The sequence below is a fragment of the Sciurus vulgaris genome, assembly GCF_902686455.1.
Source record: "Sciurus vulgaris genome assembly, chromosome: 1".
In the NCBI taxonomy this organism is placed as follows: domain Eukaryota; kingdom Metazoa; phylum Chordata; class Mammalia; order Rodentia; family Sciuridae; genus Sciurus; species Sciurus vulgaris.
The window spans coordinates 175344496-175416584 of NC_136461.1; the positions used below are offsets into that span (position 1 = coordinate 175344496).

At 39.6% G+C, this 72089-nt stretch overlaps 1 protein-coding gene and 1 pseudogene across 3 annotated transcripts; both read right to left on the reverse strand.

The window, feature by feature from the left end:
• Positions 1–16538: 16538 nt before the first annotated feature.
• Positions 16539–24492, reverse strand: ZNF706 (zinc finger protein 706). Of its 2 annotated transcripts, none has more exons than XM_079103233.1 (4): positions 24227–24492; positions 20878–21014; positions 18925–19032; positions 16539–18298 (listed from the first exon to the last, which is right to left on the reverse strand). In XM_079103233.1, the coding sequence occupies exons 2-3, from the start codon at positions 21010–21012 to the stop codon at positions 18937–18939; spliced, it is 231 nt and encodes a 76-aa protein (XP_078959359.1). In that variant the 5' UTR covers positions 21013–21014; positions 24227–24492; the 3' UTR covers positions 16539–18298; positions 18925–18936. The 2 variants fall into 2 exon arrangements, with proteins under 2 accessions (XP_078959359.1, XP_078959360.1); XM_079103234.1 differs by lacking the exon at positions 24227–24492 and adding an exon at positions 23870–24115.
• Positions 24493–30691: 6199 nt separating this feature from the next.
• On the reverse strand, positions 30692–31565 carry LOC306665286 (proteasome subunit alpha type-2-like; annotated as a pseudogene). The gene is made up of 2 exons: positions 31545–31565; positions 30692–31382 (listed from the first exon to the last, which is right to left on the reverse strand). The product of its transcript is annotated as a proteasome subunit alpha type-2-like (transcript).
• Positions 31566–72089: the final 40524 nt, after the last annotated feature.

Genomic DNA, 72089 nt, shown 5'->3' on the forward strand with positions numbered 1-72089 from the left:
AGCCACCTCCCTCACCTTCCTTGAATTCCAAATTCTTTGGGAAGACAAGGCAGAGAAGGGAGATGGGAACATGCAATCCTAACATGTAGGCCTGGCGATTCTGAACTGCTGCCCTACTCCAAGACCATAGCCTGAGCCCCTACAGCACACTGCCTTAAGAAACCCTGGAAGCCATTCCTTGAGAAAGGCTTAGTGTGTTCAAAGTAGAGTTTTTCAGTCTTAAGTGTGAATGAGCAAGATCCTCACTGACCAGGCAGGCTGAGTTCAGCTCTACCCTTTGACTAGCAGATCTAAAAGGAAAACCTTGCTGAGTGTGGTGGCACATGCCTATACTCCCAGTAGCTTGGGAGGCTGAGGCAAGAGGATCACAGGTTCAAAGTCAACCTCAGCAACTTTGTGAGGCTGTAAGCAACCTAGTGAGACCCTGTCTGTAAATACATAAATAAATAAATAAATAAATAAATAAATAAATAAATAAATAAATAAATAAATAAAGGGCTGGGGACGTGGCTCAGTAGTTAAGCTCCCTGGGTTCAATCCCTGGTGATAAAAAATAAATAAATGGAAAACCTTAGGCTGGATCAGAGAAACAGATGCCAACACAGCTGTTTTCTGGAAGGTTCTCAGCATTTCTGGCTTTTTTTTTTCTTTTTTAACCGATCCCTCTCCAACACAGTGAAGATCTGGTCTAACCTTCCTGCTGGTTCTTCCTGGCTTGTGTTTTGCGGTGCTCTGCTGACACCTCACTTCCTTCAAGCTGGGTATTCTAGCCCAGCGCCTCTTGAGGTACCTGGGTGACTTTCTCCTTTTGATCATGTGATAGTGTGACAGAACTGCTGTTTTAGGGCTCTATTCCACTTGTACTGTATTCTCTTTTGCCTTCTGGTCATGGAATACCAACAGTTGTCTAAGCTTTTTACAGTCTATACCTTATTAACTAGGTCTCTGTTATGGTTTGGATATGAGGTGTCCCCCAAAAGCTCACATGTGAGACAATAAAGGAAAGTTCAGAGGAGAAATGATTGGGTTGTAAGAGTCTTAACCCAATCAGTGAATGGATTCCAGATGGGATTAATTGAAGTGGTAGGGTGTGACTGGAGGAGGTGGGAACTGGGGCATGGTTTTGGGATATATATTTTGTAGCTGGATAGTGGAGTCCCTCTCTCTCTGCTTCCTGATGATGCGAGCTGCTTCCCTCTGCCATGCTCTTCTGACATGATGTTCACCCTCACCTCCAGCCCGCAGGAATGGAGCCAGGGCTAATTCGCAGCTACTCTGTGAATGGACTAAGACCTCTGAAAATAAACCTTTCCCCCTCTGTAATTGTGCTGGTCAGATCATTTAGTCACAGCAGGGAAATAGCTGACTGAAATAGTCTCCTAGGCCAGAGTCTTCATCCCGCCACCTGGGCACAGCTTTTGTTCTTTTTTTGTTCGATTTTTCACACTTTTCCTCTGATAGTCTCGATACTTTTTCTACCTGTATTTGAGAACCCTACAATGACACAATTTTCCTTCTTGGTAGGAATCAGATCGAGATAGTTGACCCTCACATTTTCATTTGCCTTCTCAGCTATGATAAGTCAAAAATGTACTGAAGGCACTCACTGGGCAGACCAGACATTCTAGCAAAGGCTGGCAGGGAGGACCTAGGTTTGTACGACATTTGGCCTTCTTGATTTGGAAGTGGGATTAGGAGACCCTGGCTACAGCTACTGGTAAATTTTAAACTGCTCCATGGCAAAAATCACTTCTGACTCTCTTGCCTTTCATTTCCATCGGATATTCTCCGTCAAGTTTCTTCACACAGATTTCTGGCTGTGTACTTTGACAGCTTTTGGTCATACACTGCTTCTCTGCTGCCCCTTTTGTCAGGGCTTCTGAATTCTCGCCCGAGCCCTGTGTTTCTGGGGTGAACAGGAAGTGTATTTCTTCCAGGTACTAACATCTCGAGTTCCCTTGGTTTCACACTCACTCTCCTGACTTGAAATTGGCCAGTTCATCCTTCACCTTTTCCTCCTGCTATTCTTCCACGCGAGTTACGGGGTTCTCCAATGTTTTATATCTGTGACAGGTTTCCTTGTGAAAAACTGCTTATGGTTTCACAGGAGCCATTTTCCAACCTCTCAAATTTGAATTTAAATTCTTCTTTTTGAGGTTACTGAATGTTTACAAGCACATTCTTTCCAGTCTTCACAGGGCAAACTTGGGCCCTTGTTAGGAGTCCATCTTTCTGTCATACCACTCGTCCCCCAGGTCATCGCTTGCAAGAGGCAATCCAGAGTTTGGGAAACCCTTACAAAATTAAGGCCAATCAAGGCTTTTTGGCCCTGACTTTTTGTGCTGTTGGTACCCAGTGAAGCTTTCTGTCCCACAGCCTGACGTGGGAGTAAGTGGTGCCGCTGTATCTCAGAATCAGAATTTATTTATTTCAGGGTTAGTCTTAATGTCCCCAAGGCCCAGAGGCTGACCCTGTCCTTCCTGCAGCTGCTGTCCTTGGTGGTGGGCTGTTATTGAGCTCTGGGGCTGGCCTGGTTTCTGTCATCATTCAACTTTCTATAGGAGTTGTAGACTCATTACCACAGGGCTATGTCAAAGACATCTGAGTGACCCACCCAGGACAAGCTCCCAGGACTCTCACCTGCCGGAAGCCTGTCCCTCAGTCACCAGCTGTGCTGACCAGGGATCCCTGCTGACCTGGGTGCTGTCCACCCTGGTCGCTGGGTAGCTTGTGCCCTCCCTTCTTGTTTTCCTAGCCAGGGGGATGAAAACTATTAGTCCCATTGTTCTTTTTGCAACTTCTACCCTTAGACAAATAAAAATTATATGCTTCCTTAACTCCACATCCTCTTCCTGTGATGAAACCATCTCTCAGTTCCCTTTCACAACAGAACTCTTGAAAAGAGTCTACACGAGCTGTTTCTGCTTTCCCACATCCCAAGTCTTTAACCCGCTCATTTGGCTCCCTTCCTTCTCCTCTATTAAGATGACCACCATGCCCCAGGTTGCTGAGACTTCCCCTCTCCTTACTCCTCCCCAGGATGGCTGCCCCTTCCCTAAGTTTATGGGCTCTGTCTCTCCCTAGTTCTCTAAGAATCTGCCTCCTATTCCTCTACTGCACCTCTGAATGTTGGGGTTCCTCAGGGCTTGATCCTGGGACTCTTTCCCATCTGTGACCCTAAGTAACTTCTGCTCCTGTGGCTTTAAAAACATTCTACACGCGGACAACTCTGGAATCTGTACCTCCAGGCAATCTCCTGCCCAGAATCATGTGTCTCTGGACGTACGTGCTGCAAGTACAGTGTATTTGGCACTGCCACTTGGCTAAGGGGCATCCCAAATTCACGTCCAGAACTGTGCCCCTCATTTCCTCACACACTGCTCCCAATCTGTCCCTTCCCTCATCTTCCCCATCATGTCAGCACAGAGCATTGCCATCCACCCAGCTGAGTAAGCCAGAAACCAGAGTGGCTTGGTTCCTCCTCTTCTCTCCACCTCTAGGTATCTCGGCCAGATCCGAGTCTCCGCCATCCTTCCCTTGGATTACTGTCACTGCAGATTATTCCTGATCAGTCTCCTACAGTCACACTCACTCCTTTTCAAAAGATCCTGCGCACAGCAGGTAGAGTGCTCTTTGCCAAACATACATGGGATCAGCCATCTCTCTCCTCCTGCTCGCATTTCCAGGTTTAAACAAAGTCCAAAAGGCTGGCCGTGGCTGATTAAGTCTTGCACCATCTGGTTCCTGTTCATCTCTCAACTTTATCCCATCCCTTTTGTCCCCTGGAGTGGACCTTTTGCTCTGGCACAGGGTACTTTTCCCACAGCTACAATGGATGAAGTGCTTTCCTGTCTCTGGGCCTCTGTACTGCTATTCCTATAGCCTGCAAGCCCAGGTGACCGGACCCCCAGGGGAATTTGATGGGGCCCCTCCAGGATGCCTCAGTGGAGAAGGAATGGCATGAAGTGGAAGTCCTTTCTTATCATGTTCAGGGTTGCATCCGGGTGCCTCTCACCTAGATCAATATTGAAAGGTGAGTTAGAAGGTATGTAAATTAGGGTCCCTGTCCCCTCCCAGGCTGCTTCCTGTCAGTGACCTAGCATAGCAGGTCTGGTGCTGGCCTGTCCCTGTCCTCCCTGGAATTTTCTCCTGGCAACTTTTGCTTGTGTGTGATCACTGGCCCTTAGCAGCTCTCTCGGAACCGTGCCACAGTCTGAGGCCTTTTTAACTGACTCTTCCTTGTGGCCCTTCTCTCTTCACATTGAGGGAACTGTGTGGTGGTATGAAGGCTGCCCTAGCCTACTTCTGCTTGTCCCCTTTACCTTTTTATAGGCATCTCACCTGTTACACTTCCAATCCAATTTTGGCATCCGTTTCTGAGTCCTCTTTGGAACCGTGAAATATTCAGACTCTAGCTCTTATCAGACGCTATGTATAAAACCATCTCTTCAGTTCCCATACCTCTTCCAGACTTGGTCTTCAAGTGGAAGAGATTAAAAAATAATAAAACAAAACAAAACAAACCCACCTCTGCCCTAGAGCCTTTGGTTTGCCACCTATGACCAGGACTTCATTAAGCATTTGTCTCCACAGTAGTTAATAGGTTGGGTAGCCATTGGTAGACACAGTAAATTTTAGCGTATTTCAGGATTCTACAGAAACACAACCTTAAATTCACGCTTGGGGTTCTATAAATCCTTTAGTAACCAGGAAGCAACTGCTACTATTCCTCCTGGTACTAGTGTCATAACCTTTGAAGCTTCTGGTGACTAGAAATCTTCATTAATTTTGTGTGCTCTCGAGATGCAGAGGGAGGCCTGCATTCTGATTTTAATTGTGCAGGGTAGCATTTCTTTCCCTTCTCCCATTGAAATTAATATGTATTTATTCCTACTCCATGAATACCAAAACTGTTGTCTGCTTTGTTCACTGCTGTAACCCACAGAAGGCATCAAGTCATTTTGTGTTCAGCAAATTATGCTACACCTAGGTGCTGTCAAATGATCTCAGTTAAGCTTCAAAACAACCACAGGAGGTAGGTACTGTTTTCATTATACTGAAATTCAGAACAAGTGACTTTTCCACGGTCATTTGATGCTCTCCAATAATTCAGACACCAAATATTAAAGAAGCATATATCTACTAGGGTCAGACAAGGAGGTTGCCACATTTCAAATGAAGCAATCACGACCCTAAACCAGCAGAACTTTTAACAGAATGTAATTACACCTTCAAGAACCTAGTAAAAGCTCAATAAAACAAATCTGGTAGAAGCAGTAAACCACAGGCAGAATTCTATTTTGTTTTATCTTAAAAGAAAATAACAAGGACATTTGTGTTAAGACAGTACACCTTAGGAAGGAAAACAACATTGACAATGTTCTGTTAACACTACGGACGTAAGGAACACATTTTTATTAGACAAAAGCACAAAACAAAATAGGGCCATATCTTCTCAGAATGTAATAAAAGAAAATTTGTGTGTACAAGGAAGACAGGGACAGGGGGATCACAGTGTCAGGAGAGTTAAGCAAGCAGGGGATGCTTTTCCCAGGCGTGGTGCTCCCAAGTTTTACATTTGGTCATTTAAATCATCCATCACATTCCTAAATTTAGTATTAAGTAAAGAAAAAATCCAGTGTGGGTTTTAGAAGATCTATTGCTGTGCCCTTTGGCTACTTTAGCTGCAGACAAGGATGAACCCACAAATGATGGCAGGGCCCTCCCTAATCAAGCTAGACCTCGGGCCACAGTGCTCAGCAGGGCCCAGCAAGCCCCCTACTCTGGCAGGCATTGCCTCTTTAGTTGCTAGGTATAAAGAAGTGGGGAACAGGGTGGCTGAAGGGGTGGGCGTCACTTGAGTCGTCAGGCTGGTGACATTCCTAGCAGGCTACATATATTCAACATGGTCACTAGCAGAGGCCATGCAGGCTGGTACAACTGAAAATCAGCTTTGGATACGGGTCAGTTGGATGCTGATTTTAACCCTTTATGTGAAAATGTTTGACCCTGAGCTTTTCCTTTATTTTTACTTTAGATGAAACTAAAGAACTAGCTTAGAATAAAAGAGACTATCCTCTGTTCTGACATAAGATTCACTTCACTGTCCTGGTGCATTTAAGTTATTTTATATGAAACAACTTTTTTCCTTTTAATCTGTGTTTTCCCTGGACTCTGAGGGTCATCACAACCATCACCAAAAGATAGATTTATTCTTATTCTTAGGCCTACAGACTTTTAAGAACTAAACAGAAAAACACTAGCAACCCTCACTTCACATAATCATGCGATCAATGATTATGTAAATGAAGTTGGAGTGTTGAGCGGTGACATCAAGCTGCAGGCCTCCCTCACACAGGGAGCTTCTGCAGTGCCAGTGGGCTGTGGCATCTCCTTCAAGTGGCACACTCTATTATTAGAGCCTTTCATAACACAGCTCAATTAAATTCTGGTTTTATAGAGTTGGTGAGCTCTGTAGCTGGAGCTGCTGAGGTGCTCTAAATCACAGATGCCCAGCTTGGTTCAGAAGCAGTGTTTGTCACTAGGATGACCACTGACAAACAGGGTTTTTTTTTTTTCCCCCTTTAGACAATACAGGCAATTACTGAAAAAAGGGGTGAGGGGAAAAAAAAGGGAAAGGGTTATTTTAAATATGAAAATCAAAATCGAAACTAATCAACCTATTAGCCAACAAATCAATCAAGATCAAAACAAAAGGAAAATCAGTTTTATGGTACGGATGGAAAAGCAAGGGACTTTCACTGATTTGTTATCTGTCTGTATCCTTGAATTGTTTCTCTCTAAAAGATACCTCAAGTTCTAGATTATTCTGGAACTAAAAAAGGTGTTTTCCACTATTAATAATTCAAAACATTAAAAAACTAAACTCTCTTGAACACTTCTACCTACCCAGACTACATACACAGCAGTATGTTTCAACAACACTGTATCCAGGAGGGCTCCCTTTAGATGGCTACCAAGAGGCTGCTGCTTCATCTTCTGTCACAGCTATAGAGCTATATGCTCACGGCTACTCAGTAAAGCAGGTAATTGTCCTCATTTTAGAGATGAGGACAGTGAAGTTCAGGGACTTGAGGTTGCATTTATAACTCAAGGTCAAATTCTAAGTGGCAGTGATGATTTAAACCTAGGTTTACCTGGCTAGGAAAGTCTTTGATATTTCCTCTACCTCAGTGATTCTAAAATATTTTCTTCCTGCTGTGACACATATGCCATATTACATCCATGTTTGACACACAAATAGGAATATCTGTTGTCAGACATGATTCTTGACCAGCTGGCTGTAACTTGAGCTCTTCTCCTTTCTCTCAAAAAGGACCCTGAATTGCTATAAAGTGATATCCTTATGGGGAAAACCTTGAATCCCTTCTCACTGCTAGGTGATCCCTTGCTTTCCACAGCAGGAATCCACACACCAGCACACCAAATTTGACAAAATGGACTTTCACATCTTTAGGAAAAATCCTCCTCATAGTGTTGTGAGGTGGGAGAGGTGATGAAGCTAGGCCTCAGACACACTGCTGTTACTTGCTGCCTATCAAACAGGCTTTTTGAATGGCCCCTCTACAACTTTCCCATGCCAAACCTGGCTTTCTAACCCAGGTCAAAGGACAGCCAAGGTGAAAACTCTAGGCATACTTCTCACCCAGGAATTTCACTTCCAGGAATCTTTTCAAGAAAATAACCACTATTCCTTTTTTTTTTTTTTTTTAATGAAGAGAATAAAATGGACCTCAGGGTTGGTGGAAAAGGATATCATGAGCTCACTGGTATTTCTCTATTCAATCCACAGTGAGTGGCTCTGGGAAGTTCTGGTTTCATGCTACTATTAAAGACCAGTATATTGTATGTATAAAATATACAATAACATTGTGTGTATACAACTTAATCATTTAAGGATAAAACACTAAAGAACATAGGTTAAGATGTTATATCTAAATATACCATAGTCATGTCTAAATATTTTGCCAACATTTTGAGCATTAAGCTTACTGTGCCTAAAAAAGTGGGCCGGTCACACTACATTTTGAGCTGAGTCTTGCCAGATGGCAGGCAGGTGTGCTTGGTCATCAGTGCTGCAGCTCCCAGCACAGAAGCCCTGAGCCCATGTGCATGGCCCTTTCCTGTGTGGAGCTACCTGCATCTGGAGGCATAGCTGGACATCCACTCCTCCTTCCTTGAAGCCATGCTCCCTCAGCCTCAGCAAAGCGCTGGGATTGCTGAGCACTGCTGCTGAGCGCTAACCTGAGCGTGGACACTCTTCTGGCACTTGGTTCCCAGTCTTTGCCCAAACTTGTCTCACATTTCCTCTTTGAGCCTGTATTATCCCAAGCGTCTTCCCTCCCTTTCCAAATGTTCTTTCAGTCACTTCCTGAGTCCATCCCCTAAAAGTGAGGGTTTTCCAAAGTTTTAATCTTGGCTTGTTTGTTCTTTTGACTACATTTTGCCTTAAAGATATCATCTGTTTCTTAAGGCTTCATCTTTATGCATATTTATGCAAACCTCTCTTCATCCTAACTTAAGTCCCAGTGTTCCAAACCACACATGCTAAATGCTCAAAAAATGATGCCATGGGCTGGGGATGTGGCTCAAGGTGGAGTGCTTGCTTAGCATGCACAAGGCCCTGGTTCGAGTCCCAGCACACACACACACACAGCATGCACGAAGCCCTGGTTCAAGTCCCAGCACACCACACACACACACACACACAAATGCTGCCATGTACCCTTTGCCAATGTTCTTTTTCGAGCTTACTGTGCCTTGCATTTTTTTTTTACATGATTTGCAGAATATTTTATACACAGTACAAAGCCTTATTACATTTCATTTGCTCTTATTAATTTAAAAAGAGCTGTTTCTGTGAGCTACTAAAAACTCTTCAGTTTAAAAACAAACGGGAAAACAAAGTTCCTAGTTCTATGACAAAAAACAATGGTTTCCAAAATGAGATATATGTCTCCCAGGAGGCAACAAAAGATGATCTATTGGGATGTAGAAGTTAATACTTTTTCATCTCATCCAGTGAATGCTCTATAATTACAACTGAAGTACACACAATTTAATTGGTAGTGTGTAGTGAAAAAAATTATTTAACTGATGGAATTTTGTGATTTAATTGTGTGATCTCGATCTAATATTATTACAATAGCATTTGCTGGGTGATAAAAAGCTGTTCAAAACTAAGTATAACATCTAGGAGCTTAAAAAATGTAGAACACTGATTATCTATAGTCAGAAGTATACCTCAAGTCCAAGAATGACAAAGATATCCTAACTCCTATTCTGATGCAATATTCTTCCCATTTAAAATTTATAAGCATCAGAGAAAGATGAGAACAAAAAAAGATCAAGCAGTTTGTATGTTAAAATAAGTCCGTATAAGAGTAGTTCTTCCCAGCTGACAAAACTTGTTTAAAGTATAGAACTAACTATAGGTTTATAGGAACATGAATGACTTGCTGAGGGATCCCAATGGAGGAAGAATCTCAGTGCCTATCTAGTTACTTCCCAATAATTTCTAGAAAATCCTGTTGCACTGTCACAGACACAATCAGGTGACTTCTTTGCTAAGAACTTAGGAAAGGGACACACATTCCCTAAGGTAAGCTATTCTGATACTGAACAGATCTAGGCACTGTAACAAACAGTATTTCTTACATTACAGTGCCCCAGGAACAATAAAACACAGCCATTTTCCAAGTGTCTCTCTTGTAGGCATAGTTTAGTCTATTCACCATTCTAGACCTCTGCATGGAATCCTGCCAAGCAACATTTCACTGAAAAAAAAAAAAAAAAAAGACCCCCCCATCACACAATTTCAGGAGAAAGCTACTTATCAAAGAATGAAGACGACTTTGTGTGATCAAGATATATGTTCTCTTAAAGTAAGGTTACATTCCCATCTTTTAAAGCAAAAGTAGTTATGCTTGGCTCATACAGTAAGCCTGCAATAAACACATTGGTTCTTATGTGAAAAAATGCCAAGACAGATTGCTGTCCATATTTTGGACTCATGCAATGCAATTTTCATAAACTCTAAATGGATTACATTTATTCCATTTAAACTATTTCTTGTTGGTTTTACTTTGGTGTTCTTGAAATTTTTGAGCTGTAATTATTAGTTTTCTCTTCACACTTTGTGTCATCTACAAACTGATAACACACACACACGCGCACACACTTAAGCAGACAGGACAGACCTAAGTGGAACTCATCAAATTGATACATATCTATTAAAAGTTTCAGTATAGAAACTTAAAAAGGGGTTTACAGTAAAATATATATTTACCTATAGACCAAGAGCAAATTTATTCTGCACTTTTTTCAGTATTTTCTTTGTGCTTTAATAGGTAAGACACAAATTACTTATCTCTAGTCTTCTAGCTATCTTTCTGTCTTTGTCACTTTTCTGGATTGACAATGCTGCAGACTTGATGTCAAATTCTCCACACTGTATGTGGTCTGAGTTATAATTAATCAAGCCCAAGTTTAAAGCCTAATGAAATCACTTCTTAGTATTTCATTGTATTAGGTTTGTTTCATTTTTACAATGAGTTTTACAAATTATGAGGCAAATGAAAAGGAGTTGGTATGTCAGTGGTACCCAACAATCATTCCTTGTTACTGCTGCGTAATGAAAAAATTTTTCTTTATCACTTTTTAGGAACCTTACCTTCTAAAATTTAGTCTCTGAATACTATGTTGCAGAGTTTGCTGTCTTGTTTCATACTTACTATTATATATCTTTCCCCCACACTTAGAACACTTTTTAAAGTGCTAAACTTCATGAAAAAAAATCAGCATTTGAGTCCTGAAGAATGGACAGCATTTCCATAGGAAGAAGTTGGAATGGGTAGTAAGAAAAGAATACATTTCAATCCTAAGAAAAGCATAAACAGCAATGAGAAGGGTATGCGTGAAGACACATTCTAAATTTCAGTAGGAGGAGGAAGGAAAGGAGTAGAAAGCTAAGAGTTTACTGAGCATAGGCACTTCTGCTCATTTTACTTATTTCTTAAGTTACAACAACCCTTAGAGGCAGGTCATTTGTTTCTGCATTTTAAAAGATGAATAAGGAAATGGCAATTCAGAAAGGTAAGGTAATTTGTTTAAGCTCACCTAGGAAGATGCAGAACCAGATTTGAATTTGGGTGTTTTCCAGCGTACCAAATGGATCGCTCAACCACAGCTTTAAATTCTCATGTTTTAACATCTTCCACCCTACTTTAGTGAGGAGCACCAGAAATATTTCTGCCTCTTCAAAACAAAGCTAAAATACAGTCTATTTTGTTACTATGGAAATCATAAATATATATACATATGAAATAATATACAAAAATATGAAATAATAAAACCTAACAAAAAGCAGATTAGAAATAAGTTCTAGAAACCCAAAAGGTTATTTTCTTACTATAACTTCTGAATTAACAATGTAATTAAATTACTTTTCCTATTTCTTCATAGCCGGCAGGTATTAGTGAAAGAAAACCAAATTTCATTAGTCTTGAATAAAAAATATGCCTTGAATGGCAGTTTATATACTTAAGTCACCTGGTAATTAAGAATTCTAGCAAGTACAGCAGACAGAACCTACAATTCTTTACTCTGTGTAAAACGAGTTATAAGATTTCACAACCTTGGTTATCTGATGTTTCTTGGCAATGTTCAGTTCTTCTTAGTTTCTTGTGGATAACAGATTGGGTATTTAGAAGACTCCAACAAATAAGTGAGTGATGGACATTTCACAAAATAGAAACTATATCTGGCTAACAAGCATAATAAAAATGGCTTAAAAAAAAAAAAAAAGGCCTATAGACTCAAACCCTATGGACGAACATAAGGTAGCCACAAATATTCTACTTACACAAAGTTTATAGCATGAAGAAAACTCCCCTTGTTATGTTAAACAAAAGAGTAAAATATAAAATATGTAAAAATGACTACAACATTCATAAATATGACTTAACTTTAAAAGCATATATGCATACATGTGGACCCATGTGAGACAGAGATATTCTACTATTCAAAAAAGGTTTTGTAAAAAGAATTTTAAAAATTCCAACTTAACTATATTCTCCAAATTTCTAAACAAAATGAAATGTATTTCAAAATGTATTACTTTTATATCATGTACAGACACAATGCAGTCTGGGATCATTTAGTTCACAGGCCAAAATTCCAAAACACAGTTCTTTGGGTCCTTGAAGTACCACTGCATTAGAGAACAAAATTCTTGCCTATTAATCTACATTTGTAATTACCTTAAAAATCAAATTAAATTCTGGACAGTATATTCAGTTAATAAACAGGGGATGGTATAGAAGAATGTAAAAAGATCCCATTAAAGCAATACCAATAGTTTTTCCAGTGATAACTGTAAATCTAACATACTTGCATCACACCCCTCTCCTGTACCCACAACCTGAATGTGTTCCCAGTGTCGAGAGTAATTTGAACAATTTACTGTAGTGCGCACACATTGCACAATCTGGTCCCATTCTCATTTCTCCCCACTCTCATCCATGGGCTCAAAGGCTCTCATTCACAAGACTGAAGCTCTGACTGGCCCACTCGCTTTCTCTCAAAGAAACATTATGTACTTGCCTGAGTTTTTGCTCACTCAGCCACCCCCACCTTGCTTTCCCTATTTGCTCATTCTCCTTTCCCCACCCCACAGCTGACACTGACTTCCTTAACTCGCAAGCCATCTACCCCCAATATCTACTATCCCTCCTCCATATTCCTATAGATGCTGTCAGTTATAGAAGACACCAAGCATCTAACCATGTAGCCTAAAATTATATAGATATATGCATTATCTCCAAAAGGTTATTTTACTATCTAAAGATCAAGGACTTTTACTCTTTCTTTATATAATACACTCACTTTTATAATGTTTTACAACTCAGAAAGCAACTTCACATATATTATTCTTAATAACTATATTGGTGGCTTCAGTAATATGTGTAGAAAACTCAAAGAGCTTATCCCCCCAAAAATCTGTGATGAGGATATTGTTCCAATTACCTTCAAATATTACCAACATTTCATAATTAAAACAAACAAAACCATCAAAAGATCAACTCACACTCAGCACCCAGATCTGAGTTTCTAAATATCATTCTCCAATCAAAGGACCCAAGTTTCCTTAGAGAAATGGCTAATTCTAAGGCTGGGAAAATACTAGATGAGCCTGAAGCATCTTATACTATTAATAGTGAGGACAATTCTCAAATCCAGAAAACAAAACAACCTCCACCACCAAAAAGATGAAGCATACCAAAAGAAACAGAAGTCAACTGAAAAAGCTGCCCAAACCAAAGTTGGAATAATGTGAATAACAAAATAAATAATGTATGATTGTGAGTCCATATAAATATAAATAAGTGACTAAACAAGTAAATGGGGTAAAGAAACAAATATTCTATAAGAACTTCAGGGTTGAGAATGTAGCTCAGTGGTAAAGTACTTACCTAGCAAGTACTAGGCTCTGGGTTTGATGCCCTATAATCCTCGCTCTCTCACATGTAGAGACACATTAGATCAGGACTCCAAATAAACAAACGTGCATAAACACACACACACACACACACACACACACACACAATCCCTCCAACAGGTGAGAACTAAGTCCCCATTCCCTTTGTGTAAGGGCTGGACTTACTCCCTAAAGTTGCCCATGGAAAGGAAAACATAGTAACTTCCCAGTAGAGAAACCTGGCAGACACTACTTTAATGAAGTAATGAAGGGTAGCATCACCTTTGCTAACATTGTATACCTGAGATGATACCTCTGTGCCTTCTTTCTAATGATCTGTTATCCCAGGGAAACCCAGAGGCAAATGTCAGGCAAATCCAAAACGAGGGACCTTCTACATCATATTTAACACATGTAGATAACTGTCAGTGCATGAAAACCTAGGGAGACTGAGAAACTGTCACAGACCAGAGAAGACTAAGGAGGAAAAAACCAAGAGCAATGGGGTGCCCTGAATTGATATTGGAACAGAAGAAGGTCACTCAGAAAAACTGGTTAAGAGAAACATAACAATGCTGGTTTCTTAGTTTTGGCAAACATACCACAGTAATATAATTGTATTAGGGGAAACTAAAATTTGATGAGCGGTATATGAGTATTCTCTTGTATAATTTTTCTGTAAGTCTAAAATTATCCCCAAACTATTTTCTCAAAAGAAAACTGCAGAGATCCAGATTTAAAAAAAAATACAGAAGTCTTCTATATCAAAAATATAAAAACTTGATATAATTTTCAAAACTATTAGTACCAAATCTAAAATCACCTAAATTGCAGCTGATTTCCCTGCAAAAGTATCCTGCATCAACAAGCAGTATTCTCAGCACAAAAGGCCACTGTATATATGCCTTCCTGGTGAAAGGATTATGAGGGAACAAAAGTCTGAACTTGGTACAAACTATAATACAAAGTTTAGATGAATGCCTGTGAGAAAAGGTATTTCAAATTTTGATATTTAAGTCAATATGATTTTTTTAAAGTAGAGAGTTAAAAAACAAATCTTGCCATGTTCCCATTTAATGAGTAAGAATTTCTGGTACTATAAAGAGCTTAAAAAGATTCTAGATCTGGAAAAAGTACCTTAGTTGTTTGATAACTGTGACCCAGAAGCTAGATGACATTGTTATAGAGGAAATATGGTGTCCTTCTTGGCAATTAGGATTTTAATAAAGTAGAATCCAAAATGCAAGTCCCATTTGAAAATTTATAATACAAAAGGTAGTGACAAAGTGAGATACTTATTTGGTCTACAAAAACTAAGCCAATAGAGATAATGATGCTATGTACATAAAAAAAATGAATAAAAGCAGGATTTTAACATTCATACTGAAAACATGCCCATATGAATACAAATAATAAATGAATTCTGTCTCTGTAGGTACAAATTTTAAATTTGGAGCCACATTATTATACTATACACAAAGAATTGAAACTAAAGAATAGTGGCAAAAAAAAAGTAACTCAGTAAACAACTTATCAAAGGAACATTTAAAATGAAAAAGGTATTTTTCAGTTTAACATGGTAATCCACAATTAATAATGACAGGATGAGTTTTTCTTAATAAAACATCTGTTTTCTCAAATAGATGTTTTATTAAATCTGCACAATGAAAGGTCTTATGATTTTAAAAAAATTTCAATGGTAAAATTAAGCTAGTTTGAACTATTTCAGAATGTAAAGTCACAGTAAACACAACCCCCTAGTGTTGTCTTTACTGCCATACACTCAAAACAACAAACCCCCAAACTAGAAATCTAGTACAAATTAATTCAGACTAAGTAGTTTAAATGTGGCATTTCAATCATAGTTTGGACTGTGGTTGATCATGGTATTACGGAAAAAGTTCCTTACATCAGCCACATTTTTATTTATTTGGTACAGGAAATAAACCCAGGGGTGCCTAACCACTGAGCCATATCCCCATTCCTTTTTTATTTTGAGACAGAGTCCCACAAAGTTGCTTAGGGCCTTGTTAAATTGCTGAGGCTGGCTTTGAACTTGCAATCCTCTTGCCTCAGCCTCCCAAGCTCTTGGGATTATAGGTCAAGTATGTTCCATATATTACAAAATTGAAAGACAAGGGATTGGTGGGACAGTAATGTTGGAAAATTTTACCTTATTCATGCTGCATCCCAGGTAATATCACATCATAATTCAAACCTATGTAGTGTCAAAAAATGTTACCATAAAATTCAAGGAAGTCAAGGTCATCAAGGACTTAACCATATAGTTCAATTAACTGATCTAAGCATTTTCTGTTTTTATATTATTTTTATGTTAATAGTCAATTACTTCCCCCTTCCAACAACTCACACTTATTCTAAATTGCAAGGTTTCAGAATGACAAACTCTTTCTGTTCATTCTTAAGAAGTATTCTACAAACCCAAAACAGACAAAGAATGTAGGAAAAACAATGAAAAATGAAAGAAATCTCTTGTCACGCTTAGAACTCAAGCTACACTCAAGAGACAATTCTTTTAAGTTTAGAAAGGAAGAAAAAGAGGCAATATCAAAACCTCTTAAAATGTAAAAGAAATTAGACTAGTTTAGTTTTCTTTAATATCTTCTTTAATAAGACATTACAGCACACAACTGAGGCCCCAGTGTGTCAATTAAACATGGGGATATCCATTTGAAGAGAATGGAGACAAGTTTAATCTTAATCCCGTTTCTTTTGGCAACTAATGTAAATACAGAATGGCATTCTCTCTCAGTGTATTTTATCAAATTTTTGAAGACACCATAACAGTCTTTAAATAAACTTTGCTATTATCTGTTAAAGAATCTTCAAATTAAGTAATAGAGATATTTAAGACTTGGAATTTTCTCCTTATAGATTTAACTCAAACACAAAAAGGGGATTGTACTAATAATCCCCATATTGAGAATTAATGTCTTATATAAGATCAATTTGTCTATTTCCCTATCACTGAGATACAGTTAAATATGGTGTCTTCAGCTGCTTATAAAAAAGGGTTAAATACAAGAACAAAAAATTTTATTCTGAATTACAGTCAGTAAAACAAATGAAAAAAAAAATTAAACCAAAATCTGTGAATGGGTTTTAAATGATTTGTTACTAAAAATAAACATACATATGCTCAAAGCACTTTCAAAAACTTATAAACTGTAATTTAACCAGAACTTCTACAACAACCACCACAAGAAATTAGGTAGAACTAATGTTCTGGCAATTGACATATTAGGAAACAACAGATATTAAGTATGAAACTTAGGAAATTAAATTAAATACATGAAACAAAAGGACTATTTTAAAAATAAGGGTCTAAGAATAGGAGTTGCTAAGAAACTATCAGCACTGAAGCTTTTCCTTGCAAACATCTTATTTTAAACTTACAGTGAAGACAAACAAGGTGGGCAGAATATGTGGAGCTACAAAACAAATGCAGCAATGAGTTACAGCAGGAGGAGGGAATGCATTTTGTAATCCACAGGATCAGATATGCGGCTCTAAGCAATTAGCAGTAAATACTTGAGTGTTCTTCCTATCATGTTAATTTTAAAATTTAAACTGAGTTACAGCAGTTTCATTTGTACAAGTTAATAGTTGACAAAAGCAAATTAAAAGAACACTAAAGTTCGGTTTTCCTTAGTTGGGTAGCATTTACCTTATCCAACGGAACAAAACCACTTCCCCAACCTTAGTTCCAAAAGAATGAACATATTGGCTGATTTTAATACTTTTCTAGTTCAAATGGAAGCCATACTGTACACATGGTGATTTTAGGAAACACCAGAAAGCCAATTCCTAAAGTCAACAATTCAGGAGAGAGGATTCTGGGAATTAACCAACCACAAGTAATTCCAATATTCTTGTTAATGCAAATATTCATTCACAAAGTTGGCCAAGTAACTTCCTAAAACTCCTTCAAAAATTAATGCTTCAATTTCAAATTAAAGAACTTGAACAATTTGCAAAAAATCCACTATAATTTATAAAAGACCTTTTTACCAGTTCACATTTGTTCCATCATATTTTCTATTAAACAATAGGACTAATGATTATTTTGTTTTGACATACTTCAGAACTTTATCTTTTAGAAGGGCTCACTGACAATCCAACTGTTTTTACAAATGGATTAGTTATCTACAGGGCACCCCTGTAGCTAAACCCAATTCATACAGGAAATTTAAACATTTCAATTCCAAACACATGAAATGATCATTGGGGGCATGATATATAATTGCAATATTCTAAGGCAGCAGGTAAGTCATTCTTCACCTAGATCATCAGCTGCCAATAAGATCATGTGCACAATTTAAATGAATGAGTCTGCTCTAGTTTAAGGAACCTGCACTGAGCTGAGAAAGGGAGATAAAAGTTGAACTTGCAATTCTAGTTGCTGAATTCATTAATTTTTATAAGGCAAATAAGGAAAATTAGAACAGAATTTGTAGAACCATTTATCCTGTGATGTTGTAAAATCAAAGTACTACTTTATTAAATGAGTTATTTTACACAATATGAACATCAATATAATTACAATTGTAAAAAAATTTTTATAACAAGGATGGACTGATTTTCAGATTTCCAAATCAGAGTCAACTGTACATTTACACAGAATTGTCTTTGCAATGAAGCCCAAAAGGGAACAGCATAAAAATGAGTGTTTCTGTAGCCCCTTTATTTTTGCTGATCAACAGTTTGTTAGAAAAGCAGCTGCAGGTTTGTTACCTAAGGTCTGAGACAGTAGAAGAGTCAAAGGTGTCATGAATTCACCTATAAAACATAAGGAAAATTTCAGTGAACAAATCCATTGCACATGCATTTGAAATGTCTAAGATGAAAGACTACATACACATACCACCATATAGGGGTAAAAAACCCAAACATAAAAAGTGTAAACTGATTATTTTCAGAAAAGTTTACAATGCATGACTACATTTTGTACTATCTACTTAGTAGCTTTGCTAAATAAGCACATTAAATAAAATAACTGTAAAGATGTGCTCAGAAAATTGGTCTGCATTATTTCTGGGAAGAAGACCCTCAAAAACCTTTGAAATAACTATTACTATTTTCTTATAGCTAGTCAGTCTCTTTCATTCTTAAGCTAGAGATGGCTAGTGTCCATTCTCTCCCAATTTTGGTACAGTAGTAAAAACTTGGATGTTTCAAAGGCATTAAAGGCAAACGGTCTGAGAAAAAAATTTCAACAATTATAAAGCGTTCTAGTAAACTGTAAGTAACAATTGTTAAGTTCTAGTAATAAAGTTAAACATTAAAAAGTGGCAGTGATAAAGACTCAGAAGGCAGAAACTGACTTCACAGTTAAAGAAGATAGTTTTGCTCTTCTATTTAAGTATGACATTAAAACCAATTTAAAAAAAAAAAAGGTCAATTACCTGTAAACAATTTTATGCCTGAACATCAGCCAATTCTGGAGGAAGTGGAGTCTTAGGATGCTTGCTCTCAAAGTGCTGCTTGAAGGTCTTAGGGTCTGGCATTTGTGTCTAATTTAAAAATTTTGCAAAAAAGAAGAAACGGACTTCATGTGTGAAATAAAAAATGTGTTACCTTTTAAAACCCTAAACTTGTTCATAATAGACAATTATTACAAAATGTCTTTAAGCTCCAACAACTTAGCTACTAGCATATCAAGAGGAACTTTGCAAAAAAAATTCCTATCATTCTTACATTTAACATAGAAGAAAGTCACATAGGAAAGTATTTTGTTTATCTCATTCACAGCAAACAACAGTGATGCTTACTGAATATATTACCTCAATTCTCACAGAACCTTCACAGTTATTCCTGTTCTACATGCTAGGAAAAATACCAGAGTTTACTCTACCTAAGACTTGTTTTTAACCCAATGCTAGGCATTTCGGCTCTCAAATAACACACTGCATAGCAATGAATTCCTTGGCAAGGACCTTCATTTATTGACTCTTTAACATGCTCAATTATATAAAACATGAAATAAAAGGTTTTGAGTCTTTAAATATGTGAACTAACTCTTGTACTTTTAGATCAAGGTATTTCTTCATCACTAACCTAGTGAAATTCATTTTCACCAAAGGGAATCAGAAACTGCTCAGTTTCGTCATTTTGAACGTGTCAAAGCTCAATATGAATAAGGTGTTTAGTGTAATAGGTTCCCGCTAAATTAATGAGCTTTTTTTTGGTACCAGAGGCACTTAACCACTGAGCCACATCCCCAACCCTTTCTTTTTATTTTTTGAGACTGTGTTTTGCTCAGTTGCCGAGGCTGGCTTTGAACCTGTGATCCTCCTGCCTCAATTTCCAAGTTGCTAGGACTATAGGTAAGCACTGCCACCCTCAGCTATTAATGAGATTTCTTGTGTAGTTATAAGCTTCTATTTCATCCATTATAACTTAAACAGATAACAAAAATCAGTTCAGCAATCATGTCTTATCAAGATCCTTTGCCATCCATTACCAACGATTCCACTCAGGAATAGGGGCTAGAGAGATATGTGTGTGATTATGTAAGGACCAACCCCATTGTTTTACCCTCTGGTACTTCCTTTCATTAATTAGGGTAATGAGCTTATACAAACAGGCAAGAGCCTGATTTGGGACTTCAGAAAAACTTTGAGAGGCAGTGTGGAACAGTGTTCCAAAAGGTGGACTCGAGCTGGGTTGATTCCTATCTTTTCTATTTCATTAGCTGAATGGCCTGCATAAGTTACTTAGTTCCCATGACTCAGTTTACTCTTCTGTACAATGAGAACTGAAACTCATAGGGCTGTTGTGTGGGTTAAATGGGTGACTATCTGTAAAATACCTGGATTGATGTCTGACACAGGCTAAGTACCCCACAGATGCTGTTGTTCAATTCTTTAAATTTATAAAAATAAATTAATTCTAGTAAGAGCCTTCAACATGAATATATTGTATATGGTTTTAATAAACACCCTAACTATGGATTTTAGTGAAAGGAAAAAAAAATGTAAAAGCCATATACATAAGTATTTTTCCTAGCATAATACAAAGTTTAGTCAAATCAAAATCAAGAAATATAGACCTAAGTTTCTTACAGAGTTCAAGGTATAATACATGCCCTCATGTAGACATCTTTATTCTACAAAAGGAAAAGGATTTTGTTTTCTTCTTTGTTTCCCACCTCATGGAGATCTGTGTCTGGCCAAAGAAGCCATGCACAAAGTTTTGTTGAATTAAGACAAATTCCTAAGATAACAAAATAACAAGCTGTCAAATCTACTATTTCAAATACACCATCTATTTTGATAGGGTTACAAAATTTTAACCTATACAAATCAATTTACAATGAAAGAACTGTCCACCAAGCAATGTCTTTCAAGTCCTCTTACCCTACAGACAGTGCAGGTATATATTAAGGCAGCTTTGGCAGCAGCCTTTTGATCATGTCCTTGTTTCTTCTTTTGTCCAGCCTGTTTTTTGGCATTTTTTTGCTGAGACTGAATCTTTTGCTGTCCACGAGCCATATCTAAAAACAGAAGTTGAGGCATTAGAGTGACTTAATTATTCTAATACTGAGTAATTGAAATAACTATCTCAGAGTTAAACCCTTAAATGTTATAAAAACTTTGGCAATCAAAATGTATGGGTTTTCAAACTCTCACAGACAATACTACTGGATTATAAACTAAAAAAAAACCACTGAAAAAAACTGGTTGGCAGTTGTCTATGACCTAGTAATTCCTCGCTTGGTATATATTCAACAGAAATAAAAATGTATACACACAAGATCGGACAAGAATGTTCAGAAAACCTGTTCCAAAACTAGGAACAACCCAAATGCCCATCGATATACACAAACACAATACACACAATGAAATACTAAGCAGTAGTCTAAAATAATTATTGTTTCAAGTCAGACCATGTCTGTATATCAAAGTTAAAGAAACCAGTTACAAAGAATATATGTTATACAAAATTCAGGCAAAGGAGCCTGGGGGTATGAGGCTGTGCTTGAGCATCAGCCTAGCCTGTGCGAGGTGCTGGGTTCCAACCCTAGCACTGCCAGGTCCATGGCAAGGCTCTATAGTGAAAGAGGTCACATTGGGGTTTATGGAGCAATGATTTAGGAAGAGAGGACAGAGAGGAGCTTAAAGGATGCTGAACATGTACTATATTTTGAACCAGGTAATGGTTACACAGGTATGTTTATTTGTAAAAATTCATTGAGCTATTTATCTAAGATTGTTCACTTTATTAAAAGCTTCCAAAAAATGTTTAGTCTCCCCCTATCATTTACTTGGTTACTTTGCAAAGAAAGCTACTTTCCCTTTCAGGTATTTACTGTTGTGACTTGCAATTCTTAAATGTTTAAGAGAAATAAGAGCTTTTAACTAATCCTTCTAAAGGAGATCATGTTACCAAAGGCGAATTGTTCTCTTAAATACTTAGGTTTCAAGAAATTACTGTGCCATTCTACATTTTTCTAAAAAGTTGGTCACAATGAGATTTAATTAGTTTCCAGTTAAGAGAATGAACCTGGTCTAAGAGTAGGGACACTCTTACAAAGCTGAAAGGTACCACATTTTATTACTGATGATCAAAAGGGTACATATATGAATTAAAAATCATTGCCACTGAAAAAAGTTATTTTCTCATTAAAACCAAAGACTTCTATTAGACAAGTTAAAATTTCATAAAGCATCTATAATGAGTCTCAAGTGTTTTAAAAAATATATTAAAATTGGATCCTAAGTAGAATTCCTATATATAGCTTTGATTACCATTATAATTTTTAAACTTTTAAATCACTGGAGAACATGAATACACAAGGACTGACATCAATTTCACCAGGAAAGAGCTGCTTTTTCTGATGGGAACCCTAATTAGATAATGATTACAGGGTCTAAGCATTTCATAGACACAAAACTCCTCTTCCATCTCCAAAAAAGGGGGTGGGGGACATAATAAGTAAATAAACTGATAAGTTTCCACTAGCATTACAAACTGAAAGTCATACAATATAGAACAGAATCAATACTTTCCTTTTTTCCTTCTTCAAAGCCTTTGAAGATCTTACCAATTATAAAAATGTTTAGTATGCTAGCTTAATATCAGAACCCCACTCCCACCAAACAATGGTGAATACTACTATCTGTAAGCCCTTAAAACTATGCTTCAATTTTTCATTAAACCAAGGCCTTATTAAAGTCAAATGGCATTATTTTTTCGAAAGTGTACTTAAAGTATATTTGGATGACTGCAGTTCAATTTTTATGTACACAAATGTTTTGTAACATTCTTACAGTCTCAATGTCTTAGTATCAGAACCTTGTTAGAATAATCCAGTTATCTCTTGCATCTTCATCTTAATTCTTCCAATGTATTTTATGTGTTAATACACTGCTTTTCTGGATAAAATTGTTTTAAACAATTAAAATCCTAATTGTTATACTGGAGAAAAATCTTAAGTAATGGCAGACCACTAATTCCATAAGTTTCCTTGCTATCTAGAAGCTATTAACTATTTTGACATTTTCATGCAGTGATTGTACTAGCAATGTCATAAGATGAACAAAATAAAACATTACATGACAGATTAACCCATTTTTCATTGTCACATATTAACAGTAACAAAAATAAGAACTTTAACAAATAAAAAGCAGCTGTCATTTGTTCTTATTTTTGAGACAGTCAACCAGGCAGAAGAAATTTTGCCAAACAGGTTAACAGCATGGGGTAGGGCCCCTAACTTCTGACAGCACACTGCACTGATTTCCCTTCTGAAAGCAAAAATGCAAACGAACAAACCACCTGCTTTTGGACAGCTCAACTTAGGACTGGTTCTCAAACCAATCGAATTTTCTGTAAAATCGTATGCATAACTGCTCCCTGACTAAATGTGACAAATTGAAGGGTAAGAAATAGTTCACAAATAACCTAAAATCTAAGTTATATTTAATAAGTCTTAATTTAGTGCGGTTTTCCGAGGGGGCTGCAAAAAAGGAAGTAGTTAATAGAACGGACGAGTTCTTCAAAATGAGCTTTCGCAGGAGGCAACAAGTAAGCCCTGTTCCAAAGATCCTTTTAAAAGCAAACCAAGTTATTAAGAGCAGAAAAGGATTTTGGATTCAGGAAGTAGGCTGATTATCCGTAACCTTTTGAAAGGAAGAGGCCCAGGCAGTAGTGCTCAACATCCTGACCCTAGTTTAAAACTATATCCACCTGGGGAGAAGGGCGGGAGAAATCACCAGAGTAAAGGGCTCCTTCACTCAACACTCCAATACCCCAGCTGCAGCCTGGAGCACCTTTCCTAGGTCTTCTCCCGCCTCAGTGAGCCCCCTCCTCCTTCCTGCCACCAAAGACCACATAGCCCTCACCTACCCGCCAGTCCTCACGGACCTGGGCCCGAGATTTGTCAGCTGGAGGCCTTGGACGAAACCCGGCCCCTTGGGTCGCCGGGAGCCCGGCCTCGAGATACTGACCAGCTGCTGTCGCCAGCGGGTAAGGTTACCGCTGCTCCCGCGGCCGGCCTGCGACCCGGCCACCTGCAGGGCCTGGCAGGCACCCGAGCTTCCCCTCCTTCCCGCGGCCCGCGCTGGGAAGGGCCCCGCCGCCTCCCGGGAGGCCGGCGCTCCCGCGCCCCTCGCGCCCCGCGGTCCCCGCCGCCCCTCGCCGGCCGTCCCCCACCCCGATTCCCGAGCGTCCTGCGGCGTCAGCGCCGCCCCTGCCGCCGCTCACCCGGGCCGGGACAGTCTTGCGTCGGAGAGACCGCGCAGCGCGAGAGGGCCGGGGAAAGTCGCGGAGGGAAGGAAGGGGGAGCGCGCCCAGCACCGCTTCGGCCTCCTCTACCCGCCAAGGAGGGGAAAGAGGAGAGCCGGGAACACAACAGCCCGCGCCTCGCACACCCGCCGCCGCCGCGCGCGCCCGAAGCCGCCTGAGCCTTAGGCAGGCTACTCGGCCTCGTGCTCGCGCACGCCGCACCGCGCTCCCAGTCACCCCAGCGCCGCCAGCGCCTCGCGGCCCCGCCCCCTCGCCTTCCTGCGGCGGCCTCCCGCTCCACCCCTCTCGCACGCCGGCACCCTTCCGGTCGCGAGGGCCAATGGCAGAGCGCCCCTATTACATAAGCGCGAGGGGCGGGGCTTCGCGGACGGGAACTGCAGGGGATGTCGCCCTCTGTCCCCAGGCGCTCCTCCCTCCCCGCGTGCTCTCTGGGCGGTTTCTGGTACCGGCCCTGGCATCCTCGTGATCTCGGTCCTGTCCGGGGACCAGGCCACGGCGTGTTTCACAAGTCTCCCGCCCGCTCACTACCTCGACCGGCGGCTGGCCTCGGCCCCCACGTCCCTTCTCAAGCGCCTTCCCGGCCGGCGTGCCCGAGTTGGCTGCGCCCTTCGTACACCAGCTGAGGCGCCTGCCCCGGGCGGACCCCGTAGAGGAGCGCCGGGGACGCGCGGCACGGGGCACCCACCCGGGAACCCTCTACTCGCGGCCCCCGTCTGCCGTAAGGCCTGGGCCCGACGGCCTTTTACGGGGACGCGCCGCCTTTGTTCTCTCACCAGTCACCTTTTACCTCACTCCTACGGAAACCCCCAGTATTATTACCAACGAGTTCGAGATTTAAGACTGAAGCCGCATTAAAAATTGCTGGCCCTTCCTCCTTGGCCGCTTTAGACAGATCACCAACAGCTTACTGAGTAGCTCATGTGTGGGGGCGGGGAGGGTAGATAGTAAAGTTCACCCTCCTCCGATTTACTGGCAGTGACAGTAAACTTCAAATATCTTATTGATAGCGACTGTAATTACCTACGTCTGTTGATGATCAGAAATGGCATTTTAGAAATGTGCTTTATTCGTTATTTTAACCCTCTACAACTTTGGTTTCTAATTAGGTCCATTGATGAACCTTCCCCTCAAAGGAAGCTTGTGCATTTGATGTTCTCACCTGGTCCATAGCCTTGAGTCTCCCAAATTTGTCAATGACTAAGAAATGTTAGTTGAATAGGAACATATTCCAAATTACCTGAACTGGGATATAGATATCACAGACTTGTTTAAATAGCCAGCAAGGAATTAGTTGCCTATGGGATTTTGAGTGAAATCAAATACTGAATGGAACATGGTGTGCAGTGACCTTGAACGTGCAGTCCTCCCTGCTCATCCTTTCAGCCTCTGACCTTCACTCTTCACACTCTTCCTTATTGGCTTTTAAATTACACATTTTAATATTGTTAATATTTTTCTGGTACTAAGTTGTAAGTTCATCACCATAGGCCCATTGACTAGCAGTGTGGTTAAACATGGTAGGCACTGAGTGGATTTTGATTAAATGAACTGTATCCTATCATGAAGCTGTAACTTAGGTATCAGAAATCATAATCGTTTTCTTCCTGCTGATTAAGGAATGGGTTACCTGGAGGACCTAGAGATGGGAAATCCATGAATGACAGTGGACAGTGAAATCTGGCTGGCATAGATAAGTCTTAATTAGATAAGTGACTTCTGTTTGTAAAGTGGAATTAATAGGTCTTTCTTTTTTATACTATGGCCGAGATGATGTTTCCATAAAAGCCAATATTTAAGTTTTTGAGGTATATCTCCTTTGAGAACTTAGTAAGAGCTATAGACTTGCCCCCAGAAAGTTCATGTACACATAAATATACATTGAAACTTAGCCCATAGGTGGGGTTTCACAATCTCTATGCCACGTATATTTGGGTTGGATGATGGTTTTTTGTGGGAGTCTGTTCTGGGATGGTTGGATGTTTAGCAATGTCGCTGCTTTCTACCCACTTGATGCCTGTATCACCCCATTTTAGTTGTGACAGCTAAATATCTTTAAATGTTGTCCAGTGTTCTCTGGGGTTAGAATGTCCCCTGGTTGAGAACCACTGCCTAGAGGATATGGTGTAATGGTCCCATGTGAGGAATAGAAATGGATAAGATTCAACATCAGTGAAGTGATAAATGGTAAATGAAAAGCAGATGAATTAGCATGACTACCGGTTGGTGTCCTTATTGTTTAAGTTGTCCTGCCTATGTTATAGAAATGTGATAACAAATGGAATATGAACACCTTAGGAGATTTTTATACACATTTCTGGTTTTAATTGTGAGTGCTACAGTACTTCTGACTGGTTTTTCTCTTCTGCCTTTAGACTATTACTCTAGGTAATTGAGCAATAATCACTTGCTTAGTTTTTGTCCACAATCAAAATCAGATTAAAATGCTTCTCTGAAGACCTGAAAGGTTTATTTATTTGTATTCATGTAGGATTTTCTGAGATAAAAAGAGATGGTGAGAAATCAATATATTATTTCCAAAGTAGACATAGATTATTCCAAATGACTTTTTCCAGTTTATCTGTGGCATGTAGGTTAATATCTAAATGTAGTAAAGTGTTCAACTCAGGGGTTTATTAGAGAACAAAAGGGACAAAGTCCTGTCCCCATAGGACCTTCTGTCAATAGGGACAATCTCAAAAACATTTTATTTGCTGGTTCCTCCTCTTCTACTCAAATTCTATTTATTGACATAAATTTCTTGGGGCTGCAACCTGGGTCCTCTCGTCTTCTCTGTGCTCTTTTCCCTAAAGGAATCTCATTGTTGTGGCTTTAAATACCAAACTTAAGATGACCCCCACATTTCTATCTGTAGATCTGCCTTTTCTTCTGGGTTCCCTATTGACATTTCCAAAAGCCTAGTGCTCATCTCCACTTAGATGTTTTATAGACATTTCACATCTGATACCATATTGTATTGAATCTAAGGTTGATTGTAACATTATGTCCACTAATATTAAAAAAAAAATCAACTGAACTATGATATAATACTTGAACACTTTAAGACATAGCTTGATTTCAGAGAAGTCAATATAGGTTTAAAAACTAATGTGATATGTTGGAATAGCATTCAAAAGAGTAAAATACTTAGAAATGGCTTTACCAAGAAAAGTGTAAAACTTTTTTATTCTGAACACGAAACAACATTGCTGAAAGAAAGAAGACCTAAATACATGAAAAGACATCCTAACTTTTTAAGATCAGAAGACTTACTATTTTAAAAATGAAAATAATCTCCAAATTTATCTATAGATTCTGTGCAGTACCTATCAAAACCCCAAATGGCATCTTTAAACAAATCAACAAGCCCATTCCACATCCATATGGAAGTTCAAGGAACTCAGAATAGCTAAAATAATCTTGAAATGAAGAACAAAGTTGAAAGACATACTTTCCAATTTCAAAAAACTACTACAAAACTGTATTAAGTAATTAAGACAGTGTGGTATTGGCCTAAGAATAGACATATACATCAGTGGAATAGAATCAAGAATCTAGAAATAAACCTTAGCATCTAGTCAATTGGTTTTCAATACAGGTGTCAAAAAATTTCAATAAAAGTAAAGAATAATCTTTTCAATAAATGGTGCTGGGACAACTGTGTATCCACAGGTAAAAAAATGAAGGTGGATCCCAATTGTGTGTCACATAAAAAAAAAGGTCAAAATCGGTCAAAGTCCTAAAAATATAAAAATCCTAAGAAGAAAATATAGGAATAAATCTGTATGACCATGGATTAATCAAAATCTTAGCAACAAGTGCTGGCACAATGAATGGGAAAAACCCACACCAAGAAATTTCACAACACTGGGAACAAAGAGAAAAGTCTCTAAAATTCCAGAAAGGGAAAAGTAAAATAGTTTCTTCAAAGAATTAAGAACAAAAATGGTGAGCTGGGGACATGGCTCAGTGATAAGTGCTTGTCTAGCATAAACAAGGCCCTGAATTCAATCTCAGCACTGCCAAAACAGAAACAAAACAGAAAGGCATTGGAATTCCTAACAGTCATATTGAACATTAGAAAACAATAGAGAAAGAAATATAACATTCTAGGTATTGAACTATTTCACTTATGTGCACCCTTCCTTACTGAACTTATAAGTAGATGAGTTCTGCCAAAGTAAGGGAGTAAACAGGGAAAGTGAGTGATGCAGGATTCAGGAAATAGGAGTTCAACCCACTTGCGAGATGAAGGAAACATGCAAGAAGAGAATGTAGAGCTCAAGATGGCAGCCTGCAGACTCTTAAACAAACCAGTCAGCATAGTTCAATGCAGGAGAACCTTTCAGCAAATGAAATTAATAGATTGCCTTAGGAGTGTGAACTATAGAGAGATTGCATAACTTGGGTTTAATTGTAATAAGCACATTAGGCAAAAAAGTCAAGAATAAGCAAAACAATGATCAGCTACTTGAAAGATTAAAAGTTACACAAGAATGACAAGTTCATCATAGTGCATTCCATGACTCAGCAATGAATAGCATTTACATAATGAAAATAATGTAAATAAGGCTTTAACCACAATTCTAACTACAAATAAAAGTTTCTAGAGAGTACAAAGGAATGTAAAGTCTGTGTGGTGGGGCCTAGAGTATGTCTTGTTGGGGAGGAGCTGAAAGAGAGTTACACTGCCATTTGTCAAAGTGGGAAATCCATAGAAAATGCCTAAAATTGAAGATGAAAATGCTTAAAACCGCTGAGAAGAGGAAATTTGGTAGGTGGAAAACTTGTTTTTTTCATAACTAGTTTTCTAGAACTAGTTGAATTTTTAACCTGTGTGCATTTTTACTGTGATAACTAAATTAAAGAAATGATTTTTATTTTTGATAGACTTCTCACCATATTTGTTTCTAGGCAGTATGTATGTCTTCATAGTACTCTGCACTTCAGAAAGGTATGTAGGTCCAGGTATGATGACAATCAGTCATCACTGGTACCCTTGGCATCTCCCTGCAATTAGAGTTTCTATTTTTCATTCCAGAAAGACATGCTTCATGTTCCACCATTCTGTTTTTCTAGTTCCCTGCATACCATCCTTTTTTTTTTTATTGTGGTGCTGGGGATTGAACCCAGGGCCTTGTGCATGAGAGACAGGCACTCTACCAACTGAGTATATCCCCAGTTCCACCATCCTTATTATTAGACTTTCAGGCAGCTGAATGATCTAGGGAGAAGAAAGTATCTAAATTTAATGTAGCCATTCTTGCTGTCTTTCTATTATTACTTTTAAGCAGGGAGGTAGGGACCACAACTAGACAAGAAAATCAAGAATGGAGTCATTCATTCTTTTCCAGGAAGGAATTCATACAGGTGTCTATTGGGTGAGGGATTGTGCCTTTTAGCCATGAAGCTATGTTGGCCTGATGGGTGGCCTTGACTGTTTGAGGTCTGTTGACTGCACTGATGACTTCAGGATGAGCCCATATACAGAAATATGTCCTGAGAATGGCTCCTGTAGTTTTCCTAACTTCTGTTGATCTGCAAAAACTTGACAAAAACATCTCTACTTTATAACTTTGGAGGAGAGAAGACAATGAAAGGAAAAAAAATTTTAGTTGTACTCTGAAATTTAACCACTTTTTGGCGGGGTGTGGTTATTAGTTCTTTTAATCACATGCTTAATTATATTCTGTGTTTGATTTTAATGTTATTTAAGCCATTAAGCCTCAAAAGAATGTTTAATGACTGATTCCCCAGATGGAAAATGAAGTTGAACTGAGTGACTTCTAAGACCCCTTTAGTCCTTGGACTTCTGTGACTTGATGACTCAACAGAACATCATGGGTTTTAAGTGAACTTTATTTAGGCAGAGTAAAAGTCACTCCAAACTCCATCTGTATGAAAATTTAAAACAGGGCTGCCTACTACTTACATATTTGAAAAAAAAGAGAGAAATTTCTGTATTCCATAGAGGAGAACTAGTCAGTTGAGGGATAAATAGAAAATAACATGAACTAAGGGGAAATACTTGTTGGAACTCTGGTGACTGCTAATCATGACCCTTTTTTTTTCTATCTTATGATCTGCCATGGGGCTCAGGGTTTATATCCCTGGAGAGAGACAATCCCTCCTGGGGCTAATTCCTAAAGATAATACAACTTACCTAAGAATAACTTTCATATCCCAACCAACCAAGTCCAGGTCTACTCACAACCACCTCCTTTATCTAACTTTCATATGCCGTGTCAATATTTCTTTTTTTTTATTTAATAGTTTATTATGATTTATAAATGTCATTTTTAAAAATTTCAGTCCCTTAAATCATGTAGAAATAAGTATGCAAAAAGCTTGCCAGACAAAATGTTCTTTAAACATGTTTAGGTAGACAGATTATCTGAAATTCTGAAGTGTTCTGTCACTTCATTATTATGCTATGGCAGCCAAGTAATCCTTAACTTCAGTTGAGTAAGCCGCCTAAATCCAGCTTTACTGCAGATTCCAACTTCTATATTATCTTCTGTCATTTGCCCTTCAAAACTTTCCTTTAGGGTTAAGATGGCTGTATGAATGGCACCTTCAAGTTCCAAATCTTCATTATGTCTTTTCTCAAGGAATGTTTTCCCATTCACATAGTTCTTTCCCATGACTGTGGCCTTCCAGGAAACATGAGCTCCAGATGGATCTGATTGAAATAAATATGGTCGTCCCTCATTCCGTCCACAGATAAGTATAAAGAAACTCCAAATGGATGGATACCACCTGACTGGGTGTATTCTTGCATCACAGAAGCTGCTGCCTGTACCAGCTGAGCCATGGGGTTGGGTTCTTGGTAAACTAGATGATATTGCTGAGCAAGTTTTCGAGCCCTGTGCAGGAGCACTCTGTAATCTGGGCCCATGCCACTGTAGACCAAACCTCTATATTTGGTAATTGGTTCCACTTTGTGTGCACTTTGCTCATCATACAGAATGGATTTCTGTTTCTTTTCAGTTGCTAATACCACATGACTTGCAGCTTTAATTCCCACTGAAGGGACTCCTCTAGCTACAGCAGCCAAAGCATATTCAATCTGGACAAGTTTACCAGGGGGGCTGCCTTCAGTAGTCAGATAGGACAACTAAATGGGACATTACTGATCCTTAAGAAAATGGGCACACCAGAATCCTTCCCTGGTTGTTATTTAAAATTCTTCAGTGGTGGTTTTCTTATATTGGGTATGATGTTTCACCTCAACTGAATATAGTCAGGAAAAGCTGTAACTGTGCTCTGCCATCTTTACCTGGAGAACCAAATCACCCATGTCGATATCGCCAACCTGCTTAGTCATTCCAGGACCAGGGATGACTGGCCCTAGAGACCACTCTGATTGTTCCAAGCCTCCTGAAGTTATTCACACTGGCCAGCCCTATGCTGTTTACCCTGACTTCCTTTGCCTTCTCTGGGAATTCCCAGTAAAGGCTCTGGTCTAGACTCATCTTTCCTCCTTCTGCCTCCTGACCAAACTCAGTACTCCCCATGTGGCCCTGTGTGGCTTGGCATGCCTCCTTCTCTAGGAAATTCAAGTAATAAATTCTTCTTTCAATGGCATTGGCCTTCTTGTGTCATCACTCAGTCATTTCCATAATATAAAATCCTGTGGGTATAACAGGACAATGACCTGTGCTCAGTTTTTGTTGTCTGTAAACTCCTTCCCGTCATCCTTTCCACTACAGTGGGTTGGTTCTCTTGTTCAGGACCTCTTCTTATACCCCATTGTTCAACTCAGGCCCTGTGAGGGCTGTGTAGCCAACTTTCCAATATTTTACGATCACACATGAAACCTCTAGACTAGGCCAGATACCTCAAAATAAATGACTTTAATCCTAAAGTACAAGGTGCTAAAGGTATCTGGGGGTAGGGATGGGGAGAATGATGAGAGTAGTCCCTATAGCTATTATTTGTTTCTTCTGGAACAATTAGACATGGAACATACCCTACTGAGACTAAGTCTTTAGTAGTCTCTTTTTATATAGAAGTCTCCTTAAGATAATAGTATTAGTTACAATTATTGATACTGATTGGTATCCGTAATCCCTTACATCATAATAGGTCTGATGATACCTAATTTATTGATAAACTATGACTACTAGAGATTTCTTGTTCTACAACTGCAAAATAGATGGCTGGTAAGTAAGAGAGCCAGTATTGAGAATTCAGAACTGTCTGATTCTAAATCCTGATTTCTCTTCCCCATGGCATGCTGCCTGGAGAATGAATGCCAGTGTGGAGAATTCTGCTTCCAGCTGGCTGTGAATGGCTGATATGATGTATCAGACTTAAGATGGGCAACCCTGTGTGCCGAATTTTATTGTCATGAACACACCCAGCTACCTTTCTGGGCTGCACAAGGAAGCCTCATCATGTCTGGCTTGTGTTTCTTAATCTGAAAAATTAAGGATTTGGAGTAGATTTCTTTTATAACAGTTTAGATTATCTTAAAACATGATTATAACTTTGCTAATTATAACATACAAGAAATTTATTGCTTATACCCTTCTTATTTCTTCTTAACTGGAATACCCAAATACCCAAATGTGAGTTTTACTTAGCTGACATTTTATCTTTTTTCTTTCATGTAATTTCAGAAAGTCAACAATAAACATGAATTGTTTGACATTAAAGAGAACTATCTTTAGTGGCTTGGAATTTAAAGTATGAATAAACGAAGGATGTCTTTAATAAACAGGTGATGTGTCATTTGGGGGAAATGACATATGGGTCCATCCAATATAGCCATCAGGATGCTTTTGCATATTTGGTATAGTTAAAATTCCCAAGATGGATGTGTATATACATGCCAGTCTTAGTAGTTAATTGGTCTCTGCTAGAGCTATCTTTCTGTTTGTGGGGATGAATGAACATACACAGGTCCTCTTGACATATTTATCTTTTGACCCAGGGCTTACATGTATTAGATGTTTGGCTTGCTGGAATTTGTGACCATAATAGTGTGTTATTATCTGTTCCATCGGGTGTTACACCCCAAGCACTTGCCCAATTAGCCCTAGAGTCTGCTCAGCTATCCTAACCAACCAGGAGATGTGAAATGCTTGCATCAGCTGGACAAGTCATACTGCCTTACTGTGTCTCAGCTTTAACATTTGTCCACAGGGATAATCTAAAACCAACATTTTGCCCCATAGTTTGTTTTACCATCTAGAGGACTGCCTGCAAGTAGTTGACTTATTTCTGAAATAACCTAATGAACTGAAGGGAAAGACGATATGCAACATGAAAAACTATGGTATCAACTAAAAAGTAACTATAATTAATGGAAAACTTGTCTTTAAAAAAAAAGAAAATTTCACTTTGGGGAACAATTCAATATGGGGAAAATAAAGAGAAAGTAAGAGAAATAAAGATTTTTCCTATTTTTGAGCAAGAAGTTTTTGGGGAAACACATATTTTAACATGATTTTTCTAGCTATTCAGTAAAATGCATGTTTGTTATAACATGATGAGTCCTGAGTTCTTTAATATTCAGACAAACTTTTTTTTTGGTTTTATTATTATTACAATTATGAGAGTGTATCTTTCAGCTGGCACAGCATTTCCTGCTTTCATAATATAAAGTACTTAGCTTGAATTTTGATCACAAAGTGGCAGAATGAAAACTTCAGGTCATAAATAGGTATTGAAATGTAAATAAAGGTAGAAGTTCCAAATTATTGGAAATGCAGCTGAATAAGCATTTAGAGAAGGGTGTGCTCCTAAATGACATCAATTTATCTGGTTGCTGCCTAGTTAGGAAAAGGGAGAGTCAACGTGCTAGACAAGTCCAGCAGAGACAAACGCGAAGAGTCTGAAATTGTGAGAGTTCCCGTGTCCTGTTCCCATAGAGTGGCATTTGTCAGGTTAAGGGGGAAAAGATGAGAAGGGAGGGAGTGAGGGAATTGTCAAGGAATTTGTTTTCAGAACAGTGCAGAACTGGCCATGGGATCTTCATGTTAAAGCAGGGGTTGGTACTTTCAGAGGTTAGTGTCTGAGAGCAATCCTTTTTTTTTTTTTTTTGCGTCTCATACCTGAATATTATAGTGCCATGTCCCTGATTCCTTTGCATTAATAATCTCTGGAGAGTTCCAGTAGCATGATGCACCTGCAGAATTACTACATGGGCAGTCATTTCCGATGGTCCAAAAATATGCCCTCTGTTGGCAAGAGGAACTGTCTTAACAGATTTGATATTTTCTCATTCATCTTTCTCCTTCCAAACACAGTAAACCAGACAACTGTGGACATTTTCTTAAGTCATAATTGCTTGATTGCCATCCCAAAATATGTATCAAAGAAGGGAACAAGAGAGGGACTGGCTTAATTTAGGAATCACTATGAAAAATTAGAGGAGACAAATCAAGACCTGATCAAACAGAATAATCTTGAGGTTGATCTTATGTATAAAACATATGTTGATTTCTATGAATAACTAAAATATGTCTTGCCTACTCACTTATTGGCCTTTTTCTAATTACATTGTAAGGATTTTTTTTTTTTTTTTTTTTTGCTCTGTATATCATTTACTTCTGCGGATAATTTGAATCTTCATCACAGCAGGAAAAGCATTTGCTTAAAGTAAGAAGGGTGCCACTGTATCTGGAAACAGTGTGAAGCAAGTGCTTTGACCAAGGGTTTAGAGGTTTGATGGCTTCTGGGTTCCTGCAGGAGTTGGGGAAGCTGGGATCACTGGAGACCATGGGGGTGATAGATGCAACTGATTCATCTTGTGAGCAATGAGAAGGGGTCACTGCAAATCAGTTGGTCATCTAACCTCTAAAAGAGAATAGAATTGAGTGAATGAGCATGGCAAATCATTCTCATTATTATTTTTCATATAAACAGAACCCTCAGTTAAAGATCAGAGTTGAGACATGGATTGCAAATTTTGTTCTGTGTCCTGTATAATGAATTCCATGTTAAGGTCTGCAGATGTGTTAACAGAAGCAATAAAATATCTTCTATTATTCATTTTAGAAATGTGCACAGCTTCTGTGATTTCTTTTCTCTGCCACCCTGTGGATTTTACTTAAAACTGCAGCAGTGATATCCTGAGTTGAATGTATCAGCAGATGTTTGCATTGTTTGGAATTACCTCATTTAAATTTTTCCGAAGAATTGACATATACTATTAACAAACGTTTTTAAAATCCACCATAGGTTAATGACAAAAATCCCAAGGACATCTAGGTCTATTTTATAATTTTTTAAAAACAATTTAATTATTAAATTATTTTTAAATTTATGCCCATTTCTATATACATTTCTATGGGTGTACTTATGCCTGTTTCTATATTTGGGCAGGCATTTTGGTTGACTTCTCCTTTCTTTAGGATTTTTTAAATGTAAAAACTTTGAAGCATACAGGAAAGTTGGAAGAATTTTAGAGTACATGGTTATATATCTACCAGCTAGATTCTACCATTAACATTGTACTTACTTGCTTTATCAGTGATCCACATACCTATCCCTCTATTAACTTGTTTTTTTAGCAAATTTTAAATTAAGTTGTAGACATTAATGCACTTCCCTCTAAAAGTTCTTCACTAATGAGAGCTTGATATTTATTTGTAGCTTTCTTTTGAGCTAAAATATTCATACAAAGGGATGTTCTGATCTTAAGTGCCATTTGATGAATTTTGGTCTCTTTTAACTGCCTATGATAAATAAAATGCTGTTTATTTATCCAGGTTCCTATTGATGGAAAACAGACTCCATTTTTAATTACTATGATAATGTGCTATGAACTTTTTTCTGCAAGTTCTTTTTTGAGCATCTGTATTTATTTATCTTGGATAAATAACTAGGAGTGAAATACATAGGTCTTATGTATTTCACTTATGAATGTCTAGTTTTGGAGAAACGGCCAAACTTTTTTCAGAGTGGTTGTACAATCTTACATCCTAACACAAGTGTGTGAAAATTCTCACTGCTCCTCATTCTTATCGACATTTGATGTTGTCTAATCCTTTTAATTTTAATGAAGGAGTACCAGGCCTATTTTCTACTTGTAGGATTTCTCTATACATCAACTTTCCCATAATAAATATCATGGGCAAAGGATTTCCAGGTTCTTCTCAGGAATAGAATCTAAACTTCACTGCTACTCGATTCATGAAAAATTTTGTTCTAAGAAATAATTAAGAGCTAGTTGCAGTTCCGCATGCCTATAATCTCAGCAACTTGGGAGGCTGAGGCAGGAGATTCACAAGTTCAAAGCCAGCCTCAGCAACTTAGTAAGACCTTAAGTAACTTAGCAAAAACTTGTCTCAACGAAACAAAAACACCCAAAAACAAACAAAAACCCAGAAAGAAAGAATCCAAAAAGCTTTAATTTGCCACTTCCTCTTTGTATCTCTTTGTAATCGTTTCCTCTGAATTCTACTTCATGTTATACTTTTACCTTTCATGAGCAACACTGTCAGAAATAGCCACATGAAACTCAGTTTGTATTCATATAAGAAAACTAATAAAGTTGTAATCTATTACAGTAAGTGGTTCTCTCCAATCTCTTGTAATTCAATGTGGGGAACTTCTGTGCTTATTTCTCCTGAGCTACTGAAAGTTTCTTGTTTGCTTGTCTTATAGACCCTGTGACATGTGACTGATCTTCTCTCCATTCAATCACTAGAAGGCCTAGAAATTGTGACCTACTTCCTTTACAAGAATTTCTGGTACATTAAACATTATTGTGTATGTTACCTTTGGCTTTGTTTTACAATGCCATCCTTGGTTTTCTCTTAATTTCCCTCTATTTACCTATTTTGATTCTTTTGTATTTTATAAACCTCCTCAAATAATTCCCAGATTGAGGCTAGTTCACAAATAAAATAAAAATTAGGCTAGTTTGATATAGTGTTTAAAGCACTGATTATTCAGAAAGAATGTGGCTAATAGGAAATGTTTAGAACAGAGATGAATCATAAGAACAGATTAAATACCATTCTTTTATAATTAGGGTAATTAGAATTGCTAGTCATTTAATAAGAGCAACATTATTCACTATAGCCAAAAGGAGGAAATAACCCAAATGTTCATCAATAGGTAAATGGATAAACAAACTGTGACATATACCTGTAATGGATTATTATTTAACCATAAAGAGGAATGAAATTTTGATACATGCTACAACGTGGATGAGCACTAAAAACATTATGCTAAGTAAAATAAGCCAGTCACAAAAAGATAATATTGTATGATTCCACTTATATGAGGTATTTAGAATATACAAGTTCATAGAGACAGAAAGCAGAATAGACGTTACCAGGTTTGAGAGATGAAGGAATGAGGAAGTTATTGCTTAATAGTTATAGTTTCTGTTTGAGGTTGAGTTTTGGAAGTAAGCAGCAATGATGGTTATATGACTTTGTAGATATTCTTCATGCTACTGAATGTACACTAAAAAATGGTTAAAATGATAAAATTCCAGTTATGCATATTTTTGTACAATAAAAAACTTAAAAAACAAGTTAAATGCCATTCTTTTGTGATGTAGGTAATTAGAATTGCTAGTCTTAATGAGTTGCTAGTAGTTGTCATCTAGTTTTTTCAGAGGGTATCCTGGAACCCATGCTATGTAGTTGATTATTATAAAGAAGATCATGTTAAAGGGACATGTTATAATTGGGAGTCAGGTTTAAGAGTACATGACCAAGGAAGCAATATTATGTAAATTGCAGGGATGACCAGAAATAGCCCTTAAGAGTGGAGGCATTACAAAGTTGTCAGAGCTTGGGACTCTGTGTCCCACGACAGTCATAAAAACAGAGGGCAATAGGGAAAAGCAGAACCTGATTCTGGACTCCTGTTAGGCAGGAGACCCTGGGCAAGGGGCTGAATAATGCCTCTTTAGAAAAAACGGTCCATCTCGGGAGTAGGGCAGTAGCACAGAGACTCTGTGGAGGGAGCCAGGGCCGGAGGCAGGCAGGAAGTGGGTGTCTGGGAGGCTCTACAGGAGGGTCAGAGCCCCACCCACTGGGCAGGGCAAAGGGCAGCACTCCAGGCAGGGTGAAGTTAAGGGTCTTGGCCACTTCACAGATCAAGAACTCAGAACCAGGGTGTCTGGGGAAAGTTATCAAAGCCTTAAGAAAATTCATATTCGAAATGAGATAGGCAGGTGGGGATAGGGAAAAGGAAAGATTGAGTCTGAAAAGAGAAGTGCCCACAAGCCCTTGGAATGCAGGAAACACCCATGAACCTTTGAAATGCAAAGCATAACCCAGCCCATGTCCTTAGCCCTTACCCTTGACCCTTGATCCAAGCCCTTGTGTGCACAAAGGAACAGGAGGGGCAAAGTGCAAATGCTAGAAAAACTGGCACAAAATAGCATTACTCTGCTCTGCCTCTACTTCTAGCCCAGCCCCTAACTACTGTCCCTTTATAAATATTAATGCCCATGTCAAGAGGTTGCTGTCTCTCCCTAATGTGTACATACCTTGCTTTACCCCAAAAGCTTCTCACTGTCAAGATGGCTACATTCTCACCTGAACGTGTGTTTCTTACTTTAACCAAAAGATGTCTGTCACTGGAGACAGCCTGCGTTCTCCCTTGAATGTGTATCTGCTTTCCTAAATAAATCTGTCATGGATCTGCTTTTCCTAAATAAACCTCTCCAGATAAATAAATCTGTGAAAAAAAGGATATTCATATCCTCCAATCTAACAATATGTTTTCAAGGGATTTGTTCCATAGAATCATCATCCAGCATGAAGATGTAACTTTTAATACGAACCTTTTTTATAGCAAGAGTCCTTAAAATAATGAGACATTATGATAAATGTCCAACAATAAAGAAATTCATACAGTAAAATAACATAAAGTCATTGAATATGTTGTTGTGGAAGATTTGGAAAGGCATTCAAAGATTATTTCTATTTTTGCAAATACTATAGACTGTTCCTTAGTTAGACAGTACTCGAGTCTTAGTCCTGTTTATGTAAGTACTCCACTAAAAAATAAAAGGAGATTTTATTGTCAATGTTTTATTTCTAAAACTATCTGGGTTATTCAGAACTTCTTTTGGTTACAGAGTGAACTTATGGGGTAAGAGAGGTCTTTCTTTTTCTTATTTCATCTCATGTTGCTGAAGTGTTTTATTATCTTTAGATGTTTTATAGAAAGGATTCTTTTATGTCTGAATTCAGAGGTCAAAAACTGTATTTTAAAAATTTTGCTTTTAGCTGGATGTGGTGATGTTTACCTGTAATCCCAGTGACTAGGAGGTTGAGGCAGAAAGATTACAAATTTGAGGCCAGCCTCAGCAACTTAACAAGATGCTGTCTCAAAATAAAAAATAATAAGGGCTGAGATGTGACTCAGTGGTACAACACCCTGGATTCAGTCCCTAGTAGTGCAAAATTAAAAAGAAAAAGAAGTTGTTTGCTTCTATTATTGCAGAAGGGGCTATGCAGTAATAAATTCCACATCCATTCATCCATGCATCCATCCATCCATCCATACATACATCCCATTCACTGAACACCTACCATGCAACCTGGCTTTGTTTGCTTCATGTGTTGGAAAGCTAACATCAGACAAGCCCAGGTTTCCAGGTAGCCTGTATTTTAGAGAGCGAAGGTAGGGCAGACCGTCAATAAGTAAACCATACATGATTGTAGGTAATAATAAGTGTTATCAAAAATTGAACAGGAGAGAGCTAGATTGGTGGCTAGGTGGCTGCTATAGGTATAATGACCAGGAAAGGACACTCTCTGACAATTGAGTATGACCAGCCATACATGTCAGCAGAGTAAGAGGAGGTACAGGTTTCAATCTTATCCTTCACATTCCTGTTAAATAATAAACCATGATAGTTCATGTAATTTATAATTATATGCTCTGGGTTAGTATGGAAAGATGCAGGTGTTGTATTATTTAGAAGAAACTTCCCCAATAAATGTCATTCTTGACTCTGGTACCTGCATTACTGAAAACCCAGAAAAAATATGATCAGGTCATCAGTCTAGATTTTATAAAATGAACTGCAAAATTTCTAAGCTCAAGAAAGTTCCAGAATTGTTCTCTAAGTGGACTGAGTCCCAGACTTACTGCCCTGGGGTGGGAGTAGGGGATGCCTGACACCTGCAGGGTTGATGGGCCATGATGTCAGTACTCACCTGGCCAGTGCCTAGGTAGTGCCTGCCCTTCCTCGCCATCCTGTGCCAGACAATACAACAAGTTAGTGGCTGCTCTGCTGGAAACCACATAGTTCATTTTATTCATTCATTTGGCAATGATTTACTGAGCTTCTGCCATGTGCTAAGCTCTGGAGATTGTAGCAAGCTTATAGCCTAGTGGGAAAGGCAGACAATAAATGAGCAACTACAGGAAATTACAGCAATGTTGTGTGAAGGCGTGTTGGTGACATGAAGCAGGGTCCCTTCACTTGGTCTGGAGGTGCCAGGAAGGGTTTCCCAAAGAAAATGCTGTTTGTTTCAATTGGCCTGAGAAGCTGAGGTGGGATGGGGTGGTGGTGGTGGGAGGAAGGTATGGGGGGAGGGCCGCAGGGAGGGGTGGGTAGGGTGAAGAAGATAGGGTCATAGCAGCAGGAGCATGTGAGGCCTGGGGAGTGAAATGCTGAACTGTTGGAGGAGCTGAAGGCATGCATGGTCAGGCGTGAAGAGCATGGAGAGCCACAAAGAGAAGGGGATCCAGAGGCATGTTTTTCTGTCCATCCATCATGTCTTCAACAGGAAAATTTCAAACTTACAGGAGAAAATAATATAATGAAGCCCATACCTTCACACAGATCCCAAAGTCATCAGTTCAAGGTCATGTTTTGTCTGTATCTCTCCCATTGTGTCAACTCCCCTTCCCCCACCCCCTGGATTATTTGGAAGCAAATCCTAGATGTCTTATCATTTCAATGGTGAATTGTTTATGTATTCATTCTCCATTTATTTTATCTTCATTTCTGTTATAATATCTTCTTTTGGTAAATAATCAATAAATAAATTCACGTATCTGCTGGATCAAGAGATCAATATTGAGTGGAAGAGAGAAAGGCAGGCACTAAGCCAACAATGAAGAGTACTGTCCTCCATATTGGAGTTTGGGCTCTATTCTATGGGTGCTGGGAACTAAGTGTAGGGTCTTGGATCAGGGAGTGACATAAAGAGGGGAGGAAGATTAGAGGGGTTAGTTACATTTGCAGAGAGAGTTTTGGAGGCTGCTTTACAAAATCAGGCAACTAGATTTTGACTGTGTATGGGAAAGGATAAGAAATGACATGTGGAAGAGAACTAAAGGCATGGGGGAAAGTCCAAATAGAAAAACAGGAAGGAAACTGAACAGTGGACAGAACAAAGAAAAGCAATGAGTCAGAGGAAGATGGAGGAAGACGTTTAAAGGAGGAGGATGCGGAGAAATACTGACAAAGGGGACAGAGCACAAAGGGCCTGAAAGGTTTTCACCACTGATTCTCACTGGCCATGCCAAGCCAATGCCTGCTGAAAAGGGCTTGTCCATTTCCTGCCAGTTTTCTTTGCCTCAATGGGCAATGTGCCAACAGCACTCCAGGGAAGAAGTCTGGTCTCAACATCAGATCCAAGGAGAAAGGGAGGGATAGAGGGAAGGGTGGTGACAGTAGTTCTCAGGGTCTTTGGGTATTCAAGGAGTACTGGACAATGTAAGGGAAGTGAAATATGGACAGGAAAAGAGCTGGAAGGGGGCTGGGGTTGTGGCTCAGTGGTAGAGCGCTTGCCTAGCACGTGTGAGGCACTGGGTTTGATTCTCAGCACCACATATAATTAAATGTATAAAATAAAGGTTCATCAACAACTAAATATATATATATATATATATATGAGCTGGAAGGAATCGGGGAGGAAGAATCCCTAGCCAATTGGCAAATGGTTCAGGGACTGGTTCTCTCCCAGAAATAGCTGGAATGGGAACAAGTGCCAGGACTCTGGACAGAAGACCATTGTCCCTGGCACATCTGAGTTGTGTTTAATAGAATGCCCACTGCTGAAGGCTGTCGTAGACGCTGGCACAAACCACGCCCACGCTGTGCTCCAGGTGTGGGAGCTACCTGCTGTTCCTAGCACTACCACTCCCATCATACTTTTGGGATCAGGGTCTTGGTGAAGAGGATCTTGCAAATGAACATTCTTTAGAACTTGAAGTGTAGCAGGCAGGTTACCAGTATTTGAGATATTCCTATTTTCTAAACTGGCAAGATGTAATGAGGTTTCTTGACCATCATTTGTTTTAGGATTGGACAGACCTGGGGCTGCTTCTCCTCTGTGAACCGGGTAGTGATGTGAGACATTTTCCTAATTTTAGCCACCTCTCGCCCCAGTCCTTCCTCTGTGGTGTGAGGGGGACCAAGTCCTAGGATGGTGGGTAACAGTTGTGGTCCATGTTCACTTACTGGGTGCAGTGATCTCCAGTAGTTCCTCAGCATGAATGAGGCAAGGTTTATTTTTGTCTTTCTTCATTCTTTATTGGGACCAGCAAGAGGTCACCACCTAGAAGTGTGTTTGCTTGGCAGCCTTCACTTTACCCGAGTGATGGCTAACCTTAGACTGAGGTTGGCAGACCATTGGGAAATTAACCAGAGCTGTGTTCCCTGTTAGAGTTCAGATCTTCCATGAGCCCCAGGAGTCCACATGCTAAGGGTTTGGTCCATAGGAGGCGCTACTGGGAGTTTATGGAACTTTTAAGAGGTGTAGTGTAGTGGGAGGTCTTCCGGTCTCTGTGGGCATACCCTTGAAGGGAATAGTGGGACTTCAAGCCTTTCCTCTTGCTGTCTTTCACTTCCCAGTCCTGGGTTGAGAGACTGCTCTGCTACACACCACCCATGATGTACAGCCTTGCCACAAGCAATGGGACCAACGCCCAATGATGGAAGGAAACCTCTGAGCCAAAATAAACCTTTTCACTTTGTCAGTTGACAACCTCAGGCATTTGCTACAGTAGTGAAGGGCTAACACACTAACAACTTTCATCAACAGCTTTCAGTAAGCGATCTTGTGGCTTCTCTATCCAGAACTTGGGGGCTCGCTCTTTATGGAGATCCTGGACAATGCTGTATGTGGCCAAACCTCCATAGACAAGGTTCAGTCTCTAGCAAAGGAAGACAATGTCCTGACCGAGGGCCATGCAGAGATACACTCCAAATGTCTTTGGCTTATTTGTGATATAGATGGACAAATCTTTCCAAAAGTCTTTACAGACACATTTGTACCAAAAGAGAAACTAACAAGGACAAAAGAGTAAGCAAGGTGGTGGTGGATGTCATTTATATGTTCTCAGCAAGAAACTGCATATGTTTTATTGAAAAGGCAGCAACCACTTAGCTAATCTCTCAAGAACATTTGTCACAGTTACTGTGTTCTTTGTTCTTCATGAAGAGCAACCTGTGACATGGCAGTTTCTGGGGACTTCAGGCACCATGGGATGATTTTCTTATTTCTCTCCTGTCCTTTCACATGGTGATGGATTGATCAGACATAAATGTCTGCCCTTTCATCTGAATATCTGTGCTGAAAGTCCTGAACAAAAGAGAAATAGTTCATCATGCTTTATCAGAGAATAGTTCTAGGTAAGAATGTGCTCTTAGAAACATGACCAGGGGATCATTCTGAAATTTATAGGGCATAATCACTTAAAAATAGCTTTCAACCATATATGTTCATGATGCTGCCTTAGTTAACAGAGATGGGCAGGAGTATCACTTAGATTTTGTACCAGGGATTGAACTCAGGGGGCACTCAACCACTGAGCCACATCCCGAGCCCTATTTTGTATTTTATTTAGAGACAGGGTCTCACTGAGTTGCTCAGAGCCTCACTGTTGCTGAGGCTGGTTTTGAACTCAATCCTCCTGCCTCAGCCTCCTGAGCTGCTGGGATTACAGGCCTGTGCCACTGCGCTTGACTCACTTAGACTTCTTAAAGTGTTAATTTGAATTGCTGTTAGACTCTTTTGAGGACATATTCTGCCCATGGAAAAAACTTAACCTGACTTTTTCCCCTGAGTTCTGCTACATTGCAGCAAGACATCCATCTTCATCTCTCTTTCTATTTCTTAAAGTTTAATACTTCAATGTTTTACTTTTTGTACCAGTATCCCTTTAGTAGGCTCTCTACAGCTCCAGATATTCATACAATGAGGATTTTTAGAACTGGAAAGAAATTGGTGCTTCTGCAGTCTTAGACTGTCACCTAGGGCAGGACTTCAGGTTACCAAGGAAACCAAATAGTCCAATATTGTTTGTAATAACTAAGTCAAAAGTGCTCTTTGTGCATGTGAAGAAACAAAGTGAAGACTTGGATGCAGTTGCTGTTGCCAAGGTCAAGAGTCTTTTAAACTTATTTATAGATTATTTCATACTCTGCTTTCTTTTCAGAGTCTATAAATCTTTCACCCTTTGTAGCTAATTTTTACTCTTACTGTTAATCTGGTACTGGGACAAGGAAGGGAATGCTACCGCCCAGATTTTGCCCCTTCTGCACCGTCTCAGGCATGCATCACCCAAGGCTGTTAGGAGGAGTATGAAAGAGTCCCAGTTAAAGACCGGGAAGCCATGATGAGAGCACAAGTGCAGACTAATTTGCTCACTGTCCCCAAGTTATGATTGGCATGTTGGGCACTGGTTTCTGGGACACAGAGAGTGAAGCAGAGAGATAGTGCCTGAGAATCCAGCTTTCTCACTTGGGTGGTGACACAAACCAAGATTTGGAGCACAAGGTAGAAGCTATTTTAAAAGTGTCGATAGCAGGTTTCTCCAGTACTGTATTTGAGCAGCCCAGGGGATATGCAGGGGAAATGTGATCTTCCCCGCTAACAAATGTTCAGGTTTCAACTGCCCTGAGAGATGTTTACGGGATTGCCCTGACTATGAACATCATGTGGTGAAAAGAGACACAACATTGATTCTTCTGGGACATATTCTTCCACTAACTAATTATGTGACATTAAGGAAGCCCTGACTTTTCTGGAACTTCCCATTGCTGAAGACCCTGAAATAAGACTTCGAAGGTCTCTTTCAACGGTGACATCCAGAGCCAAAGGTGTTTTGACCCACTGTCTCCTTTCCCAGGGTGGCATATTTGCTCATTTGGTCAGTCATTATTTTTGTGCGTTACCATGGAGCAGCTATGTCAGCTAGTCGCACAGCTTGATCAGCTGAGAAAGTAAAATCCTTGCCTCTGGGACCGAACATTGCTTGCCTGTTGTGTTCAAATCTACTGCCTGGTATGACGGTTGCTCTCTAAAATCGTTGCAGAGTTTAGACTTTCACCACTGGGACAGTTTATGTGCCAAGATTTGTTGTCACACATATTAAGTAGCCTTCTTGGTTTTTGTTTTTTGGTACTGGGGACGAACCCAGTGGCACTTTACCATGGGGCCACATCTACAGCCCTTTCTATCTCTTGTTTTGAGGCAGGGTCTTGCTAAGTTGCTTAAGGCCTCTCTGAATTACTCAGGCTGTCTTTGAACTTGGGATCCTCCTGCATCAGCCTCTGGAGTCACTGGGATTACAGGCATGTGCCACCACACCCAGCTTGTTTTCTTTCTTTCTTTTTGGTACGGGGGATTGAACTCAGGGGCACTCAACCACCGAGCCACATCCCCAGCCCTATTTTGTATTTTATTTAGATACAGGGTCTCACTGAGTTGCTTAGCACTTCACTTTTGCTGAGGCTGGCTTTGAACTCTTGATTCTCCTGCCTCAGCCTCCGAGCCACTGGGATTACAGGCGTGCGCCACCACACCCGGCTGTTTTCATTTTTAATGGTGGTGAAAGTTATGTAACATAACATTTACCATTTTAAAGCGTACAATTCAGCAGCCTTTTGTGTACTCACAATACTCTGAGACATTAACATGATCCAGTTCCAGGCCGTTTTCATCATTCAAAGAGGAAACCCTGTACCCATTAAGCAGTCAGTCCCCAGTCCCTCTTCGACAGGCCCCGACAACCACTAATCTGCTTTTTGCCTATATGAATTTGCCCGTTCTGGGCATTTCATACAACTGATAGCATTCAGTAAGAGGTCCTTTGTGTCTGTTTCTTTCACTTAGCATATGTTTTCAAGGCTCATCTTAGGCAGGGCCATGCATCAGTACTTCACCCTTTTATGACTGGATAACATCCTGTTACACAGAGACATCACACTTCTTTTACCTGTTCATCCACTGATGGGCATTTGAATTGTTCCCACCTTTTGGCTGTTGTGAATAGTTCTGTCATGGACAATGCAAGTTTTTGTTTGAACACCTGGTTTTGCTTCTTTTGATTACATTCCTAGAAATGGAACTTCTGGGTCACATGGTAATTCTGTTTAATGTTTTGAGGAACTGCCAAACTATTTTCAAAAGCAGCAGGACCATTTTATATTTCCTCCCCCAGCAATGCATGATGGTCTAGGAAGGTATATACTGTCCTTTACCTGGAGTTTGGTGTGCAGTGAGGCATTATGGGATATAAGGAAGTCTTTCTCTTATTGTTCATTCTCTGATCACACCTCCTAGTTGGTCCTCCTGGCTTGCCTTTCACGTTGCTCTGGATCCTGTCCTGGACATATAAGGTTTTTGCTGCTAAGTATTCATACTATTCATACTGCTTCTTCTGGAAGCAGCATCCATAGCATTCTGAGTGTCCTCTGAGGAATCAAGCCTTCCCTCAGTGCATGCAGTTTTCTGGTGACTATTACTGCAGGTATGTTCTCCATTACCTGCCAAAGTGAAGGTACCAGGTTCAAGCTCAACCAACAAGGTTCTCTCTGCCCTTGGAAACTGAATCTTGGTTGAAGAGAGGAAAGTATAGAAAATTGTTGAAGTCGACTCTTGGAAGAAATTTTTCATGTGTCCTTGTTACAGGAATCTTTAGAATTGTACTAGTTCCTACCCCTTCTAAGGTCTGGTTGTTTAATTTCTCCTTAGATCTGTGAGCCACCTGTGTCCTTAATAAATTATTATTTGCCTAAAGGAGCCAGAGTCTGATTCTGTGACTTTTAACCAAGGCCTTAGATAGATAGATATGGAAACCAGCCTGAGTGCTCTCCTACATGGCTAGGACTCTCAGGGGCTTGATGGACAATACATGGAATTAATTAACTTGGCTAACATACCTGGCACTGTTGTCTGAGTGTGCCCTTCCAAAATTCATGTGTTAGAAACATAAACCCCAGTGCAATAGTGTTGGGATGTGGGTCCGATCGGTGTTGTTAAGGTCATGAGGTTCTGCCCCTGTGATGCTCTGCTGCTCCTCTCTCACGTGAAGACACAAGGTTCATCTATTCCTTGTTTGCCCTTCTGCCTTCCACCATGTGAGGACACGCGATAAGGCTCTCACCAGATGCCAATACCTTGGACTTTCAACCTCCAGAACTGTCAAACATAAATTTCTGGTCTTAATTAAATTACCAATCTGTGGTATTGTTATAGCAGCACGAGGGACTAAAATGCTTGATTGGACTTGAACCATCCATTCATCTGGTCACATCTCTATGGACATGGAACACTGGATGAACCAAGCCTGAGCTCTCCTTGTCCAAGTGTACATCTATAGCCAGTTGTCTTCCTGAGGACTAGGTACAGCCTCGTTCTGATTCCTTTCTTTCCAACACCAGTTCTGTGCTTTAAAGTTTCCAACATTCTTCAGACCCAAAATCTTAATGAATTGACAGTGGAGAAAGGATCATATCTATTTTTTAAAATTTTTAAAAAAAATTTTTAGACTGCATTTTGATTCATTGTGCACAAATGGGACACATCTTTTCGTTTCTATAATTGTGCACGATGTATTTTTAATATATATATTGGAGAGCATGGGGACCAGAATAAGACCACCTGAACTCAAATCTCAGCTTTCGTACTGGCAGTGTGGCCTTGGGCAACTCTTTCAACTTCTCCTGAATCCCAGTTTCCATCTTTGTGAGATGAGAGTTGTGATGGTCCCTGCTTCACTTCTCTCTCGGAGAGATTGTAAGGATCAAATCAGTTGATGACTGTGACAGCGGCCTCGCTTCCTTGTGATTCTCAAGGAGTAGGTTCTGACTTTTTTCTGCATTCCAAGTACTTGGCATGGCACCTGACTCACAGAAAATGCAACATGTTGGTTGAGTGAATCCACCTTGGGAGGGAGATGTTTCAAAACTCAACTAGAACTGAGAGTAAGTTGGTGATGGGAAAAAAAGAAGAGCAACAGGTAGCCTCATTGTCCTGTAGTCTTGTTCTTTGGCTGCTCTTTTAGAGTCCTTTATTCTGGACTGACAATTTAATCACATTGAAAATTCTGTTTTTTTTTTTTTTTTTTTTTTTCTCCCCCAGTTGCTACTGAAACCAGAACTGCCTGAAAGAGCAGCTGAGCAATTCATCAGTCTCTCTGTGGCTTAGATGGAGATGCCAGTCCACTCTAAATGAGATTTCCAATGACACACAGGCTCCAGAGGGGATGTTACGATTTCATGGTCACACGTTGCAGGCATTGTTCTAAGCTTGCATGAAAGCTTTTGCTAAGCCCAGCTACCTCTAGGTTTCCACCAACGGCCTGGGCAAACTGCCAGTCCTCTGCCACATTCTTTCAAACCGGAAGGATTGCTGAGAAGCCCTCACAGATTTTTCTAGTTTGAAACTATCCAGCAGATATGGGCATGTACCCTTGGTATGAGACAAAGACTGGAAAGATTTTTTTTTTTTTTAGTTAATCAATATTTTAATTTTATTGAAGTAAAATTTATGTATAATAATAATCGCGGCTCTTAAGTATATAATTGTATACATTCTATTAAATGTATACACCTAAGTCACCAACTCCCCAATCAAGATGTAGAACATTTCTGTCACCCCAGGAAGTTGTTCTCTATTTCTTTCCTTTCAATATCTGCTCCATCTAGTAGACAACAATGGTCTTGATTTCCATCACCATAGGTGAGTTTTGACTTGTCTAGAATTTTATATAAATGGAATGAAATAGAAGGTACATTTTTTCCTCTTTTTTTTGCATCTAGATTCTTATTTTTTTTTTTAAATATTTTTTAGTTTTAGACAGACACAGTATCTTTTTATTTTATTTTTATGTGGTGCTGAGGATCAAACCCAGTGCCTCCCTCATGGGAGACAAGCACTCTACCACTGAGCTACAACCCCAGCCCTAGATTCTTGTTTTTGATATTAAGTCTTATTGCATATATCCATAGTTCATTATTTTACACTGATGATTAATATGTCATTGTATAAATATGCCACAATTTATTTATTCATAATGTTTTATATTTATCTTTGTTGTTGCAAGTATCAGCATTTGTTATTTTTTTATTGCTGAGTAATATTTCATTTACAGAAATATACCACAATTTGCTTACATATATTTTTAGTTGAGGGGCATCTGGGTTATTTCCATTTTTTTTCTCATGAATAAAGCTGCTATAAGAATTTCTATACAAGTATTGTAATGGAGACATATTTTACCTAGGAGTGGAATTCCTGGGTCATGTGGCAGGAATGTGTTTAACTTCATAAGAAACTGCCAGACATTTTTTCATAATTGTTGTATCTTTCTACATTCTCACCAATGATATATGAAGTTCCATTTGTTCCATATCCTCACTTACACCTGTTCTTCTTTAATCATTTTAATGGAAGTGACATGATTGCTATCTCAGAGCATCCATGGAATTTTAATGGAATATCTGTTTGCTGTCCACAGCTCTAGAGAGGACAGGTGAGAGCAATAGGAGGACCCTGGAAGCAATTAGGGGTTTTGGCATTCCTTCTTCTCTCTCTCCCCATCCTTCACCAACTTCCATTTAAATGTCCTTCACAATGTGAAGGAAATATGACCTTTTCCATTTTTAGAATTATTGCTATATTTAATATCCAGGTGGTTTCTATTTTGGAGTTGAATCCTTGAATTTGGGCCAATTTCTGTTCTATAAGTGAAGGGGTCCTTAAGCACCTCAAGAAAGATGCTTTCCTCTCACCTCCATTTCATCTTGGCCTTCTGGCCTTCTATAGCAATTATAATTTCACTGAAGGATGCAAATCAAATCAGACTCCCAAGCTCTTCAATTGTTTGAAGAGGAGTCCCAGGATTCAAAGAACTTAATCTAGCCATCATATGAGCTTCCCCAAAAAGATGACTTGAAGGTTTTCAGGCTGAAATGGTGTCTCTCTGTAGATCCTTAGACATTCATCTTCAATCATGGGCTTATGGGAGCTCTCCAGGGTACTGGACTTTTGCCCCAAGTATCTCTGACACCAGACACTCCATGCCTGCATCCTATCACTATCTCCATGTGTCTTGACTACTGTCCTTCTGAGGTCTGCTTTTAATTCCAACACAAATCCAGAGGACTATCTTTAAAAGATATCTCCTCTACATTTCCATCTCCTCAGCCACTACTTCAGGCCAGGCTACTTCCAACTTAGTGCTTCTCGAACTCTGATGTGCAAATGAATCTCTTGAGGATCTTATTCAGATACAGATTCTGATTCTAGGTCGGTGGAGGGAACCACAACTCTGCCTATCCAACAAACTCCCATGTGAATCTGCTGCTGCTGGTCTGTGGTCTAGCTCATCTTGCCACTTCTCTTCTTGTCCATCTCAACGTGAGTGCAGGGTGTTTGCCATCACTTCTGCTCGGAACTCACTCTTTTCAGTGAGGCTGCCTCCTAAATCTTCAGGGCTCAGCTCAAACGTTTACTTCTTAGAAACATCGAACTAGAAAATGAACCTATGGAGAAAGAAACATGTCTATTTTGTTTACTGTTGTAATCCCAGCATATAGTACACACTCAACAAATATTTGAATGAATAAGGATAAATACTCCAAACCCTACCCAAACTTGTCTCTGTTAACATAGTTTTTCACCACTTTTGATTAGATAACTTGATTTTCTTGTTGGTACTCCAGTCATTGATTGTCGCATTCCCAGAGAATTACCTCTAACTTTCTAACTGCTTTATCGCTAGGATTTCCTGCTCGCTTATTAATCCTACTTTCCAACATTAGTTCATGAACCTGAAGTACTGTTTTTGTTGTTTTATTTTTCTGTTTTAAAACAAAAATTCTTACTCTCCATTACTTCTGAGTAGTATCCAAGCACTAAACAGGTTTCATTCACATTTGTGGTCCCAACTAAGATCCTTACAGTGTCCATACCCAATACAGCAAGATTTTTGGCGAGTCCCATCAAAAGTAGAGTTTATTGCTCCATCCCTTGAATATGGGTTTGTCTTGTGACTTGCTTTGGCCAGTGGAGCGCACTGGAATCGACAAGGGTGCCAGTTTTAGGCCTAAGCCTCAAGAAGCCTTGCAGCTTCTACTCGGTTTCAGGACCTCCCATGAAAATGGCAGCCTGGACTGATCTGTGGAAGACAAGAGAGCTCACGATGAGGTAGGGCTGGGACAAATTGTCCTAGTTGAAACTAGTTTTTGATCATCCTTATCTGGGGTTGGGAGGGAGAAGTTCTATGACCACCCACCTGTTTGGTTGCTCAAAAGTGCTCCTAAGTCTCAGAAGTTATACTCATGGTTATGGTTTACTATGGAAAAAAGACATGTTGCAGGATCAGCAAGTGGAAATAACACATGAGGCAGACATGGAAGGGTCCAAGTGCAGGCTTCCAAAGTTTCCCTCCTGTGCAGGAGGACTGCCTGGAACACACTTCTTCCTCTGGCACTGATGTTATCAAGTAACATGTCGCAGAGTTTCTATCTGAGGAAGCTTACTTGAGACTCAGAGTCCAGGGGACTGGTCACATAAGCAGAGGATGCTTATATGACCAGCTGCAGTTATGAAAAGTTCCTCTCACTGTAAATTACATTGTTTGCACAATCCAGGTAAGCGGGTACAGTGGGGTTCGGTGCCCCAGGTATACAAAAAGCCTCACTGGTTAAGGTGGTGGACAGAATGAGAGAACTATCCCTTCCAAAAATATCTAAATCCTAATACCCAGAATCTATTAGTATGTTACATGACTAAAGGGACATTTCACCTGTGAGTAAGTTGAGGATCTTGAGCAGGAAGGATTTTCCTGGATTATGCACCATTAGGCAGAGGGGGTTGGGATTTGGAAATGCTATGCTGTTGGTTTTGAAGATAGAGGAAGGAGGCATGAGCCAAGGGAATGTAGCTGACCTCTTAAGTACAAAAAGCCAAGGAAACAGATTATTCTGTAGAGCCCCAAGAAGATATGCAGTCCTCACCCACTTAAAACATTTGTCTCTAGAGCTATAATTTGTTTGTGTTGTTTTAAGCCACAAGTTTATGGTAGTTTTTTTTTTTTTTTTACATCAGAAATAGAAAACTAACACAATTAGTTTCAGGGAAGCTGCCAAGGGTCAGCTTTATAAGCAGACATCATCTGTATCAGGCCACATCAGGCCCACGATGTAAACTATCTCCTGTATAAGCCTATAGCCAGCCAATCACCAAATATGTGAGCAGAAGCAGCCAAGATCAGCAGAACTGTCTGTCCAACCCCCAGCAGATTGCAGAAGCATGAATGAGCAGAGTCAAAGTCCAAAAAACTTCGATGCTGTGGGCAGTGATATTATTATTATGGGCAATACTTTCATTGTGGACAATAATACATGCTCTTTATCTTAAGCCACCAAGTTTCATCATGGTTTGATACACAGTGATAGCCATGAATTCATGGAATTCAAAGACTTCAAGTAGAACTGGGGATGTAGCTCAGTGGTAGGGCACTTGCTTAGCATTCACAGGTCCCTGGGTTCAATCCCCAGTCACACACACACATACACACACACACACCAAACCTTCAAGTGGGAAGTTTGGGACCTAATCCATATATTCTATCTTATTTCTTGTTCACAAACTTTGTTTTATTTATGCTAACCTATTTACTATCACCCAAATAATCCTTGTTCTGTCCTTATCTCCTTATCATCCCTGTATCTGGGATGTCTCTTACATTCACAGCTTGGCCTACTATTTCAGAATATAATTGACAGGCATTTGGCAAGCATTTTTGTGAGCATCTAAGTTTCCAAGTCTAGTGAGCTGATGCCATTTGGAATTTGGTTAGGATCATGCAGTGTGTTACTAGAATTAAACAGGCTTGTAAGTCCTTGCCATCTGCAAGCTCTCAAAAGAACAAATACTTTTAGAAAACACTCCTCTCAGATGAGAGACTAGAGTTGGTCAGAGCTGCCAAAGTTATTATCTTTTTTAATTAGTAAGAGGGAGGTGTATTGATTGAATGCTTATGAAACTCTTATTTCTTCAGTCCCAGTGCTAAGCTGTCTGGGATTCTCACTGGCATGTTGATTATTACTGTATTTATAAATGCTAAGAGCTTATCTGGCCAGAAGTTAGGCTGCTCATATTTCATTTTTTTGTCTAAGAGTTAAAGCCAGCTACAAAGGCTTGAAACCAGCCAGTGTTCTGAGGTAAAAGTCACAAATCTTGTGGACAATCACAAAATAGCAAGTTGGCAAATGCAGTTGGGTTGTAAAAAGGAAACACAACCACCAATATTTATGGAGTACTTACTGTCTACTGAGCCTTGGAAGTAGTCTTGGGAATATAGAGGTAAATAACGTGGAAAGAGCCCTTAATCTTGTGGAATTCATAATATAATTTAAAAACAATAATAATTAAAATCCAGAGTGAGCAATTTCTCTAGGTCAGCAATGACATATAAGGGCATTTGAAGATGAAAAAAAATCTGATGGTCATAATGTCATCCTAAGAATATTCCAGTATCCTTTGCTTAATGTGACCTACTTATTTCTAGTTTTTGTGCTACTATGCCATGATAATTCCATAGTCAGGAAATTCTTATTTTTTTTTGTACATAAATGTCATACAGTTATTATTATTATTTTTTTAATAAAAAATCATAAATTTACATAGGGCAATGTTGTTTGATTCATTCTGTTATTTTTTCCCTTCCCCCACCCCTCCCACCCCTCTTTTCCCTCTATACAGTCCTTCCTTCCTCCATTCTTACCACCCTCCTTATCCCTAACCCTAAACCTAACCCTAACCCTAATGCTAACCCCTCCTACCCCCCATTATATGTCCTCATCCGCTTATCAGTGAGATCATTCGTCCTTTAGTTTTTTGAGATTGGCTTATCTCACTTAGCATGATATCCTCCAATTTCATCTATTTGCCTGCAAATGCCATAATTTTATCATTCTTCATGGCGGAGTAATATTCCATTGTATATATATATGCCACAGTTTCTTTATCATTCATCAACTGAAGGGCATCTAGGTTGGTTCCACAATCTGGCTATGGTGAATTGAGCAGCTATGAACATTGATGTGGCTGTATCTCTGTAGTATGCTGATTTTAAGTCCTTTGGGTATAGGCCAAGGAGTGGGATAGCTGGGTCAAATGGTGGTTCCATTCCAAGCTTTCTGAGGAATCTCCATACTGCTTTCCAGAGTGGCTGCATTAATTTGCAACCCCACCAGCAATGTATGAGTGTACCTTTTCCCCCACATCCTCGCCAACACCTACTGTTGCTTGTGTTCTTGATAATCGCCATTCTAATTAGGGTGAGATGAAATCTTAGGGTAGTTTTGATTTGCATTTCTCTTATTACTAGAGATGTTGAACATTTTTTCATATATCTGTTGATTGCTTGTACATCTTCTTCTGTGAAGTGTCTGTTCATTTCCTTAGCCCATTTGTTGATTGGATTATTTGTATTCTTGGTGTAGAGTTTTTTGAGTTCTTTATATATTCTGGAAATCAGTGCTCTATCTGAAGTATGAGTGGCAAAGATATTCTCCCACTCTGTAGGCTCTCTCTTCGCATTGCTGATAGTTTCCTTTGCTGAGAGAAAGTTTTTTAGTTTGAATGTATCCCAGTTTTTGATTCTTGCTTTTATTTCTTGTGCTATGGGAGTCCTGTTAAGGAAGTCTGCTCCAAAGCCAACAAGTTGAAGGTTTGGACCTACTTTTTCTTCTATAAGATGCAGGAGGGCTGGGGAGATAGCTCAGTCAGTAGAGTGCTTGCCTTGTAAGCACAAGGCCCTGGGTTCGATCCCCAGCACCACCCCCCCCCCCAAAAAAAAAAAAAAAGGTGCAGCGTCTCCGATCTGATTCCGAGGTCCTTGATCCATTTTGAGTTGAGTTTTGTGCAGGGTGAGAGATAGGGGTTTAATTTCATTCTGTTGCATATGGTTTTCCAGTTTTCCCAGCACCATTTGTTGAAGAGGCTATCTTTTCTCCATTGCATATTTTTGGCCCCTTTGTCTAGTATGAGAAAATTGTATTTATTTGGGTTTGTATCCATGTCCTCTATTCTGTACCATTGATCTACTTATCTATTTTGGTACCAATACCATGCCGTTTTTGTTACTATTGCTTTGTAATAGAGTTGAAGATCTGGTATTGCGATACCCCCTGCTTCGCTCTTTCTATTGGATTTCTATTGGAGGATTGCTTTAGCTATTCTGGATTTCTTATTCTTCCAGATGAATTTCATAATTGCTTGCTCTATTTCTGTTAGGTACATCATTGGGATTTTAATTGGAATTGCATTGAATCTGTATAGCACTTTTGGTAGTATGGCCATTTTGACAATATTAATTCTTCCTATCCATGAACATGGGAGATCTTTCCATCTTCTAAGGTTTTCTTTAATTTCTTTCTTTAGTGTTCTGTAGTTCTCATTGTAGAGGTTTTTCACCTCTTTTGTGAGATTGATTCCCAAGTATTTTATTTTTTTCGAGGCTATTGTGAATGGGGTAGTTTTCCTAATTTCTCTTTCTGAAGATTCATCACTTATGTATAAAAATGCATTGATCTTGTAACCTGCTACTTTACTAAATTCACTTATGAGTTCTAAGAGTTTTCTGGTGGAATTTCCAGGTTCCTCTAAATATATAATCATGTCATCAGCGAACAGGGATAGTTTGAGTTCTTCTTTTCCAATTCGTATCCCTTTGATTTCTTTGGTTTGTCTAATTGCTCTGGCCAGAGTCTCAAGAACGATGTTGAATAGAAGTGGTGAAAGAGGGCATCCCTGCCTTGTTCCAGTTTTTAGGGGGAATGCTTTCAGTTTTTCACCATTTAGAATGATATTAGCCATGGGCTTAGCGTAGATGGCCTTCACAATGTTAAGGAATGTTTCCACTACCCCAATTTTTTCTAGTGTTTTGAGCATGAAGGGATGCTGTATTTTATTGAATGCTTTTTCTGCATCTATTGAAATAATCATGTGATTCTTAACTCTTAGTCTGTTGATATGGTGAATGACATTTATTGATTTCCTGATGTTGAACCAACCTTGCATCCCTGGGATAAAACCCATTTGATCGTGTTGCACTATCTTTTTAATATATTTTTGTATGCGATTTGCTAAAATTTTGTTGAGAATTTTTGCATCGATGTTCATTAAGGATATTGGTCTGAAATTTTCTTTCCTCGATGTGTCTCTGTCTGGTTTAGGTATCAGTGTGATATTGGCTTCATAGAATGAGTTTGGGAGGATTCCCTCCTCTTCTATTTCATGGAATACTTTGAGGAGTATTGGAATGAGCTCTTCTTTAAAGGTTTTGTAGAACTCGGCTGAGAACCCATCTGGTCCCGGACTTTTCTTTGTTGGTAGGCTTTTGTTGACCTCTTCTATTTCATTGCTTGAAATTGATTTATTTAAGTTGTGTATGTCCTCCTCATTCAGTTTAGGTAATTCATATGTCTCTAGAAACTTGTTGATGTCTTCGAGGTTTTCTGTTTTGTTGGAGTATAGATTTTCAAAATAGCTTGTAATTATGTTTTGTATTTCACTCGTGTCTGTTGTGGTATTTCCTTGTTCATTCCGAATTTTAGTAATTTGAGTTTTCTCCCTCTTTCTCTTTGTTAGTGTGGCTAAGGTTTTATCAATTTTGTTTATTTTTTCAAAGAACCAACTATTTATTTTGTTAATTTTTCCGATTGTTTCTTTTGTTTCAATTTCATTGATTTCGGCTCTGATTTTAACTATTTCCTGTCTTCTACTACTTTTGGTGTTGGTCTGCTCTTCTTTTTCTAGGGCTTTGAGCTGTAGTGTTAAGTTGTTTATTTGTTGATTTCTACTTCTTTTGTTGAATGCGCCCCATGAAATAAATCTTCCTCTAATTACTGCTTTCATAGTGTCCCAGAGATTTTGATATGATGTGTCTTTGTTCTCGTTTACTTCTAAGAATTTTTTAATTTCCCTCCTGATGTCTTCTGTTATCCATTCATTGTATAATAGTGTATTATTTAATCTCCACATATTGGAGAAATTTCTGTTTTTTATTCTGTCATTTATTTCTAATTTCAATCCATTATGATCTGATAGAGTACAAGGTAGATCTCTATCTTCTTGTATTTGCTAACAGTAGTTTTGTGGCATAAAACATGGTCTATTTTAGAGAAGGATCCATGTGCTGCTGAGAAGAAAGTGTATTCGTTCTTTGTTGGATGGTATATTCTATATAAGTCGGTTAAGTCTAAATTGTTGATTGTGTTATTGAGATCTATGGTTTCTTTATTAAATTTTTGTTTGGACAATCTATCCAGCGGTGAGAGAGGTATGTTAAAATTGCCTAGTATTATTGTGTTGTGGTCTATTTGATTTCTGGAATTGAGAAGGATTTGTTTGATGTACATGAATGAGCCAATGTTTGGGGCATAGATGTTTATGATTATGTCTCGCTGATTTATGCTTCCCTTAAGCAGTATGTAATGTCCTTCTTTATCCCTTCTGACTAGTTTTGGCTTGAAGTCCACATTATCTGAAATGAGGATGGATACTCCAGCTTTTTTGCTGTGTCCGTGTGCATGGTATGTTTTTTCCCATTCTTTCATCTTTAGTCTATGGGTATCTCTTTCTATGAGATGAGTCTCTTGCAGGCAGCATATTGTTGGATTTTTTCTTTTTAATCCAATCTGCCAGTCTATGTCTTTTGATTGATGAGTTCAGGCCATTAACATTCAGGGTTATTATTGTGATATGATTTGTATTCCCAGTCATTTGACTCACTTTTGTTTTTTGACATGATTTGGTTTCTCCTTTATTTGGCTATTCCTTTAGGCTAGTTCCTCCCGTTGCTGATTTGCATTGTTGTTTTTCATCTCTTCCTCATGGAATATTTTGCTGAGAACATTCTGTAATGCCGGCTTTCTTTTTGTAAATTCCTTTAGCTTTTGTTTATCATGGAAGGATCTTATTTCATCGTCAAATCTGAAAGTAAGTTTTGCTGGGTATAAGATTCTTGGTTGGCATCCATTTTCTTTCAAGGCTTGGTAAATGTTGTTCCATGCCCTTCTAGCTTTTAGGGTCTGGATTGAAAAATCTGCTGATATTCTTATTGGTTTCCCCCTGAATGTAATCTGATTCTTTTCTCTCGCAGCCTTTAAAATTCTGTCTTTATTTTGTATGTTAGGTATATCAGGCTGCTCTGTCCTGGTCTCTGAAGCAACCTGTGGGTGGGCCAGAGCTGGCCGCGCTGCCCGCTGGTTCTGTGCAGAAAGGCTCTCACTGGGGGGCCTGTTCTGTGAAGCTGGAGAATCTGGCCCTGTGGGAGGAGCCCACCACCGGAGTGCTCAGGGCTGCCTGGGGGAGACTCTATCTGCCCTGCCTTACTCTAATAAGCCGCTGGAATACGGGCCTGCCACCCAGCCGAGCTTCACTGGGTGGGGGAGACTCACCCCGTGGTTCTATTTTAGTCCGAGTCTCTCAATGCCTCCCCTTCTTGAATCCTGGGTTCTGGAGCGACTGGAGATGCAGTCACCCTCTAGTCCGCCATCTTAGATCTCCCTGGGGAAAAAGCCTGTGGCTGGAGGGGGGCAAGGCTGCCTGGAGAGGTCTCTGGCTGCCCTGCCCTGGTCCCAGAGGCTGCTTGCGGGTCGGAGGTCTCCGCTGGCTTGGGGACTTGTGGCTGGCTCTGTGTCGAAAGGCTCTCACTGAGCGGTCTGCTCCGAGAAGCTAGCCTAGAAAGGCGCTTCCCGCCGGAGGGAGCCGGGCTGCTTGGGGAAGTCCCTGGCTGCCCTGTCCTGGTCTCTCGGAAATTCTTATTGATGCTAGCTATATCTTAGGCACTTTGTTTGACACCAAGACAAACATAAGAAAGACCAATAAATAAAAAAGATATAAGGTCCCTGCCCTCACAACTCATTCACTCCACCCAAACATTAATAGCAATAAGAACAAAATATCTGGACCACAAAAGTGTGGTTCACATTACATTCAATCAATTTAATTAAGGTGTTTTTTTAAATTAACAAACACACTCATAAACATTGTACTTTTTTTAATGGTCAAACTCTTTGATATAGATACTTGTAGCTCAAAAAGATGGTAGAATTAGACTAGGAGTAGATTGCAAGAGTGAAAGAAATGCTCTTGGGACTTCTGGTCACGTTTCCAATGGACATTTCCTCAACTATTTTGTCATTTGGACAATGGATGTCTTGAAAAGAACACTCAGTCTGAAATCATGAGTTCCAGTTTCTACTCCAATTTGGCAAATCATTTAGCCCTTTGTCCTGTGAAAGGGCTGAAAGGGTGTGTTACCTTTCATCACTTATCAGGTCACTTCAGACACTCCAGTGACAAAAGACAAATTGAAGAGGAAAGCATAAGGGATTTATTTGATCCAAGAATTACAAGACATGGGAACCCTCAGATTGAAGACCCAAAGATCCAGGAAAAACTGCCCCTTTTTATGCTTAGATTTGACAAAGAAGGACAGCCATAGAGAAATATGACTGGAGGAAAAGGACCTGACCTGATGTGATAGACAGGTGGGGAACCCAGCAGGACCTGCCAGTTCAGATTCCTCTCAGCCTCTCGAGGCAGACTTCCTTCCTCCCAGGTGTTGGGCAGGACCCCTTCTGGAATGAAGGTCTTAGTATCTGATGTCAAAAAAAATGTAGTCCAGGCTGGGCATGGAAGTGCATGCTTATAATTCCAGTGACTCAGGAGGCTGAGGCAGAAGGATTGCAAGTTCAAAGCTAGCCTTAGCAACTTAGAGAGGCCTAAGCAACTTAGCAAGACCCTGTCTCAAAATTAAAAAATAAAAAGGGTTAAGGATGTGGCTCAGTGGTTAAGCACCCCTAGGTTCAATCTCTGCCACAAAAAAAAAAAAAAAAAAAAAAGTAGGCCAGAGAATCTCTTTATGGCAACTCTTACACAGACAGGCAGAAAAGGTTAAAGGCATATTTTTTAGCTTTATGACTTGCTTTAGAGAAAAGGGGTTCCAGTTCCTATGACCTGCCTTGGGGAAGAGGAATTCTGGTCTCTATGACTCACTTTGAGGAAAAATAAGTAGCTGGAGGCAGGAAGACAGGGGGAGATCAGAAAGAAACCATGCATCTGAGGCCCTTTCAATGTCCTCCAGCTCAAAGTGCTCAGCATGCCACCATGTCACCTAGTATATCATTTTCTGAGCCCCAACATTCCCCTATAAAAACAGATATTTTATGTTGGTTCTACTCAGCTCCAAAGACCTTTAACTCTCTGATATATATGTCTCATAAAGTTTTTATTTATATACCTGCACATGGCTTCTAAAAGTTTAAACTCATTAGCTAGAGGGAAAAACTGTCCTATAAGACTTATGATCATACAGCACTACCAATAACTTCAGCAGCAAGAACACTGAAGGAGCAAAGAACACTTGCTTATCAAAGAAGGCTTCTTTGTGTTTTGTCCAGCAGGATCTGGGGCACTGGCCCTGCCGGATCACTGCTTGTGAAAGCCTGTTTTTGCAACTGTTTTAGGAAGAACATTTGGCTTTGATTTCAGGATGTTAGTTCTGGGTGGAGCTGGGGTGTGTGTGGCTTTTGTAACTCTGCCGACCCGTAGATCCATGGACTGGAACTGGTTCTTGGATTTGTCTTTATAATTTTTTTTTTTTTTCCGTTGAAGAGTATGAATGGTTTCTACCCTGGCAGTTGAGGAATCTCCAGAGATGCAGGTTTTGCAACTCAACTGCCTTAAAAGCAACCAAGGGTAGGATAGGAAGATTTTTTAACTTAAGGATGTAAAGAAGATTCAAACAAAATGAAAATATAATATTATTACTAAGATTCCACAAACAAGTATTGGAGTTTTAAGAATTTCAGAAGCCAGGTATGGTGGTGCATGCCTGTAATCCCAGTGTCTTGGCAGGCTGAGGCAGGAAGATTACAAGTTTAAGGCCAGCCTCAGCAACTTAGTGAGGCCCTAAATAACTTAGCGAGACCCTGTCTCTAAATAAAATATAAAAAGGGCTGGAGATGTGGCTCAGTGGTTAAACGCCCCTGGGTTCAATCCCTGGTACCAAAAACAAAAACAACCTCCCACAAACCCCCCCCCCCCCCCCCCCAGAATTTCAGGATACTGATTAGAAGTGAGTGCATCCAATGGGTTCTCACTAAGGAATCCCACACACAAAATCCCTGACCATACTGAATTGATGGCTTAGTTCTTAAACCTGAACTAAAGAACGGTGGTAGGGATAAGGAAATATTCATGAAGCCATCTAGGGTATCAATATTTATGAAGAACCACTAATGCATTAAAATAGAGGGCACAAACAACAGAGTGCACGCTGTTCTACAAGCTGTCACCTGGCTGGAGAGGAGTTCTTGTACTTCACTGAATGACATCTCCCCAAGTGGTCTCATGTACCCCCCCTTGCTCCTCTCAATCATGGTTATTATATAAAGAGTCAACTTCTTGTTGCATTTTGCATTATTCCTGATTGAATATTTCCTTTTGCATACTCATGACAAATATTTAATCCAAGTGTGGTCTTTCTTGTGCTACAGCTGGTTCGAGAGTCTTCTGATATCTATTCACTGCTCAGGAAATGCAAGCATTTTAAAATATTACCTTGAGTAAAACACAATGTCAAAGTGTGTTTGCTCTGGGCAAAGCCTTTTGGACAGGCTAGACGCCATAGCATGGAGAGGAGGGTGTTAGACTCTGAAGTGAGAGGCCCTGGATGGGACTGGCAGCTCAGTCACCTGCTGTTTTTCCAAGTTAACCCCAGTCTTTTCCATCTCTAGAGTGAACACTGTCATTCTACTCACCTCATAAGTCATTGTGAGGATTACATGAGTTAATACATTGGAAGTTCCTGGGACACCTGCCAGGTATAGACTTTACTGGTGGTGGCATATAATTTACTCCTGGATCCTGGCTGAGCCAGACCGCCATTCAAACTGGGTAGTTTGAGTTGAGATTAATAAAGGGTCTACAGGTATTTACAAAGGTGTGGCCAGGGTTTATGGTTTTAGGTTTGAGAATCAGGAATGTTGAAGTGCTGCCAGCAGCAATCAGGCATTCCATAATGAGGTTTTGGATGTTACACATACACTGCTGTGGTCCCATAATATTACATGGAGATGAAAAATTCCTATTGCCTAGTGACATAGTTGGTGTCTTAACAAAACACATTACTCATGTGTTGTGGTGACACTGGTGTAAACAAACCTAGTGCTCTGCCAGTCTTATAAAGTATAGCACCTACAATTACACAGAGCACCTAATGCTGGATAACAATAATAATGACCATGTCAATGGTGTCTGGATTTACTACACTATACTTTTAATCATTATTTGATAATGTATTACTACTAAGCTTTAAAAAAAAGTTTACTGTAAAGCAGGATGCTGTTTGACATGGGCAACTTCTTCACATCTCACATTTATAGCATCTTGATGGCATCAGGAGCCATGTGCACTGACTGACCGATGCCATGAAGGTTTGTGTAAGTGTACCCTATGAAGTTCACACAATGAGGAAGTCGTCTAATGACGATTTTCTCAGACCATCCTCCTATGGTTAAGTGACACCCGACTTTAGTAGTGTTATGACCACTAAATGCGTCAGGTAGGGAGCAATTCACAGAATGCAGAAAGGTAAGCTACCCCCATAGGAGCTGTAGTCTTTTCAGAAGGGCACAGTAGTCCACTGCCATCTGCAGGCGGGGAGCATCCTACCCCAGGGATAAATACTCTATTCTTTCTCCCCCCTCCTGTGTTCCCCCTCTCTCCCTCAGTTCCTGCCAGCACCTTCTTCTAGCTAAACCCACTGGAAGGAAACTTATTTTTGCAGTGCACGTGGGTCAACCTTTCAGTGCTCAGAGTAGGATGGAAAAGGCCAACAGAAACTGCCTAGTAGAACTAGTATTAAAATCTCATCTGTTTCTAATAACTGAAGAGACAACTAGTCAATGTTAAGTTAAACGTTTGAACTACACACTAACCAAAGAGAGCAGCCGCTTGATTATGCTTAACTACAAATAGCATCAGAAACAGAAAACTCCCTAGTGGGGGTCCCTCAATAAGTAAATAAGAACCACTTCTAATTAGCACTTCAGCTGTGTGTAAATAGTACTTCTAAACCAAGTGAGAGTTTGAAGACAATTTGTTTCCTTAAGTAGTTAATACTTTCTCTTTTATTCAGCAAACGCGATGATAATACAGTGGCAGAATTTGTTTAGCGCTCTTCTGAATTCATCATAATTCTTGATTTAGTTGAATCTCAATGAATAAAAATTCCGTTCTGATACATTTCAAGTGACTTTGGGATATTCAAATTTGAAATTTGTACTCATTTTCTAGATCCTCCATTTAAAAAGTACCACAGAGTGACAAGAGAGATTTATTCTCCCATGATTCTGGAGGCTAGAAGTTCAAGATCAAGAGGTAGGCGGTGCCATAATCTCTTTGAATGTGCTAAGAAATGATCTGCTTCAACTCTTTTTCCTAGCTTCTGATAGTTCTTTTGCGGCCCAGCATGATGCTAATCTTCACATGAAGTTCTCCTTCGGTGTGTCTATCTGTGTCCAAATTCTTCCCTTCATGAGAACACCAGTCATATTGGATTAGGGCCCATGCTGATGATCTCATTTTAACTTGCCTACCTCTGTAGAGACCCTGTATCCAAATCACATACTGAGCTACTGGAGGGATTCATAATTAAACCCATAACAGGATCATTTTTGCCACTGTTTCCTCCTTAGAGCAGACAGTAAGAGCTGCTTGTGGAGTCGTTTCTCTGTGTCTTGCTTTCATTAACCTAGGTAAGTATCTGCTTATGATATGATGGGTTCTAGCTGAGAGTAACTTCATGAAACTTTGGGCTCCATCATATTCTTTAAGAAACAAAGAATAAGGGCAAAATTAATGGAAATCACCCAGTTTAAAGGAAATCCAGGGTTACACATGAGAAAACAAAGCCCCAGGAATTATGGTAGCAGCGGGAAGAAAGCTCCTTAGGGATTTGCTGGATGAATGTCCCTCTTGGAGTTAGCCTTTTCCTGCAACAGTCTTCAGGCACCCTCTGTAGACTGCCCAGGAGTCTATGACACATTTCTGGTCAAGCCACGTAGCCAGAACAGCTAAGACTGTCTCCATCTCCACCCTACAGCTATTTAAACATGGCTAGCCAGTGACTTCTCCCCAGCTTCTTGTAACCATAATGATGGTCAATGGCAAAAGGCAACTCTTCTCTTCCTCTGGCTCCCCTTTTCCTGCTGGCCCTCCTTATTCCCTGGATCCCCTGCTCTTAGGCTTATTGCCTTTCTGTCAGGCACCCTCTTCAATGTATCCCAGGATTTTGTCCTTGGTCCACCAACTTTTCTCCCTTTTTATGCTCCAAAGATAACTTGATTTGGTGCTAGGGTTTCAATCACAGCCTGTTATCTGATTTCTTGAAACCTGTGTCAAACAGAGCCCTCTGTTTTCTCTAGTAAGCAACTTGTAATGATGGCTGTTTCTGTCCCCTTCACTAAACCATAGGCTTCATAAAAGATGTCACCCATGTCATGTTTTGTGTTTCCTTGTGTCTCCAAATGGTTGGCCTATGATTATCACTCAACAGATATTTACTGAATTGTATAAGACACAAATAGTCCAAAATATTTATCTTTAACATCCTTCCTAAAGTTTCAGAGTCCTATGTACATCTGCCAGCTTTGTTTCATAGATGTCTGTGCATCCACAGCTGAACAAGTCCTGGTCTGGTGTGCTTATGTCTGGATTGCCCTGATCTCCCATACGGGTAGCCTAAGAATCATTCTTCACTCCTCTGTCTCTCTACATCCAATCAATTGGGAGACTCTTCCAAATCTATCTCCTAAGTACTTCTCAAACCCATCCTATCTCTCCAGTCCATTTCCCCACTAGAATATAAGTTCCACGAGGACAGAGATGTTTGTTTTGCCCTCTGTAGTAACCACAGTGCCTAGATTAGAGCCTGCCACATAATAGATGCTTAAAATATTTGTTGAATCAATGAATCCTCCTGGGCCCTTAAGAACCAGCCTTGGAAGACATACAGGTTCCCATTCATTGCATTCTATGGATAAAATCATGTCACAAGCCTAGGGAAGATTTAAAGGCATGAAGAAATAGACTCATCCTGGTGCTGTGGTTTCAGTTCACACATTGAAACCTAATCACCTAAGGGGTGATGTGGGAAGAAAGTGTCTCTGGGATGTGATTAAATGCTGAGAGTTCTTCCTCTGGGTGAGATTAGCACCCTTATAAAAGAGCTTAAAGCCGTGTGTCTGCCCTTCTTGCTTCCCTGCTCTTCTGCTATCTGAGGACACCATGTCCACTGTTTTTGCCCTTCTGCTGTGTGTGGTCATAGCCAGAGGCTCTCACAGACGTCAAACTCTGTGCCTTGATCTTGGACTTCCTGGCTGGTAGAACAGTGAGAAATAAGATTCTGTTCTTTATAAGTTACCCATACTTGGGTATTGTGTGTGTGTGTGTGTGTGTGTGTGTGTGTGTGTGTGTGTGTGGTGCTGGGGATTGAACTCAGGGCCTTGTGCATGTGAGACAAGCACTCTACCAACTGAGCTATATCCCCAGCCCAGATATATTTTTTAATAGCAGCACAAATGGACTAAGACAAATGGCAAAAATTGTGAACACAATAAGGTTCATCAGGAGCCATTATGATACTAGTAGGCCATACCATCTCTCTCACTGTCCAGGTTGTGCACAATCAAATCTGTTCCCTACATAGCAGCCAATGCTGTTTCCTGAGGCATAAACCTGATGTTGTTGTCAATTCCTTCATTTTTTTTTTTCCCTACAGGATGGAAGCTACCAAAATGATATTCTTTGAATAACAAGTAATGAACTACAATTCCAACTCCATCTATTCCACTGGCAATTTTTGGTGCAATGTGGAAGGAAGTCCATAAACTTGTACATTCACTGCTTGGTTTAGGAGATGGCCATAAGGACATTTGACTCATCCGTGGACAGAACAGTGATGCCCCACCAGGGTGCGCTTGCTTTTACAATTAGGCTATCTCCCTATTTTGTTTGTGGACTAAAATTTTAAAAGGGGATGTGTCAAAAGGAAAAAAAACTAAATAGAAAGGAGACTCAGAAACTAAAGGCAGGTGATTTGAAATAGACAAAACCTGTTGGAAGAAGGGATGAGCAGGGAAATGAAACCCGGATCTTTTCTCACTTTTTAAATTTTCTTTCAATAACTAAAACTTATAATGTGAAGCTGGAAATTATGGAGAATGTGCATGTTCTTTTTCTTTATATTATTTTTAATTCAATATATAGGTTTTAAGTGTATGAGCGACATGGCGGGAATCAGAAATGCCTTTGGTAACAAGCATTGAAGTGCTATGCTGCCATCATTAATACTGTAGGAAAATACTTCCTATGTGCCTGCCACATAATCCTGTGGATTTTTTTCTGGTTTTATTTCCATATGGGCTCAGAATCTCCTGCAGGAGATGACATGCAGAAACCCAAAATGATAAGAATGCAGTTACAGCCCTAGATTCACAAAATGTCTTTTTTGCCTACTACCTAACAAGGAGCTGTGGGGTTGAGGTAGAATGGCAAATGCAACTCAGCTATGGGGAAAGTTTGGGGAGTGAGTGGGAAAAGGTGGAATTCAACTCAAAAGGCACCTGCTCCTCCCTTCATTAACAGGCCCTAATGCCAGTGTGCAGTTTGTGGTCCTTATTCTGAAGTGGAAGCTCATAGAATGCCAGATGGGATGGAGTTAGCAGATTAAGAAAAGAATTAGTTGTAGCTCCAGAGAAAACCAGAGAAGAAGATATGCACTGGTATCATGGGGTGGGCACCTGGAGCCAGGTGTCATATGCTGAAGTGTGGCTTGCTTTCCTAACTTACCTGATGAGGTTGAGGATGCTGGAATGTTCATGTGGTGGCCACCAAGACAGGAGTGAGGATCCTAGGACTTTCGAACTTGAAGACCCTAGAGGGGGAAGCGGGGAACAGACACGAGAAGAAACAATGGAACTGGAGCAGAGACCCTAGCACACCTGCCAGTGCACTCTGCCTTTTCTCTTGCTTGCAATTTGACCTTGAGACAGAATTTGGGAAAGTGCAAATGCCAAATTCCCCTCACAGAAGATGAAAAAAAATTTTTAATGTGACCAAGGTCTCTTGCTCAACCAGATTGAGTACAGTGACCCCTACCCCACCCCACCAAGAGCAGTGTTCTAAGATCCACCATCAGAGGTCCCTTTTGCCTCCATCAGCAGGAAGTCCAAACTGCCACAGGGTTGTCTTTCAAGATATTCCAGAGCCCCAAAGGGCTGCCCCAGGGCAAGAGGTCAGCACTGTCTCTTCTACTTCATGGACTGAAACCAGAAGTCCAGTCATTCCATCAAAAGCACTTCTTATCTGCTATTGTTACTTCTGAGTGCTCTAACCAGATGCCTAGTGTCCCTGCAAGCTCTTGCCTACTTAAGAAAGACCCTCATTTTCAAGCAACATCAACCCTCCTCCACCTACCCTGGAGCTCCTTCCTCTACTTTTCTTCAGCAGGTTTCTTAGCCACACCTCTTTGAAAAGAATTCTCTCCTTGAATATCTCCATCTTCATCTATGTGAGCTCACAGAACTTGTGTAATTCCTGATATATGGGATAAATGTTGGTTGAGTAAATTCATAGAATAGTACCTTAGGAAATAGCTATGTTTATGGTATGCATCATGAAGTTTATTATTATTATTTTTTCTGGTGCTGGGGATTGAACCCAGGCCCTTACGCATGCAAGGCAAGTTCTTTACTTCTAGGCTACATCCCCAGCCCCTTAGGGAATATCTAAAATTCCTACTTATGGTCAGGTAGACTAAGAAGTGAGTAAAGGAGAAAAACAGGGTATAAAGGTAGGTTAAAATCCTCAAGTTATATAGGAGATGTCAAAAATGCCATTAAATACTATTACTTGGATAATTACAAAAGTAAACATGCAAGTGTTTTTTTAAAAATTAAAGATAAATGACTTTTTCAACACTCTGAAGTTATTGGTACAGGTGGCTACCTTGACTGTCACTTCACAATGTGGAGACTGAATCTCAGGTTGGTTGAATGATTTGCCTAAGGTAAATTACTTAGTAAGCAGCAGAGGCAAGTCCTACACTGAAGACTTTTCCTACTGGACCTACTTTTCCCCAAGTCTTTTCCTACTGGACCTCATATCTTCTGTCTGGCCCTCACATAAAACCATGGATTGATTGGTTGACTGGTTGATTTACTCATTCATTTGATAAGCTCATAGCTTGGATTGAGCACTGTTTTAGGCATTAGGGAAATAAAGATAAATAAATGCCATATACTGATAGCTCAAAGAGAGGAGTGATTTGTCCTGTTTGGCAGGTCACAGAAGGCATGGCAGGGCAAAGGCATTTGAACAAGGTTTGTCCTTCATGGTCAAGTGCACAAATCCCTCTTTAGGCTCAAGTTACATGAGCTATGGTACTGTAAGTTGCAGCTAGAAGAATCCTCCTGTGTGCTCTATGGATAAACCAGAATTTATTAATCAGGGCTGGGGTGTAGCTCAGCAGTAGAGGGTTTGCCTAGCATATGTGAGGCCCTGGGTTCAATTCCCAGCACAGGGAAAAAGAAAAAAAAGAACTTATTAACTAATCTCATAATGTTGGATATTTAGTTTTTTTTCTGAAATTTCATTATTAGTAACAAGATTATGGTGAACATTTTGCATATAGATTTTTATGTACATGTTCTGAAAGGTCAAAGGTCATATCTTGATTTGCTGTTATGTGTTCTTTTCCAGAAAGCTGTATAAAATACCTTCCATCATCATAGTAAAAGAATATTAAGTTTTATCCAGCAAACTGACTCCTAACTGCCAGACTCTGTAGTAGGCTCAAGATAATACACATAAAACTACTTTACAGGTAATTATTTGCTTTTCCTCTATTGTATGGCAGAACTTTTTCCCTGAGAAGGGAACAAGTATTATTTGAGTTCTTGGCATTGCACTAAAAACTTTATATACATTATGTTTAGTAAACTTCACAACAACTTTTTGAGGAATGGATTATGGTTATCCCCGTTTTACAGATGAGAAAGCTGAGGCTCATATAACTGAAGCAATTTATCCAAGGTCATATGCGAAGTCAGTATTTGAAACTAGGTCAGTCTGGTTTTGTGTCCTCCCTTTTATCATTATCAGATTAAGTTGAAATGTGGAAGAGTGAAATGGTGGGGGCATCAGACCTATGCATAGTTAACAATTCTACCAGGTGGAGATAGATGATAGACAAGTTACATAGCTGGTATATAAGGTAAACGTGCCCTTTCCAGGATGACTCATCCCTAGCTCCATGACAGCAGTTGAAGAGGAAGAAATAAGCCATCTGGGATACCAGTTTCCATGGTGCTTTCCCCTCAATTTCCTCTTCCACCTATAGGCTTACTCCAACCCAGCTGGAATATTCCTCACTAATGACAGAGCTGGAGGTGGGTCCAGGATGCCCTTTATGTCATCCCATGAATATCTTCTAGTTTTTAAAAACTTCAGAGTCATTAAAGTTCCATTTTATTCTCATCAGTTGTTAATTATTTTTTTTTAATTGTAAACAAATGGGATACATGTTGTTTCTCTGTTTGTACATGGTAAAGGCATACCATTTGTGTAATCATAAATTTACATAGAGTAATGTTGTTTGATTCATTCTGTTATTTTTTCCCTTCCCCCCACCCCTCCCACCCCTCTTTACCCTCTATACAGTACTTCCTTCCTCCATACTTGCCCCCCTCCCTAACCCTAACTCTAACCCTAACACTAACCCTTCCCTCCCCCCCATTATGTGTCATCCTCCACTTATTAGCGATATCATTCGTCCTTTGGCTTTTTGAGATTGGCTTATCTCACTTAGCATGATATTCTCCAATTTCATCCATTTGCCTGCAAATGCCATAATTTTATCATTCTTTATGGTTGAGTAATATTCCATTGTATATATATACCACAGTTTCTTTATCCACTCATCAATTGAAGGGCATCTAGGTTGGTTCCACAGTCTGGCTATTGTGAATTGAGCAGTTATGAACATTGATGTGGCTGTGTCTCTGTAGTATACTGATTTTAAGTCCTTTGGGTATAGGCCAAGGAGTGGGATAGCTGGGTCAAATGGCGGGTCCATTCCAAGTTTTCTAAGGAATCTCCACACTGCTTTCCAGAGTGGCTGCACTAATTTGCAGCCCCACCAGCAATGTATGAGTGTACCTTTCTCCCCACATCCTCGCCAACACCTGTTGTTGCTCGTATTCTTGATAATCGCCATTCTAATTGGGGTGAGATGGAATCTTAGGGTGGTTTTGATTTGCATTTCTCTTATTACTAGAGATGTTGAACATTTTTCCATATGTTTGTTGATTGCTTGTAGATCTTCTTCTGTGAAGTGTCTATTCATTTCCTTAGCCCATTTGTTGACTGGATTATTTGAATTCTTGGAGTAAAGTTTTTGAGTTCTTTATAGATTCGGGAGATTAGTGCTCTATCTGAAGTATGATTGGCAAAGATATTCTCCCATTCTGTAGGCTCTCTCTTCGCATTGCTGATAGTTTCCTTTGCTGAGAGAAAGCTTTTTAGTTTGAATCTATCCCAGTGGTTGATTCTAGCTTTTATTTCTTGTGCTATGGGAGTCCTGTTAAGGAAGTCTGATCCTAGACCAACAAGGTGAAGATTTGGACCTACTTTTTCTTCTATAATCTGCAGGGTCTCTGGTCTGATTCTGAGGTCCTTAATCCATTTTGAGTTTAGTTTCGTGCATGGTGAGAGATATGGGTTTAGTTTCATTCTGTTGCATATGGATTTCCAATTCTCCCAGCACCATTTGTTGAAGAGGCTATCTTTTCTCCATTGCATATTTTTGGCACCTCTGTCTAGTATGAGAAAATTGTATTTATTTAGGTTTGTGTCCGTGTCCTCTATTCTATACCATTGATCTACCTTTCTATTTTGGTACCAATACCATGCCGTTTTTGTTACTATTGCTTTGTAGTAGAGTTGAAGATCTGGTATTGCAATACCCCCTGTTTCACTCTTCCTGCTAAGGATTGCTTTAGCTATTCTGGGTTTCTTATTCTTCCAGATGAATTTCATAATTGCTTGCTCTATTTCTGTAAGGTACATCATTGGGATTTTAATTGGAATTGCATTGAATCTGTATAGCACTTTAGGTAGTATGGCCATTTTGACAATATTAATTCTTCCTATCCATGAACATGGGAGATCTTTCCATCTTCTAAGGTTTTCTTTAATTTCTTTCTTTAGTGTTGTATAGTTCTCATTGTAGAGGTCTTTCACCTCTTTTGTGAGATTGATTCCCAAGTATTTTATTTTTTTCGAGGCTATTGTGAATGGGGTAGTTTTCCTAATTTCTCTTTCTGAAGATTCATCACTTATGTATAAAAATGCGTTGGATTTATGGGCATTGATCTTGTAACCTGCTACTTTACTGAATTCACTTATGAGTTCTAAGAGTTTTCTGGTGGAATTTCCAGGTTTCTCTAAATATATAATCATGTCATCAGCGAACAGGGATAGTTTGAGTTCTTCTTTTCCAATTCGTA

What these genes read in the sequence shown, in the direction of transcription:
- ZNF706 (XM_079103233.1), bottom strand. Translation starts at nt 21,012, where the DNA reads ATGGCTCGTGGACAGCAAAAGATTCAGTCTCAGCAAAAAAATGCCAAA. An exon ending in ATACCTGCACTGTCTGTAGG is followed by an intron (nt 19,033 to 20,877) that starts GTAAGAGGACTT and finishes TTTTTAAATTAG; the next exon opens with ACACAAATGCCAGACCCTAA.